We start from the raw sequence: 72089 nt of genomic DNA on the forward strand, positions 1-72089 counted from the left end.
TTTTGTGCCTCTTTTAAACTTAACTTTTAATTAAAAGTAATCAACTCATTTTGAAATTGTTACCACGAACTACGAGGTTTTGATCCCTCATTTTTATGTTGGTACGTAGGCACAAGTCCGAAGGTCTTGTCAAACACAAAAATGTAATCAATGAATTCTTTTCTCATCCCCAAATTCTATTTTTCTCAAACATCTTTTATACCAAAACACATACACACATAAAAAAGGGCTCACTATAAGTACCTAAGACACTTTGGGTGCTAACACCTTCCCTTTGTGTAACCAACCCCCTTACCTGTAATCTCTGGCATTTTATTAGTTTTGATTTGAAAACTTCTTATCTTTGGGTTTTTTTCGTACTTTTCCCTTTTCCTTTGGAAACAATAAAAGCGCGGTGACGACTCTAGTTTTATTGACGTTAAGTTTATCCATAGCTTAATGGTCATGAATTTACCGCTATATACCCTCACGCCCGTTGCACTCAACGAGAACCTTTTAGTTAAATTTGTGATTTGAATGTTATCTAATGTTATTTATTTTCTTTGAGTGAATAAAATATTGAAAAAAGAAAAGGAATGAAACCTCAAAAGGGGAAAATGGTTTTTTTATTAGTGTGCTCTCCAAGATCTATCAATCTCGTGCCTAGGTATCATTATGGTGCAAATAGGAAAATCAGAGCATTCGTAGTTCGGGGACTACGGTTTGTTTGTTGATTTGTTTTAATGAGTGAATACTTGGATCAAATTCTAACGGCTAAACGTGGGTTTGCATGCTCGTGGTGGAGACTTAAAAGCTAGTTTGTATATGCATTAGAAAGGATTAAACATCACTCTTTTTTGAAATGATTTTGACAAATTAACGGTGTATTGATTTTAACGTGTATCTAGATCGCATTTTAACGGTAAAACATGACTTTCTTACTCGCGGCGGAGGCTTTAGCGTAAGTTCGAACGCGTTAGGAAGGATTAGTTAAATGTTCACTTACAAAAAACTTTCAATCACACAGGGCACGAAAGGACAGGTTTGATTGATGAAGGATGTGTTGAGTATTTTTCTAAAGGTGAATGGCGAATATGTGGTAAGAACAAGACATGAGCCTTGGAACCAATTATTCGGGATATTTTCGGAATGCTAGACTCCAATAACACATTTTTCATTCAATTAGTTATGGAATTATTTGATGGACGATGAACCTTCAAAAGATTGTTCAAAGATTCCACCAGAATGCTAGACTCCAATGGCCTCTCCTTTCGTCTAAGTATTTAGTTTAAGTGTTTACAAATGAAAGAGTGAACGAAAAGAAAACCAAGAGGCATGCCTCAAGAGCAATCATTCAAGGGTTCAAGGAATGCGAGACTCCAATGATCCATTTCTTTCGTATTTGATTAAGAAAATAGTTTAATGTTATATTTTAATCGGGAAAAGGTTTTAAAATTGAATTAAGAATGATTTAATTGGATTGGGAAAGACACACTTGACGTTGAACCAAGGTTTTCAGAAAGTCCGCTCGGCGTTGGACCAAAGATTTTTAAATGTCTATGGAAATTAAGTAAATATTTATTTATTTATTTAATGTTAATATGTTTTAATTTATTTTATGTGTAAAAACAAAATAAATAAGTAAATAAAACCAAATAAATAAATGATGAAGGAAGATGATTTTCCAGAATTATTTTCTATTACTAATTTTAGACCAAAATTATCATAAGTAAAATTATCATAAGTAAAATTATCATAAGCAACAAATTTTCATTTCAATTGCTTGTACATTTTGTGTGAAATCCTACTTGCTTGTACGTTTTTTCCCTTTTTCATTTCAATTGTGGTCCCACTCTTGACTTAGATTTACTGTTGGTAAGGAAATCTCGATGTACGCATTTGAAACTTTACTTCTTGTATGCGTTTATTAGAGAATCGTATGTATATAGCCTTTTAGTCTTTGATTATTGATACGAATATGAGTACGGCCATGGACTTTAACTTTTGGCTTCCCTGATTAATCCTTGTGTAATTTTGTAAAGAGTTCCATTGGTGATGTTTCAAAGTTTATTTATTTTTTAATGATGTGATATCCGTTGGCGTTTTTGCAGGCATAAATTGGGGATGCCAAGGATTGCACCAAGTATCCGACGGGTTAAAGCAAGATTCAAAACCATCTAAATTAATGTATTAAAAGTTTCTTCATCAGAATGGATAACCTTAATTAAGGTCTCTCATTATATTATTTAGGATTCTGACTTATAAATGCACTTTCTGAATTATGAATGATGCCATGATAGACTTTAGTAATTTTCCACCTTTTGTAAGATCTTTCTTTGTATTATGTAACTTTGGAGTGACCCAACAAGTTCATCTACTTTCATGGTGCTGATGTCTTGGGCTTCTTCAATGGTTGTGACCTTCATGTAAAACTTCTTAGGTAGAGACCTGAGAATATTTCTAACCAGCTTTTATTCGGATATCTTCTCTCCCAAGGCACTAGATGAATTCGAAATTTCAAGAACATTCAAGTGAAAATGATGAATACACTCATCATCTTTTATCTTAAGATTCTCAAATCTAGTAGTGAGAAGCTGAAGTCTAAACATTTTCACTTTAGATGTGCCTTCATGGGTGGTTATGAGAATTTCTCATGCATCTTTGGTCACAATAAAAGTGTTTATTAACCTGAATATGTTTTTGCCAACTTGGTTGAATAGAGCATTCAAAGCTTTGGAGTTTCCAAGGGCCAGGTCTTCTTCTTCCTTAGACCAATCCTTTTTCAGGATTCAAGTCAGTAATAGCTTTCCCATCTTTGTCCTTCACAACATGATGTTCTCAACCTTTGATGACATCTTTCCAAGTCTTGCTCTCCATAAATTTTAGGAATGCCACCATACGTGTCTTCCAATAGTCATATTTAATGTCATATAAGATGGGTAGTCTGTTAACAAATCCTCCTTCCATGGTACCAAAAAGTATTTTCCCCAGATCTCACCCTGAAACAGAGCAAGATGCCTGCTCTGATACCAATTGAAATTCTGGAACTTAAACACAAATGTTAAGATTGGTGTCCCAACACACAACACAATGTCAAGACAGATGTTAAGACATCATCTACTGGCAAAAACACTTTTACCAAAATAGTAGTTATGCAGAATTAAATTGCAGAAGGTAAAAGACACAATAAATTGTTAACCTAGTTCGGTGTAACGTCACCTAAATCTGGGAGCTACCAAGCCAGGAAGGAAATCCACTAATAATATTAGTTCAAAGCCTAAACAATCCCAGTTTACAACTTATCGCCTAATCATTACCCATGCAATTTCTACCTAGAACCATTCTAGATATGAGAATCCCCCTCTCACTTTCAATCACCACAGTGATATCCTAAGCCACAAACCAGTGACAATAACCTAAAATAGAAGATTACACTTCCAATAAACAATACTTGGTTTTGCTTAAAAGCTTCAACCAAGAATAATAATCAACTCTTTGCTTAAAAGCTCATGAGTTAGAATAATAACTTGATATACAATCAAGTACAATCAATCAACCTCTATGCATCAAAAGATACATGAGGGATGTACAATCAAGTACAATCAGTCAACCTCTATAACCACTTTAGATGGAAGTATCCTGCATGGAATGGTATATGAGATGTATGCAAGTATACATTTGCTGAGGATTTTTGGATATGCATGTAGGAATGCGACTGATTTTATTTATTACTGATGAAGCTTCATGCTTTGGTGAAAATTCTATGGATATGTATGTTGATGGTTGATATGATTGTGTTTGGTAGGAACCATATGCTTGTATAAGGTGCACAATAACTCTTTATTCTCATGCACATTCCCATTTTAGGTGGGAGAGTTATGCATGTAATATATGTTATGAACATAATATGGTAGATGATTGATTGGGTATGTTGGAGTTGGTCTCCCTTTTGAAGGAAAGAGTTTCCCAGATGCCAATGTTAACTAGATTCGAGTTTATGATGACGCCAACGATGCAACTTTTTTTGTTTTTTAGGAGACCAATAGAGATTGGACTTTGTTTTTTTCTAGTAGTTGGACATATGATTTGGATTTTTGGCTATTGAGATGATCTGACTTTTCAACACTCGATACTTTAGCGATGCGACGCTCAGTGGTGTATCATGAATGCCTCTGCTGACTTTCCTGGAGTTTTGACTATGATAGGTTGTATATAAGCATATTCTAGAGGGAATGGAATTGTTTGTGATGTAATGATCATGGCGACCTGTAAATGACCTTATTTCTTTATGCAATGAGGGCATTATTTGGAACGGTGAGTCTCCCGTTCAACATCTCAAAAGAAAATTTATTGTTCTTTTCAAATGTTTTCGTTAATAACCAAAGTTTTAAAACAATGTTTATCAACAATAAATACATTTTGCCAACAAGCAGATAAAGTAAAAACAATTGGGCATAATTTGATGAGAAAAGTTCTCTTTTCATTGATTTCACCCTTGAATGGGCAATTGTACATAAACATGCAATTCCTTAATGAGGTAATTGTTGTGCAAAAAAAAGTACAATGGCAATGAAAATTGAATCTCCATTGGTTTTAAATACTGCTATAATCTTTATGTCTCTGAGGGTCCGAACACCTTGCTTTGGAGGACGACGACTGGATTGATCCTTCTCTTCTGGAGATTTCCATGGATAACATGGATTCATAGATTGCAGTCTTTTCCTTTGAATTAATCCCTAAGTTTTTCCTAGATCGCCCTTTCGGGTTTTCAGTCCATCGGGATACATTTTTTTGCTTGGATTGCCCTTTCGGGTTTTCCTTTTTCATTTCAATTGTGATCCCACTTTTTATTTAGATTTACGGCTGGTAAAGAAATCTCATTGTATGCATTTGAAACTTTACTCCTTATATGCATTTATTTGAGAATCGTTTATATTTAGCGTTTTAGTCTTTGAGTATTGATACGAATATGAGTACGTTCATGGCCTTTAACTACTGGCTTCTCTAATTAATCATTGTGTACTATTGTAAAGGAGATCCATCAGTGATGTTTCAAAGTTTATTTATTGTTTATTGATGTGGTATCCGACGGGTCAAAGCAAGATTCAAAACCACTTAAATTAGTGTATTAAAGGTTTCTTCATCATAATGGATAGCCTTAACTGAGGTGTCTCATTGTAATGTGTAGGATTCTGACTTGTAAATGCACTTTTTGAATTATGAACGATGCCATGCTAGACTTTAGTAATTTTACACCTTTTGTAAGATCTTTCTTTGTGTTATGTAACTTTGGCATGTAATAACAACGTTTGTGTAACTTGTCCTTGGAACTTTTGGTGTGTGATTGCCTTGCTTCAAAATTATCTAAGTGTTTTGTAAACTTTGAATTTCCATGACATGAAAAACAAACTTCTTGGTATGTATGAAACTTGGTAACCTGTATTCTAAGAGGATAATTTTGGTGCCTGAATATTAATTCCCACAAATCCATACAGTTTTCACTTTTCACTTTAAAGGCACACTCAAACCTTCATGTCCTCGGCTCACGAGAGTAAAAAACTTAGGCTTTCTTTCCAAAGATCATGACAAATCAGGTATGCATTAACTTTGTTCATAATAACAAAGCTCCATTGGACTCGGATTAGATTCATCAAGACTTGTAATAAAGGCTAGCATGAATCACGTCATACGTTGAACCAGTTCAAACCTAATTACATAATAATGTGACGAACAATGTTTTGGGATATAAGGAGCATTCAAATCATGGCTTAACATTGCAATTTAAGCACAAGTCAGGATCTATTCAAATGAGGATTTCCACTAAACTCAAAATATGACTAAGTGCAAACCAAGAAATGAGAATCCATTACACACAACCCCAAAACTCAAAGTCTAACTCTGGATAACCATGGCCAAAGACCAAATAAAACCCAAATGATGAACTTATTATTGGAAGGATGCAAGACCAAATGATTATACCTAATGCATATGAGACATGAAATGCAATACAACATATAAGTCTAAATTGATGAAAATAATATAAGAGGTCGGACAAGATTGGTGTATGACAAGTATCAATGTTGAAGACACTACCATTAATGATCCGCGTTAAACCTAAAATTTAGATGAACTTCCAACTTAGACGAACTTCTTCTTTTACCTCTAAACATCTTTTTCCATTTACGACACTTTATTTCTCAACTAAATCAAGATCGAAAACATCATTTCTTACATAAACAAAACTCAAGAACATCATTTCTTTCATTAACAAGTTTTAGAACTCCATCAAATCTTCTCCAACTTGAATGAGACAAGTAAAACATGGATTCAAGTTAGCAATGTTAGTTGTTGTTGTTCTTGATATTGCCCTTGTTGTTCTTTTTCGTTGTTTTTGTTGTTGTTGTTGTTGTTGTTATTATTGTTGTTCTTGTTGTTGTTCTTATTGTTGTTCTTGTTGTTATTATTGTTGTTGTTGTTACTCTTGTTTTTCTTATTCTTTTTATTATTATTATTTTTTTGTTGTTGTTCTTTTTGTTTTTGTTGTAGTAGTAGTAGTAGTAGTTATTGTTGTTGTTCTTTCTATTGTTGTTGTTGTTCTACTGCTGCATTTTTATTTTATTTTATTAAAAGACATACAATAACGATTGTTTAAAGTAACTATTGTGATTTTGAGACATACAACAAAGGTTGTTTAAAGTAACCGGTATGGTAGGTAGCGCACTACTGGACTTATAATCACAGTCATACGACCATGGTGGAAAGCATCATACATACAATCACATCTGACCTCACATCGGTTGGTCCAACGTGGAGTTATCCCTTTTCTAATCGTCGTGATGTGTATTTTTCGTAGTAGTGATGGTTAAAGATTACAAGTGAATACCAACAACTAACCTCTCCCAACAACCTGAGAGAACTGACTTATTTATAGACTACTAAGCTAACTTGATGTACAAGCTAACTTAAATAATTGGGCCTAAACAAAGGTCCAATTTGACATACTAACTTAGAGTACAAGTTAACATATTTCGACAAAATGTTTGAACAGACTTTCACTACAACATGCACAACTCCTATCAAAATATCAAACTATCCCTATCGAGATTAATGTTCGAAGTCACAGTCATGCATCTGGTGTCACTACATAGCTATCAAATTAGTTGCCTTAACGGCACAACCTATACAATTCCATACAAGTATAAAAAAATAAATTTAGAAATCTCTTTGATAGTGAAGTTATATGACTTTGTTTGTTTTTTTAATATGAAGTCAATAGTCATATAATGTGTTATAATTATATGACTTACTCTGTTTTTTTAATATGAAATCAATAGTCATATAATGTGTTCCAATTATATGACTTTTACAACTCTTGCTGACACACGGTGTTGAAAGTTGAAAGCTTATATAAAGCAAATCAAATTCTGAAACATCACAAGTACACACAAACCAAAAACTCACTTCCACAAAACAATGGCTTCATCAATTAATAGCCGTAAACCAAGTGAAATTTTCAAAGCACAAGCTCAATTATACAAACACATATACGCCTTCATAGATTCCATGTGTCTTAAATGGTGTGTTGAGATGAACATACCAAACATAATCCACAATCATGGCCAACCAATTTCTCTTTCAAACTTAGTTTCAATTCTTCAAGTTCCATCAACCAAAGCTGGTAGCGTACAACGTCTCATGCGTTACCTTGCACACAGTGGACTCATTGAGATAGTAAAAGATCAAGAGTTAGAAAATGAACAAGTTTATGCTCTCACCGATACTTCGGAGCTTCTTGTTAAAGGAACCAAATTTTGTTTAGCTCAAATGGTTGAGTGTCTTCTTGATCAAACAACTTCGAGTTCTTACCATCAGCTCAAAAAGTGGATTTATGAAGAAGATCTTACACTCTTTGACATAACTTTAGGGTCTGATTTTTGGGAATTTCTTAATAAGAACCCTGAACATAACAGATTGTTTAATGAGACAATGGCTAGTGATATCGATGTGATAAAGTTGGCATTGAAAGATTGTAATTTTGTGTTTGAAGGATTGGAATCAATTGTGGATGTTGGTGGTGGAACTGGAACAATGGGTAAGATTATTTGTGAGACATTTCCTAAGTTGAAATATCTTGTGTTTGATCGTCCAAAAGTTGTTGAAAATTTATGTGGAAACAACAATTTGACATATGTTGCTGGAGACATGTTCGCATCGATTCCAAGAGCCGATGCAATTTTGCTCAAGGTATGTTTTTTTATAGTTGAGCATAAACCCTAATGATGACAAAGTGATGAGAATTGAACTAGTGTTTTTTTTTTTGCAGTTTATTTTACATGATTGGAGTGATGAGGATTGCATAAAGATACTGGAAAAATGTAAAGAAGCTGTTACAAGTGATGAAAAAGTTGGAAAAGTGATTATCATAGAACTGGTGATAGATGAGAAGAAAGAAAATAATCATCTTACTCGATTAAAGCTACAGATGGACATAAGTATGGTATGTCTCAATGGAAAAGAGAGAAATGAGGAAGAATGGAAGAAACTCATTCTGGAAGCTGGCTTTAAACACTACAAAATATCTCCTTTGACTGAATTACTCTCTCTTATCGAGATTTTTCCTTAAGACAGTATGTTATGATCCTTCGAATAAATTTATAACTAAATAAATTTGGAATGCGCACTTAATAAAGTCACTTGTCTTATGATAGAAAATGTAAAGGAAAATCAACGAGGTTATAAGCTTTGTGTTTTTCTCGAACCTAGATCTTGACATTTGCTTTACTATTATTTTTCTTTTTGATTTTGTCGCACAATAATGGCAAGTGTTTATTATTGAATAATACAATGTTTAGTTCTATTGTTTTTTACTTGTTTGATAAGGTTGGTTCTGCTACTACCATGAAACTAAAGTTTAACAAAAAAAAAAATAGAGATAAAAAAACAGAATAAAAGAAATTTTTAAATTCAGCATATCCATTTATGAACAAAGTCCACTTGAAAGAATTAAAATTAACAAATAACGTATGGCGCTATCCGGATTTCACACGATAACGAAATCAGGACTGTCGTCATGTTTTAAGAGAAATTATAGAAGAGTCGTCACTAAATTTTATTTGGTTTATTTTTATAAGAGAGGAGAGGGAAAATAATCGATAAAACCATCGAAAAAAGAGACGTACACGGGAAACGCAGAAAAGAATAAGGTATCGGTCTCACAACCGAGACTTGTGTTTGCAAGTCGGTTACGCAAGAGAAAGGTATTAGCACCCCTCACGTCCATGATACTCCATAGGAACCTGAAGCTAGCGGAAATATATCCGAACGTATCGCGCGCTCGAACATACAACAGAGTCGCCATCGAACATTATTTATTCCCGAAGGAAAGGGAAAACATCGATAAAACCCAGGGGAAAGAGATATGTTTGGTAAGGAAGTCGATTATGCAAGGGAGAGGTATTAACACCCCTAACATCCATGGGAACCGTTTTGATTATTCACGCTCGAATAGGTGTTATAACTAAAGATTACTCTTGAAAGAATAGGGAAAAAGAAAAGAAATGGATGAAGTGCTCGGTGAGGATTGAGGCTCTCATGCCTACGTATCCTTATAGTGCAATGAGGAATTCAAAGCTCCGTAGTCAAAGAACTGGTGGTGGGAGGTGAAAAGAGTGGTGATAACAGTATGGTCTAAACCAAAGGTATGTGTTTTGCGCTCCAACAAGGGTGAAAACATGAACCCAAGAGTAAAACTGGCTCTTACCAGTATGTGGGCTAGCTAGCATGGTTGCCGCTATAGGGTAATGCCGACAATACGAAGAAATAAGTGTTTGGGAATAGTCCAAACATCTCTTGATTCACAAGGTGACACAAGAAGGAGCACAAAGAGGTAGTGTATTTGGCTCAAAGATAACTGGTATATCGCATGGAATGAATGAATGTGAAATATGAGTACATCATGAAGATGGACAGAATGAAGTAACCGAAGTCACAAAAGTGAAGGATTTGGTAACAAGTGACTGAATAAGTGTAGTTTGAAACTGAAAGTCAAGGTATATTGGAATCCGTAGGAGAAATGGGATTTGTACCATATAGGGAAACAACGTTAACCGATATGTGGACTAGCATGGTTGTCACTATCTGATATTTAGCCAAAAAAGAAGGAATAAAATGTATGGGTATGAGCCAAACAACTCTAGGGACAAATACGGATTGCCGCTATATCGTCCTAAAAGGGTGTATATGGATATCCAAAGAAAACCGTGTTTCAATGTCAAAGAAAAAAATACGTCACTGGGGTGAACAATTTATGATCGAAGGTAGGTAATGGATCGTGAAAGATATGAATGGTGTCCTAAGGAGAAAGAGGAATAATTACAGGTATGCTCGTCAAGGATTCACATCCTCGTGCCTACGTATTCTCATTGTGCAATGACAAAGTCAGAGCAATCGTAGTTCGTGGAACCACGAGAATAGAAAGAGAGATAAGAGTGATGAAAAGTATAACTTGCACCAACAAAATGGTATCAAGGGAACCCACAAATGGAAGGAACTTGGAATCAAAGATTAAATAGGCATTTCTAGTACGTGGGCTAGCATGGTTGCCGCTATAGGGTAAAGCCAAAAATAAAGACTGAATTAAGTGTCTGGGTGCCAGCCAAACAACTCTTGATTCATAAGACGAACTGCCGATATATCGTCCTAAAAGAGTATATGCGGGGCCCAAGAGAAAGTATTGTTGAATACAAGGAACAATATATCACTAGATTAATATTTGATTCCATCAATAATTCATTAATTTAGGAATATGTTCATAACTCAAATACACATCAACGACAGTGATGGCATCCATATTCATACTCAATTCATATACACAAATTTAATAACATTCACAACACGAATTTACACACCAAATATTGAAATTATCATGGATTACACATAGTCACATTCAAGAACTCATAAAGCACAACAATTATGAGAAAAACCTAGATGAGGGTGAGGATCCCTCTCTACCCTTCATGCAACACACCTATATTAGAGTAGTTCCCCTTTACTTGTAATTCTAGCAATCCTCAAGCTCTAGCTAAGGTGATTTTCTTCTCTCCCAAGCCCTTTTAATTCTCTTCCCACGTTACCTTTTTTTCCCACTTTTGCAAAACTTTTACGTATGTGTGAAATTGGCTCCCGTCTCATTTCCTATTTATTTTAACCTAGAAAATATACTCAGCTACCTTTCACACTACTACTCATCAACTCACCACTACTTTCACCACTTTCTCTTTTATTTTAACAATCCTATTTTTTCCCCAATATCACTATTTCTCTTATTTTTTATTTATTTAATTAATACTCTACTATTTTAATTAAATAAACTAATAAAAATTCTAATAATCCCCATACACCACATAACACATATTATCACAAATTAAATTATTAAAATCATATTAAATCATTTAAATAATTAATAAAGCGATAATATTCGATTAATTAGTTAATTAAATTCAGGGTGTTACACGTATCATGAAAGGCAGTGTGAAAACCAACAAGATATTTACACTATCAGTCTGCCAACCTGACCAAAGCATCTCTTCCACACCTAAAAATTCCAAGAAAGCCTTATTCGACCCGAATTCGAAATCTGTAATGCGTTATGAATTTGACGCTCTTATTAGGAAATGCATTCTGGGATTTAATTCCTCGTCATAGTGATGCTAATCTTATTATATCTATGCTATTTTTTAGGCATAAGAAAATTTCAGATGGCTCCTTAGAGTGTTTTAAGGCTTATATTGTAGGTGATGGCAGATCACAGGTTGTAAGTGTGATATTGTGATGAAACTTCCAGCCTCGTAGTGAAAACAGCTACCACTATTGAGTGTTCATCATTTCCCTATAAAAATCATGGCTCATTCATCAATTGGATGTACATAATTCATTTTTACATGTTGATTTCCATGATACTGTATATATGCATCAGCCATTGGGTTTCCAGGACCCTCATCATCCAGATTATGTATGTCATCTGAAGAAGTCGCTTTGCGGTCTCAAGCAAGCACTCGAAGCATGATACCAATGTTTTGTTGATTATGTCGGCGCTATTGGTTTTGACCATAGCACATAAAACTACTATCTTTTCATACATCAACAAAGTTCCAACATGGCCTACATTATTTTATATGTAGACAACATCGTCTTTATCGCCTTTACTCATGCCATTCGCAAATCATTTATGTCACTCTTAGCATCTGAGTTTGCGACAAATGATTTGGGTCTACTGATTTATTTTTTTAGTATTGTGGTATCTCGTCTTCCTATTTACATATTTCTTAGTAAAACCACATATGCCTCATAGATCATCGAACGTGCTAGCATGGCATCCTTTAAACCGTCTGCCACTCTTGTTGACACAAACTAGAAACTTAGTGCCTCGTCCTGTAAGCCTTATGAGGACCACTTTCTAAATCGGAGTCATGCAGGGGCTTCACAGTATCTCACATTCACTTGACCTGACATATCATATGTAGTTCAACAAGTTTGTCTTCACATTCATGGACTTCACGTGGAACACATGTTTGCTCTCAAGCACATTTCGTGCTATGTTCATGGTAATACCGATTACATTACATAGCTTATCTCTTACACTAACTCTGATTGGGATGGATGTCCAGACATCAGACATTCCACATTTGGCTACTGTGTCTTTCTAGGTGACAACATTATCTCCTGGTCTTCCAAAAGGAAACCCACCCTCTCTCGTTTTAATGATGGAGCCGAATATAGAGGTATTCTAATGTTGTGTATGATTATTTTCTTCTAGAGCTCAATTTTTCTATTCATCATGGCACTTTGGTGTGTATTATGACAATGTTAGTGGCATTTATCTTATTGGTAATCTTGTGCAACATCAGCGTACCAATCATATTGAGATGGATATTCATTTTGTTCGGGAAAAAGTATCTTGTGGTCAGGCACAAGTTCTTCATGTTTCCTCAAGACATCAAATTGCATATAACTTCACCAAATGGCTTCCTCACATTCTTTTTTATGATTTTCTGATTAGTCTAAGTGTTTGTGAACCTCTCGCTTCGACTGCAGGGGTGTGATAGAATATAATTTATTGTTATAAATAGTCATAATTAATTTACTGTAATTATAATATTTTATCCTGTAATTATGTTGTATCATAATTAGATAGTTGACCAAAATGATATATATATATATATATATATATATTCTATTCACATGAGCGAGAAAAGGAGGGCATTCCATTATCTTACAAAAATCTTTATCTCTAGGAATTTAAGTGACGGAGTAAGAAGAAAAGCTACAAGGGAACGAAGCAAACCGATGTAATTGGTCAAACATGTCCCCAATATTATCCCTAAAATTAAAACCTTATAAAAAAGGAAAAAGAGAAACTAGTAGGTCCCAGACTTTTTCTGCCATAACTACTACGGAAAGCACCTATCAAAACGGCTGGAAAATGGATACCACCATGTCGTACCAGTCGTTGTGAGGAAAAGTGTGATTGTATGTATGATGTTTTTCACCATTATCGTGTGACCGTGATTATAAGTTATGTAACATACTACCTACCACAACAGTTACTTTAAACAACCGTTGTGATATTCTTTATATATATATATATATATATATATATATATATATATATATATATATATATATATACATATATATCTATACTGAGTTTATTATAAATTATGTAGAATGCCTATTTCACCAATGCTCACTAAACATATAACCTTTCAATCAGATCTAGAACATTAGAATATGACAAATTAAGTTATAACAGAAGAACAAGTTTATGTTAAATGTTAGACAAGAGTTCTTCAACTCCTTATCTGCATTTTACTCTTTAACAGATAAAATTTTGTTTAATGATCCTTGTTCTTCAACCTCCCCTTCCTACACTTCTATTTCATTTTGGAAAATATTATTTACTTTGCAAAGAAAATTAAATGTAGAGAAATGGGCGGTTGAAGAACTACAATCATTAAATAAAACTCTAATAGTTAAAGAATAATATGCAGATAACGGGATGAAGAATTCTTGTCTACAATTGAACGTGTACTTGTTTTCTAGTATAACTTTATCTATCATACTATAATTTTCTAATGCAATCTGAAAAGTTATATATTCGGTAAGGGGTTGGAAAAACACACATACCATATAAGATATAATAAACTCGTCTTTTAAACAAATATTAACAACAACGTTTATCAACAACAAACCATAAACAACATACACGATACAAAAAACATATCAACTCATAAAATGTTTCTGAAACGTATATGTATCATAATGTCATCCACAATGAAAGTAACATAATTGCAACACTCACTTTAGCTTCTTCCTCGTGATTGAAACGAGCATCCCTACCTACAAGTTAAAACAAGAAGAAAGTTCAAACAATATTAAATAAGCTATTGAAACATAAACAATAATACATAAACAAATTTTCAAACATAAACTATTATGAAGATGAACCTGTAAAGTAGTCATTTGTTAAGATTTGATGCAACAAAGGTATCCTTCAAAGAAGAAGAGTTGGATGCATAAGTTTGGAGTTTCCATATGAGAGAGAGGAGTCATAGAGATGTTAGGATTTTGTTTTGAGAGAGACAAGTGAAAGAGATGTTAGATGTTTTGTTTTGAGAGAGACAATTGTAATATACTTAAGCGAGACATAACTTCTCTTATATATAAATAAGTAACACCTTTTACCATGGATGACAATATGAACTGTGATGAAATGTTAACGTCAAGTTCATTATGTCATGATAAATGAAAATTGTTGGTGTTGGGATTCAAACTCTTTAACTCCAGGTATATTTCACTACAATTGGTACCAATGACCGTTGTGAAATGTCATTTAGTAAATACGACAGAAAAATGACAAAAAAAGAACTATTATCACATTTAACAGAAAGATCGTTGTAAAATGGGTGTCACGAAATATTTATTTTGTAGTAATAAATCACGCATGAAAATCGCACATCTGACTCGAGAAAAGTAAAAGAAGTGGCCAATGCAAGGTTATTCTCAACAGAGAAAGAGAGCAGAAGACTAAGTCATTCAGGCGACTGACCTGTCAATGTTTGGCTCCTTAAAAATCTCTGAAAAATAATAAAATCAAAATTACTATTAATATTTTTATTAAAAGTTTATCTCTATATAAAAACTAAATGGAAACCCATATAAATTTAATTGTAAAATCAAAATTAAATTAAAAACATGTTAGTTATGTATTTCCAAAAAATTATTTTTCTATTATGGCAATAGATTATTAAATAACATAACAAGCGAAAACAATGCTTCATCAATCAATAGCTACGAACCAAGTGAAATTTTCAAAGCACATTCTTTATTATACAAACACTTGTACGAACATGAAGCTGTAGTAATACCCTTATTTTGGTAACTCAAGGTAGGTTCCTTGCTCTCCAAGAAAAACAGCAAAAAAATGGCTACTATATATGTTGAAGCACCTTTACCTACGCCTTCTTCTATTGCAGCTTCAATGGCTTCATCAATCAGTAGCCGCAAACCAAGTGAAATCTTCAAAGCACAAGCTCAATTATACAATCACATGTACGGAATGCTAGATACCATGTGTCTTAAATGGTGTATTGAAATGAACATACCAAACATAATCCACAATCATGGCCAACCAATTTCTCTTTCAAAACTAGTTTCAACTCTTCAAGTTCCATCAACCAAATTCGGTAACGTTCAACGTCTCATGCATTACCTTGCACACATTGGATTTTTCGAGATAATAAGTAATCAACAAGAAGAAGCCTATGCTCTCACAGTTGTAACAGAGCTTCTTGTTCAAGGAACTGACCTGTGTTTATCACCAATGGTTGAGGGTTATTTGAATCCAACGATTTCGGGTTCTTACAATCACTTGAAAAAATGGATTTATGAAGAAGATCTTACACTCTTTGATGTAACTTTAGGATCTGATTTTTGGAAGTTTCTTAATCAAAACCCGGAAAATAATAGATCGTTTAACGCGGCAATGGCGAGTGATTCAAAAATGATAAATTTGGTTTTGAAAGATTATGGTGTTGTGTTTGATGGGTTGGAATCAGTTGTGGATGTTGGTGGTGGAAATGGAACAATGGGTAAGATTATTTGTGACACATTTCCTAAGTTGAAATGTCTTGTGTTTGATCTTCCACATGTTGTAGAGAATTTATCTGGAGACAACAATTTGACATATGTTGGTGGAGACATGTTCACATCTGTTCCTAAAGCAGATGCAGTTGTGCTTAAGGTATGATTTTTGTTTTCTAAGCATTATGAATTACATTCTTAGAGTTATAAAAGAAAGTTCATTTTCCTTCATCTTCTATTTTTGCTTCTTGCAGTGGATTTTACATGATTGGACTGATGAGGATTGCATAAAGATATTGGAGAAATGTAAAGAAGCCATTACAAGTGATGAGAAAGTAGGAAAAGTGATTCTAATGGAAATTGTGATGAATGAAAAGAAAGATGACCATCAAATTACACAAGTAAAGATGCAAATGGATGTAAACATGGCATGTGTCAATGGAAAAGAGAGAAATGAGGAAGAGTGGAAGAAGCTCTTTGTGGAAGCAGGTTTTAAAGACTACAAAATATCTCCTTTGACTGAATTGTTGTCTATTATTGAGATTTATCCTTAAAACAATAATGTTGTGATTCATTTAAAAACTTGTTTTTGTATAAAGTATATAAATTTTGAATGTTTATTTGATAGATTTAGATGTGAACTTAATAAATTTATATAGGTTTGTGATGGAAAGACACTAACCTTAACTGGTGTGTTTTTCTCATACCATGATCTAGACATTTCCTTCGGATTCATCTTTACTTTACTATTTTGTAGCACAATAAATATTGGTGCACAAGATGAAGAAGAGGAAGATTATGAAAATGGAAGAGAGAGAGAAGAGAGAGAAAAAAGTTTCTAACAAATTCTGACAGAAAGTTGAAAATCTGTTACGATTAAGATTATATTTTTTAAAGCTAAAACCGCACTTGATTTATATACTACTTAAAGCAAAATGAAAATGAAAATGCTAGTTAAATTAAACTTAAATGCAACTGAAAACTAATTACAATATAACATCATCCCTTAAATGAATAAAGTGTTCAGTCTTGATTGCTCTGTTAGAATATCTGACAGCTGCTTCTGAGTGCTATAGTGCACAACTTCAAGCACCCTATTATGAACATGGTTTCTCAGAAAATGAAATTTTGTGTCAATGTGCTTGCTTCTTACATGCAGCACTGGATTCTCGGCAAGGCTTATAGTTGGTTTGTTGTTAATGATCAACTTCATAGGCTTGCTCACCTTGATCTTCAGATCCTGCAGCAAGTTCAGGATCTACACAGCTTGACAAGAAGACAATGTGCATGCAATATACTCAGCTTCACAGGTTGACAATGCAACCACTGGTTCCTTCTTAGAGCAACAAAAAATAGGACCTCCTAAATACTTAAAAAGATATTCGAAAGTCTTTCTTCTGTCGACTTTGTCCACACACCAATCAGAGTCTGAGTAGCACATCAGCTCTGAATCAGATTCAAGAACACAAGGGAACTAAATTCCATACTTCAGAGTCTCTTTGACATACCTCTGAATCCTAACAACACCTTGGTAATGTGATCACTTTGATGTTCATAAACCTACTGACCATTCTGACTGAATAACAAATATTAGGTCTGGTATTACAGAGATATCTCAATGAGCATACCAACTGATTAAAAATTGTAGCATCTACATCATCGCCCTCAACATCAAAATCCAACATGTGATTTGTCTCAATAGGTGTCATTGCATACTTGCAATTCATAAGTTCAAATCTCTTTAAAATCTCAAGTTCATACTTCAAATAATGCAAGGTTATACCCATATCTGAGTACATAATCTTCATCCATAAAAAATATGTTATATTTCTTATATCAGTCATCTCAAACTCATTCATCAACACCTTCTTGAACTTAGCTATCTCTTCTGAACAACTTCCTGTTAGAAATATGTCATCAACATAGATACACACCAAAATCATATTGGTATCAGATGTATGTTGACCATAAACACCATACTCCATCTCACATTTCTTGAATCCTTGAAGCCTTAAAAATGAATCAATTTTCAGATTTCAAGTTCTAGGATCTTGTTTCAGTCCATACAAGGCTTTATACACCTTGTACACCATCCCTTCCTAATTCTTTTTCACAAATCCATGAGGTTATGATACATAAACCTCCTCTTGTAAAAGACCATTCAAAAATGCAAATTTCACATCTAATTGCATAAAAGGCAAATTCCTGTTAGCAGTTATATGTATCGGCAAATTCATGACTATTAAGCTATGGGTAAACTTGACATCAATAAAACCAGAGTCACCACCGCGCTTTTATTGTTTCCAAAGAAAAAGGGAAAAGTACGAACAAAATCCAAAGATAAGAAGTTTTCAAATCAAAACTAATAAAATGCCAGATATTACAGGTAAGGGGGTTGGTTACACAGAAGGAAGGTGTTAGCACCCAAAGTATCCTAGATACTCCTAGGGAGCCCTTTTTTATGTGAGCATATGTGTCTTTTGGTATAAAAGATGTTTGATTAAAAATAGAGTGTGGGGATTAGAAAAGAATTCATTGATTATATTTTTGTGTTTGACAAGACCTTCGGACTTGTGTCTACGTACCAACATAATAATGAGGGATCAAAACCTCGTAGTTCGTGGTAAAAATTTCAAAGTTGGTGAATTGCTTTTAACAAAAGTTTAAATGAAAAGACACAAAGGGCCAATATTTTGAATGGGGTTGTTAGTTCCTTTTGTCCTTTCTTGAAATTTAAGTCAATATGGTTAAGTTCATTTACAAATTTGATTAAGAAAATATTTAAAAATTCAATGGCATAAGGTTAAAGTTTCTAATCATTAAAACAAAGTCTAAGTTTAAAATCACAAGCAAAGATTTTTTTTGAAAAGGGGAGAGATTTTGAAATTTAAGAAGTGGGAGGAGATGAAGAGGCTATCCTAAGCATAAATTTAAAAGTTAAGAGTTGAAAATATCTTACCAATGGGATGCAATCCAACAGACAAGAATGTCATATAGAAACTCATTTTCCTTTGAACTTTTATCAAGCAATAAGCAATAAGCAATGAGCAATATCCAGACATCATGAAGATCAAGGCATCAAATAAAGATAGCCACATCCAAGCAAGCAATTCCAAAAGCTAGCAGTCTTCATTGTCTTCTCATGTATCTGATGAAATATTCCTTGATCAACTCAAAGCAAAGCATCAGACACAAGATCAAAATAACAACTAAGCACAAAGATAGAGTAGCAGATGAACCCAAGAAATTCCTAAAAATCAGTTCACAATAGCTCAGTCTCAGAATGTTGGCATTAGCAAAGTCCTTTTTGCACAGAGAATGTTGCCTAATCCTAAGTCCAAAAGTTCAGATCAAGTTCAACAGTCCACCAGATGTTTTTTAGGGTTTTTGTTGTTATTAGGTATTTTAAGATCCTAAGACCACAAACAAAGTCAAAACACACAAACAATATATACAATCACAAGATATGGCTCAAATGAGAAAAGTGAAAAGGACATAAACATAAACAAGTTATATGAAATGTAAATGGCAATGAATGATAAAGGACTGAAATTTAAATTGCATAATAGAAAATGACTAGAAAGTAAAGCAATATTAATAAGCGTTAGTCAAATGTTAGTCAAGTGTTAGTGGTGATTTTTAATTGATTAAGTCATTCTTTAGAGAACACTCAACCATTCATTCACAAGTATGAATCCTTAAACCACGATATCTTCCATGAGAAGGGCTCCAACTTGGATAATTCAACAAGTATGCCACTAGCTCTCATGAAAGGAAAAAAGGTCAATTCTCCACACAATGCCATAAAGAATGGGAGACTTACAATCTCACTTACTAGAATGCTATGCCTTGAGGGTGAAATTTAGCTTTATGTTAAGCAATCATAATTTGACTTATGTAGAAGTCACAACTATCTAAGGCCGGGAAATAAAAATTTAGGTGTTAATGCATGTTAGAGATTTGGTATGAAGAACCAAACTCCTAAAATATACCACCACACACTAAAGGAAAATGGGAAGGACCTATCCCAGTCATACTTATATTGATTCATCTGACACAATGTCATTGATGAATCAATTAGCCTTTAGACATTAGAGATTTCATTGGTCAAATGAGGGAATGGGGAAGAATAAGGATGAAGATGAAGAGGGAGGGGAAGATAAAAACACAAATTGATCATGGGAAGAATTCCATCAAATAAAAACCATCCATTCATTTTGGGAGATGAAATGTACATTTCATCAATCCCCAAAATCCAATGGTTTTGATCCTACAAAAGTCAAACCAACCTTGACCAAGGCCCAAATAGAAAGTCCAACATGACAAGACCATAAGAATGGCTCAACAATATTTTTAAACATTTAATCAATTAAATATCAATTTAAAAATGAATTAAAATGCATTTAAGTTTGGTCAAAACCTAAAATCCCTTTAAAACACCAAATAAATGGTCAAGGGACTTATCCTAGGTCCAACAAGGTCAAAGGACCTTGGACAAAAAATTTCACTATTTTTGAAAAGTCAGAACTATTTTTAAACAACTAAAAATATGCACAAAAAGATTTAATTCATGAAAAATATCAAAATTAATCCAAAAACTAATTTTAATTCAGAAAATGGAAGCGAAAAATATTTAAAGATTTTTGGTGAAAGTCGCATATTTTTTTGGATTAAAAATGAAATTTCTATGAATTAAATAAAATAGGAGCAATTAAAAGAAAACAAGAAATTAAAATAAAAAGCAAAAAAAACAAGGGCCATCAGATCTCCCTCATTAATTAAGGTGGCAGATCTGATAGCCACATGCGTGCTATCCTTGGTGGACTTCAGTCAATGCATCACACACGTGGTAACCAGAACCAATGGACGAGATTAAAACATTTAAACATGATTAAAGGGATGGGAGGGTGCCAACACACCACCGAAGCTAGGGCTCCAGTCTTCTTCTCCGGTGGACCTCACCGGACTAGTCCACCATAAACCTTCACTAAAATGATAAACAAGGACATGGTTTTAAAGAAAAATGCTCAAGAGCTCGAATCTGGCCTCAATTTTCTCCAATTCCAAGTATATTAAAAGATACAGGGATTTGAATTTTTAGGATCATGAACTGAGTTGCTTCGATTTGACCTCAAAGAAACTTAATCTTGTTGCCTACATTGATAGGACTTTAGCCAACCAAAAAATCAAAGAGAATGGCGAAGAATTGAGAGAGCATCGAAGAGAGAAAGTTTCTGAAAAATCACCTTCGAGGAGCTTGAATCTTGCTTGATCTTGCTTCCAATTGGCCTTGGCTTGACTTCAGAAGCTTGCAAGAAGTGAATTAGATCAAAGAATGGCTTGGATTCTTGGAGTTTCAACTTTAAAACAGAAGTGAAATTGAAACTCAATTTTCAATTGAAAACCTTCAAGTTTATCCTCTAATGGTGAAGGGAAGGTTGCAGGATCAAAGCTTGGGAAATGTATTTATAGGCTAGGCAATTGATTTCCACACACTTCCATTCAAATGCCAAAATTATCAATTCTCACTTGCATGGATGCATGGGCGTGTGATAGGCCCATGAGGTGATGTCAAAAGGTCCAAAATTGATCATGAGTGATGCTGAAAGTGTGACATGAAGCCATGCATTTGAAATTGAAAAGTGATCATGAGATTCATCCAAATGGAACCTTGAATAAAAGCCATACGCAAGTCATTCAATCCTTGTCCAAATGAAGTAATTTTGGACTTTTTGAAAATGTGAGATCAAGGGGAACAACTTTCATGTTGAACACTTCTTCATTTGAAACTTGGATCGTGATGAATTGTAAGGTGGAATTTTGGGAAATCAAACATAATTGAAAATTTTCTAAGTTCCAAGTCAAATGTTCACTTCTTCCACTTTGAATAACCTTTGCTATGAGCTTCAAATGGAAAACGTTCCTTCACCAAAGTTGTATCTCTTTCAATCATCTTCAATTTAGTCACAAATTTGACCTCATTTGGATTTGGCATGAAGGCGTTATGCATTTTAGAAGTTGAGGAAAATCTATTGTTCAATGGTAATGGCCCAAAATGAACTATAATGTTTCCTCTTGGCACATGCCCTTGCAAGTTGAATTTGAAGTTTCTAAAAGAATCAGAGTTGGAGATGACATCTTGAATTTGATCATGAAACTTGTATGACCTTCATCTCATAAAAATTGAGCAAGTTATGGTCCTTGGAAGTTGACCTTCTAACTAGGGTTCAGATAAAATGACCTATAATCTTTCATCATAAAAAATGACTTTCCAAGCAAAGTTAGCTTTTAGCCTCAACATGAAAGTTGTTTATAATGTCATATGTAGTAACTTTTCTCTTGGAATCATTTTCATATGATAAAAATTGTAGGAGATAGGGTCTAGGGAACTCCGGTTTTGACCAATTGGCTTTCTTTGGTCAACCACCTTGAACCAACTTGAAATATTGAAGTTCTCTTGATCTTTGGGATTCATGGAGGATCATATATGCATACAATGATGTATAATGAAGTCTACCTTGAAATATTTGATCAAATATTGAAGAAACTTGCTGAAGAAGTCACACAAGATGAATTCTTCATGAATCTCTTGATGAATTCTTGATCAAAATGATAAATGAAGAACATGTGGATCCATATATGATGTTTACAACCATTGTGAACCATCTATTGATTGATCTATTGTCATGAGGGTCTCAAATCCTAGTTGTGAGCTTGATGAGGCATTGGTGGATGCACACACTACCTACAAAAGAAACAAGGTATACATAGACATGTTTTTGGTATAATGGTTAGTAAATAATGAAAAATAAAGTATGATACAATCAAATGTGCTTGGTGATCTCTCCCAATGAAAACCCAATGATTAAGGGGTAAGGAGGATCCCAAGGTGTGATCCCAAAGCTAATCCAATTGATGAGATAACATGAGGGATCTAGGGTCAAAATTGGGGTCTTACACTATAGCAATCACCAGTCTGATTGTCTCATGTCTAGCTACAGGAGAAAACACCTCAAAGTAATCTAGTCTGAATTTTTGTATTTTCACTTTGTAAATCCATCAGACATTAATCATTGCTTTATGTTTTCCAATTGATCAATCTGGCTTTAGTTTCACTTTGTAAATCCATCTGACACTAATGGATTTCTTGTTCTTTGGAAGCTCTGTCAACCCATAAGTCTTCTTTATTTCTTTAGCCTCAAGTTCTTCTTTCATGACCTTCAGCCACACTTTTATTCTTGAGAACTTCTTATGTACTTACTGGTTTAGAGTCTACCAACATGGCACATTGAATGACTTCCCCTTCAATGTCTATCTCAGTATCTTGCAACATGTCAAACTCTATAAATCTTCTTGGTATTTGTCTAATTCTTTGTGGCCTATGAACTTGTTCAGAATCTACTTTAGATCCTGGAACAATGTCAAATGTTGGACTACCTTTACAGTCGGGTCCACCTTCAGAGGCATGATTACCACTAGAGTCTAGATCATGATCAGAATCTGGATCAGAATCAGATTCACCTTTAAAATTAGAGTCACCTTCAGACTCTTACTCATTTTCAGACTCAGAATCTCCTCCAGAAACAGATTCCTCTTCAAAGTCTGAAATGTCTTCAGAAGTTAACTCAGGTTTTGACATTACACCAGAGTTGGATTGAGATTTGTTCCAATCCCACATTTATGATTCCTTCACAATAAGATCTCTATTGAATTCAACTTTGTTGGTGATGAACAGTAACGCTTATAAGCACTTGTACTGTGGTACCCTACAGGATACACAAATTTTCTTTTGTCATTTAACTTCCTTCTTTTAGCATCTGGTACATGTTTACAACAAACATAACGAAAATTCTTCAGATGGCTCACACATTGCTTATCTCCAGTCCACTTCTCAAAAGGAATAACTTTCTTCAACTTCTTAGTTTGACACATGTTGAGAACATATGACGTAGTGGCAACAGCTTCTCCCCACAAGGTGTGAGGTAGCTTCTTCTCCTTCGGCATACTCCTAGTCATATCAAGCAAAGTTTTGTTTCTTCTTTCAGCAAGACCATTGTGTTTAGGAGTGTATGGAGTCGTAACCTCATGCTTAATTCCATTCTTCTCACAAAATTTTCTAAACTATATAGATTTGTACTCACCTCCACCATCAATTCTGAGAATTTTCAACTCTTGACCACTATATTTTTCAGCCTTCACCTTGAACTTCCGAAACTCAGCAAACACCTAATGCTTAAACTTGATCAGTGCTACCCATTTCATTCTTTTGAACTCATATACAAAAGACATAAAGTACTTTTTTCCTCCAAGTGAAGGTACTTCAAAAGTTCCACGTACATTTGAATGCACTACTCCTAAAGCATGTTTTGCTCTTGGAGCTACTTCTAATGCGAATGGTAATCGAGGATGCTTACCTTTCATGCATATCTCACATGACTTCTTAGGATTCACAATATTTTGAATGACATGTACCATATTCTTAGAACTCATATGCCCTAAGCTTCTGAAGTTCAGATGCCCCAATCTCTTGTGCCACAACTCACTATCACCTTCTGCGCGAAGGCATTTAGTTTCAGTTGTTTCAATATTCACCTTGATTGTTCTGTTGCTTCCTTGTTCATAATGCATATTTAGTTTATCATCTGAATCATACAACTTTAAGATATTGTCTTTCATAGTAATTGAGAAACCTTTCTCAATTAGTTGACCTACACTCATCAGATTTCTCTTCATGCCAGGAACGTACCAAACATCCTTGATCAGGACAATTTTTCTATTCTTCACTCTTACCTTGATATTTCCCATTCCTTCAGCATTCAAATTCTTATCATCAGAACATCTGATCTTTGTCTTCTTTTTTAGATTCAAAATTAATAACCCATTATTTGTTTCTAGTTAGGTAATTTGAGCAGCCAGTGTCCATTTACCACCAGTCAACCAAATATCCACAATCAGATTCAGAAGCCATCAATAGCACAGGTTCATCACCATACTCTCATCTTACTATGTTTGCTTCATCTGATTTGCTTTCCTTGTTTGACCAACAATCAGCAACAAAGTTACCTAACTTCTTACAACAGTAACATTGAACATTCTTCTTGTCAAACTTATCATTTCCCTTATGATATTTCTTCTCATCAGAGTTAGAGACTTTCGACTTCTAATAACCATGACCATATCTCTTCTTGTCTTCTGACCAAGATTGCTTCTAAATCTTCTTACCAGAAGATGCCTTCAGAGCCTTCTCTACCTCTCTTTCAGAGGTTCTCTCAGTCAGACGCAACTCTTGTGCCTCTATAAGATATTCAATTTGCATGGTGCTTAGATCATTAAAATGTTCAATTTCTACAATAATGTAATCAAATTGGGTAGTAAAATATCTTAGTACCTTTTCAATGAGTATTTGTTCAGAAAGTATCTTTCCACAAGATTTCATCTCATTTGTGATCAGAATCACTCTGGATATGAAATCTTGTATTTTCTCATTGTTCTTCATGTTGAGATTCTCATATTGCTTATGGATAGACTGAAGGTTCACCTTCTTAAATGATTCATCACTTTTATAATAACGTACCCTTATGTCCCACGCAACCTTCACCGTCGTTGAATCAACAATCTTCTTAAACACATTCACATCCACACAATGGTTCTAATTCTTCAACCAACACTTACTTCACTACTAGTTCATTATACAGAGTATTAATGACTTTGCAAAATGAACTAGTAAAAAATGAAATGTTGATTGAAGAGTTAGAAGTATCGAAGAAAATTCTAACTATCAAAGTACGAGATGCAAACAATGAGTTGCAGAAAGCTCGTAAAACATTTAGCAATGTAAGTTGTTGTTTTCAAACATAACTTAATTTTTCATATTATTGTTTTCCAATTCAATTTTAAATGTTATATATTCAATGAGGGGTTGGTAAAATACTCAACAACATATGATATAATGAACTCATCTTCTAGGACATGTTGGTTGAACAAAATGAAAGTTGCGATATACAAGTAATGGAATTAGAAATAACGTAAATAATAACATTCATATTCAAAAATATAATACAATAACAAAAATAACAACATTTATCAACATACCTCAATATACCTCAACAACAACATTATCAACATAACTCAACAAAAACATCAACATACTTTAACAAAAACATCTAAAACAAAACAAACAACATAGCTCAAGAAAATACAACAACATACCTCAACAAAATACAAGAACATATCTCAAGAAAAACATAAAATTACCTTAACAAAAGAACAACATACAACGAAAAACATCTACAATAATAACACAAACAAAACTTACCTTAACATAAATAACAACATACCTCAACAATAACTTCAACATTTTACTTATCTAAAAAAAATAACAATATACACAAATAAACTCATCTTAACACCAATAAACTCTATGTTGGACGAAGACAAATGTTTCATGTATATTTTGAACAACAAAAATAAGATAAATATTTTGAACAACAACAAGAAAAACCACAAACCATATGTATAACTCATGAAATGTTTCACATATGTATCATTCCTTAAAAATATTCGTGGTAAATGAAGACAAAGAAATGATATATTTACTTGTTTCATAACATTTTTCCTTGATTCATTCTAGTTGAAGATGTTATGTTGGAGTTTTTTAAAGTTATTGTCGTGGCTGGAAAAGTCAATGAGTCGCCATCATCCTTTATTCGTTCCTAAGGAACATGGAAATAATGATAAAACCTAATAGATAAGGGTAAGAGAATAAGGTTCGGGAATCAGTTAAGCAAGGGGAAGGTATCAGGCACCTCTTACTTCCATTATACTCAATGGGATCTTCCTTTACTTTTAGGGTTGTTATGTTTTCTATGAGATGTTTCCTCATATTATTTATCAATTGCTTAACTACTTATTTATAAGGGATTTAGTTATTATTAATGAAAAATGATTGATTAAAAAGGACAAAGAAAATATTTTTGTTATTGTACTCGCTAAAGTGCTACGACTCTATGCTTACGTACCTCCATGTTAGATGAAGGATCAGAGCATCGTAGTTCCTTTAAAAATGTCTGTTTGTTCTTTTTTATTTTAGATCTTAAAACAGTTCTCTACGTATCGGGGTGGAGAAAGGATTGATTTTGAAAATGCCTCAATGCACAAGGGTAGAAGACTTATAGTTTGACTATATGGCATTGATTATTTTGGACTCATAGTGGTCAAAAATGAAAAAAGTGAACTTGTTCCCACTAGAGTTTAGAATAGCTGGAGAGTTTGTATTAATTACGGTAGATTGAACTAGGCTACTAGAAAGGATCACTTCTCTTTGTCATTCATTTGCCAAATGCTTGAACAGCTAGTTGGTAAATCACACTATTGTTTTCTTGATGTTTTTTCAGGTTACTTTCATATTCATATTGCACCAGAAGATTAAGAAAATATCACTTTTACGTGCCCATTTGGTACATTTGCTTACAGGAGGATGCCTTTTGGTCTTTGTAATGCTCCTGGCACGTTTCAGCGATGCATGATTAGCATTTTTGCTAATTTTATTGAAAATTGCATGGAAGTATTTATGGATGATTTCACTATTTAAGGTTCTTCATTTGATGCATGTTTGAACAGTTTAGATTTGGTTTTAGAGAAACGCATCGAAACTAACGTTGTTTTAAATTATGAAAAATGTCATTTTATATTCGAACATGGAATTGTCCTAGGTCACATAATTTCTGAAAAAGGAATTTCAGTAGACCCTGCTAGGTTGATGTTATTTTTACACTACCTTTACCCATCTTGCATTCGCGAGATTCATTCTTTTCTTAGTCATGCATGTTTTTACAGGCGCTTCATAAAGGATTTCAGCAAGATAACTCTTCTAATGTCAAACTTGTTGAAGAATAAAGTCACTCTCAACTTCGATGACAATTGTAAAAAAGGATTTTAATTCTTGAAGAAAGCATTACCTCCGCTCCCATCATCCATCCCACTGACTGGACCCTGCATTTCTAAATTTTATGTGATGCTTCTGACTATGTTGTTGGGGTCGTCCTTACCCAAAGAGTTGATAAGGCTGCCCATGTTATTTATTATGCTTATAGAACTTTAGAATCTGCACAATCTAATTAGACCACCACTGAAAAGGAACTTCTAGTTATTGTTTTTTCTCTTGATAAATTCATATCATATTTGCTAGGTTCCAAGGTTATTGTTTTTACTAACCATGCAGCTTTAAAATACTTGTTGAAGAAGCCAGAAGCAAAACCAAGATTGATTCGGTGGATGTTGTTGCTCCTAGAGTTTAATGTGGAGATTAAAGATAAAAGTGGAGCTAAGAACTTGGTGGATGATCATTTGAGCAGGATAGAGAGGGATGAAGATCCTTTTCCCGTTCAGGATGACTTTCTTGATGAGTGGCTTTTACTTTTGCATGGGGTTATTCCTTGGTTTTCTGATATTGTTAATTATCTTATTACTGGTGTTTTTCCTATAGGTGCATCTAGAGCACGAATTCACAAACTCAAGAGTGGTGCCAAATATTATGTTTGGGATAATCCATATCTTTTGAAGTTTGATAGTGATCAGGTAATTAGGGGATGTGTCCCTGACTATGAGATTGAATCTATTTTCCATCTTTCTCATGCTTCTCAAGTAAGGGGGAACTTTGATCCTCAAAGGATTGCAAGAAGAGTCTTAGACTCAGGTTTCTATTGGCCCACTATTTTTAAAGATGCCTATGAGACTTACCAAACTTGTAAAGAGTGCCAAATAGCAGGTACAACCATCACTCGTAAGAGTGAAATGCCTCAGCAACCCATGTTTTTCTATGAGGTATTTAATGTATGGGGAATCGACTTCATGGGTCCCTTTCCTATATCATTTGGTTTTCTCTACATTTTGGTTGCTGTTGATTATGTTTCAAAGTGGGTGGAAGTTATCCCCACCAGGACAAATGATTCTAGAGTTGTTGCAGATTTTGTCAGGTCTAATATTTTTTGCAGGTTTAGAATTCCCCGAGATATCATAAGTGACTAAGGCACTCATTTATGTAATCGCACCATGGAAGCTTTTCTCCGGAAGTATGGATTTGTGCACAGAATCTCTACCGCATATCACCCACAAACTAATGGGCAAGCTGAGATCTCAAACAGGGAGATCAAACAGGTTTTACAGAAAATGGTGCAACCAAATAGGAAGTACTAGAGCCGCCGACTAAAAGACGCACTTTGGGATCAAACAACAGCTTTTAAGACACCAATAGGGATGTCTCCCTATCGACTTGATTTTGGTAAGGCATCTCACCTTCCTGTAGAGCTAGAACATCATGCTTATTTGGCCTTAAAAAGTTGTAATTTGGAGATGCAACAAGAAGGTATTGAAAGAAAACTCCAATTACAACAGCTTGAAGAGCTTAGGCTAGAGGCTTATGAGATCTCTTGGATTTATAAAGATAAAACTAAGCACTTCCATGATAAGACGATATCTAGGAAGGAATTATTTGTGGGACAACATGTTTTACTGTTTAACTCCCGCCTTAAGCTTATGGCTGGAAACTTTGATCCAAGTGGATTGACCCTGCTGTTGTTACTAATGTTTTCCCTCATCGTGTAGTAGAAATAAAAACTGCATGTACTGACAAAACCTTTAAGGTCAATGGGAAGCTCATGAAGTTATTCCATGAAAGTTTGGTGCCTCAAGATATCTCTCATTCCCATGTAAATTTGGAAACCACTCTCCGCCCTCTTCGGCCTCGAGTGTTGCATCCACTCTCCTCCCTCTTCGGCCTCAGGTGTTACATACCCACCAGCTTCAACTTGGTTCATCCTCGAACCACATCGTACTGGGAGAGGTATGGCTCTGATACCATCTATAATGCCCTAGACTACTTTTAGGATTATTGAACGACCCCACAAACCAACACGGGTCTTTTCAACATGTTTTATCCTCACTCGCACGCTTTCAGGGAAACTTCCCAGAAGGTCACCCATTCAAATACTACTCCAAGTCAAACACGCTTAACTATAGAGTTCTTATTTGTTAGGATACCGAAAACAAGATGCATCTTATTTTAGGTAGCCTAACAAATAAATACTCCATAGTTAAACATGCTTGACTTGGAGTATAATTGGATGGGTGAACTTCTAGTAAATTTCTTGAAAAGTATGGGTGAGTAAGAACAAAGGATGTTGAAAAGACTCGTTTAGGTTTGTGTGGTTAGTCGGTAATCCTAAAAGAAATCTGGGGCGTGACGTTCTGGGTTACAGTATCCAATGTATTGAAACATGTCTTCAAATTTTCACACTCTACTTCTAAATCCAAACGTGTACCACTATCTTAATGAGTTACCTCATGCTCTTGAATGTGTAATTTCTTCCAATGTACATGAATTTATTCTAAAGGAAAATGATCACCTTGTATTTAGAAACCTCCAAGTTGACACACACATGGTAACCCATGTGTTGTTCTAATGAAGCATACATATGCATCTTGGTTGGAAACAACAAATTCTACCCTTTCTAACTCCTTTCCAATGTGTTGTATACACTCTCTTGAAACGAAATTGTATAATCAGGCATAGCATGAAGTGTTATACTGATGCTTAATGTTGACAATACTTTTTGGAAACGACACTCTGATTGAACCTAGTTACAATTTTAACATGGTGTTCACAACATCCCAACTTCGGCATAGGTCTCCCTAGCTTGTGGTCAACATGTTTTTAAGTCTCTAATGAGAAGACTCCATCCTAAACACAATAAATATAGATATATGTTAAATTATGTTTAGTAACGTAATAACTTCAAACTCGCATCCATGTACTTGTTCGTTGTTGTGTTCCCTAAATGAGTGACTATATTAGTCCAAACAGCTACAAACCTTTCTTTATAAGATGTCAACCATGTTTCACTCACATACTTAACAAATAAGGGGATATCAACACAAACAACCTCGAAATTCTTCAAGTGTTCCACAAACTCAGTCTTTCTATTTGAATACATGATGTTGTTCCGTAGATCCGTCACAAGTTCTTGTCTTTATGATTTAACACACTCCTGATAACACTAAATTACACCACTATTTTGACTCCTTTTGTACATGTTTTTTTTATCGTTTTAACTCTATTTCTAGTGTTATGTGGGTACTTTGTCTATATTTCAGGTATTTAACCATATTGGGACCATATGCGAAGAAAGGAAACACTTCGGATGCAAAACAATGAAAAAATGGAAATTTGCACTCAAGGATACCTACATGGCATTTGCCAAAGAGGTAGCCACCGAAAGAATGATGTGTCCCACGTTTCAACAATCGGGAGACTTGGTCATGCCCACGTTACAAAGATGGTGTTCGCCATGTAGGGGATGGCGTTCGCCATCCTTTGTTTTGCGCTGCAGTTGGAAATGGGCTTTACTCGGTCTTCCACCCAACCCTTGTTCCTCTATTTTTTCTCCCACGAACTAAGAAGGTTTCACTTAACATTTTAGGGCTTAGGATCATTATAAATAGTCGTTTTACTTTACTTTTTTAATCATCCAAGCTTAGCACCAACATAAGCCATAGATTCAGTATCATTAGACCTTTAACTCCTTACATTAAAGGGTTGTCGCATTTTGTTCATGTATCAAGTTTGGAGCACTTTTATTTGAAGTTATTTATTTTCCCACATTTACATTTCTTAGAAGTTTATTTTTGTCTACCCACATTATATCAGATTCAAGTCTCAGATTGGAGCAGGTTCTTATTTTATTCAGCTTTATTTACGCTTTAATTTCTTTATCTATTTAATACGTTTGCTTTACTTTCCCCGTATTTTATTTATCGCATTTTATTTCCTCTAATTTAATTTCCTCTCATTTGCTTTTAAACCGCTTTATTTAAATCCGTCATTATGTTTAATTCTAAATCTAAACCAAGTGCCTTTTTACTTACCGTGATCATGTCTAGCTAATTTGTTTGTACTAGAATGTGAAGATCGTCATTTGACGGTACTCTATCCGTTATTTCTTTGGGACTACAATTTTGGGTTGTTTTGGTTTTAATGCAATTTTTCCTAACTTAATCAAATCCGCTACTAAGAACGTAGGATATTGATAATGTCAGCTAAGATCGAAAGTCGTCTGACACTAAAGCTTAAAATTGGTTATTTTTGGTTAGTAAACACCGCAAAAGTACTTTATTAATTACTTAGGAGGTTTAATATTTCTAGAAGAAGGTTTTCAAACTATTTACGAACGCGCGCGCCTATAATGATAGGACCCGCTCACATGAGCGGAAGCTAGGGACCCTTTTTATTCAAACGTACTAATAAAAATCACTTTTCAACTAAGTAAAGAGTCTAATTCCTTAAAATACGACTTACTACTTTGATGCAATAAGCGTCGGTCATATGTGACAATGGACGGTATAAATTAAGGAGTAAAATTCGGTTCTGAATACGCGAAAGCGATAGTTCCTGTTCAATTACATTCTTTTGAAGGTAGAAAATATTGCCCCGTACAGTAATCCCATTAGAAGCAATCAAGCGTACTGTTAATTGATGCAAACTATGTTCTAGTTTTACTTGTCCGAATTTATTAAAGTTTATTAGTTCATCTTGTCTCATTCTTAATTCTTTCGCCTTAGGTAAACACCGTAAAAATTAGAAATGATAGATTTGACTATTTCTCTCTGTGGGATCGATATCTTTTAAGACTACGCGATAGACTGTACACTTGCATATGTTATTCTGATAGACTCATAATATCACTAACAAGTTTTTGGCACCGTTGCCGGGAACCAATTACGTCAAAATTTTGTAAATTTTTGTTACATCATGTAGATTAAGGAACCTTATCTCTATCACTATGCATCATCAAAAAAATTCTTACAATTACCGCTCTCAATACTTTGAAGTCCCGCATGAGTCTCAAAAATCCAATCTTAAGATTATATCGGATAAGTACATTGAAACACTAACTCTATCCAATCTAGAGTATACCATGTGAATATTTATGGCAACATAAACCATGCGGAATAAGGAGTTTATAAACCAAATTTTTAACACTAAAGAAAACCTTAAGAAACTGGATACACTAGTCGACTCCCTAGTCATAGGAAGCAAAGCATTGGAGACTATAATCTCCCTACTTGCTCAAACACCTTTATGCCTTTCCCTTGAGAAACACACGATTATAGTAGCAACCAGGAGTGAAAAACTGATCGAAAATCCTAAGGAGAGCAATAATGAGGTTAAATAAATTTTAGATGAGAAAAGAATAGAGACCCTAAAAACTATCTGCACCAATTTGCCTTTATCCAAGGTCCCGCAGAAAAATAGAAAGCCAAAGGACCATAAAACGAACGAAAATAGAGGATTATTAGATTTTAAGACAAGGAAAGAAAAATCTGAACTCAAAAGGATAATACCTACAATCATGCCTGAACCACCTTGCAGAAAAGTAAAAAGAAAAGGTGAAGGATATGAGAGATGGCTCGATAAATGGCCATGGAAACCAAAGACTATTAAAATTTCAATCGAGGAATTATCCTATAAAGAACCCCCATAAGCATCCACATCTATCATCTTTGTCGAGCTACCGACATTAAATAAAACACTGCGTGGGAGGCAACCCACAACTTCATTTTCTTTATTATGCATATTTTCTTTCTTTAAGTATAATGGTGACTTATTTGCTTCCTACTAATAAGACTAATTCTTGGTTGATTTCACTCCAGGTATCAGCGGACTAATGAAAATAGGTGAATGATCCCATTTTAAAGAAAAAGAAAAGAAAAGAATAGCAAAAATCTGGAAAAGTAAGAAAAAAAGGAATCCTCCTTCTAAGTTAGGACCCGGTCACTTAGCCTAACGGCTGTGAAACCACTAAGAATATTGTATATTCACCAGAATTTTTGGCATAATATGGATCAGGGTCACTAACAGGTTCATTTGCCGTGTGTAAACAGATAACGGGCTTAATGTGATTACGCCTGAATGAAAAAGGGACGAAAAAATAGATGAGTAAGTTAGAGGCTTGGGCATAATGACATGATGCGAGTTGGTTTATATAGGAAGGAGACTTATGACTGCAATTGCGGAATATCTTATTACGATTACTCTTAGTTTTTGGGTTAGTACCTATCAATATGACCTTGAGAGAATTAGAGTCTTTAGCCTAGAATAGTCAAAGAACACCATTATTTTCTTCATATGGTTATTTGATTGAGGACAAGCAAAGGATCAAATGTGGGAGAGTTTGATAACACCAAATTACACCACTATTTTGACTCGTTTTGTACATGTTTTGTTATTATTTTATCTCTATTTCTAGTATTATGTGGGAACTTTGTCTTCATTTCAGGTATTTAACCATATTGGGACCATATGTGAAGAAAGGAAACAATTCGGATGCAAAACAATGAAAAATGGGAAATTTGCACTCAAGGCTACCTACATGGTATTCACCATAGAGGTCGCCACCAGGAGAATAACGTGTCCCACGTTTAAACGATCGGAAGACTTGGTCACGCCCACGTTACGAAGATGGCATTCTCCATGCAGCGGATGGCGTCCGCCATCCTTTTCTTTGCGCTGCAGTTAGAAATAGGCTTTACTTGGCCTTCCACCCAACCCTTGTTCCCCTATTTTTTCCTCCCACAAACTAAGAAGGTTACACTTGACATTTTAGGGCTTAAGATCATTATAAATATTTGTTTTACTTTTCCTTTTTAATCATCCAAGCTTACCACCAACATAAGCCATAAATTTAATATCATTAGAGCTTTAACTCCTTACATCAAAGGGTTGTCACATTTTGTTCGTGTATCAAGCTTGGAGCACTTTTATTTTGAAGTTATTTATCTTCCCTCATTTATATTCCGTCAAAGTTTATTTCCGTCTACCCGCATTATATCAGATTCAAGTCTCCAATTGGAGCAGGTTCTTATTTTATTCAACATTATTTATGCTTTAATTGCTTTATCTATTTAATATCTTTGCTTTACTTTCCCCGCATTTTATTTATCGCATTTTATTTCCTCTAATTTAATTTCCTCGCATTTGCCTTTAAACCGCTTTATTTAAATCTGTCGTTATGTTTAACTCTAAATCTAAACCAAATGCCTTCTTCCTTACCGTGTGTCGCACCTCGAAAAATGAGAACACGACTTAAGCGAAGCGCAATCGCACGCTCGCAATGATGGACTGAACAGAGTCGCCACCGAACTTTATTTATTCCTAATAGGAAAGGGGAAAATATCGATAAAACCCAAGAAAGAACGACAATGATTATGGTCGTCGCAACCAATATCGGGGTTCGGGAGTCGATTACGCAAGGGGAAGGTATTAGCACCCCTCACGTCCGTTGTACTCAACGGGAACCATTAGGTTAGTTGTGTGCATTAGTGTTAGTTTGAAATGTTAGGCTTTTCAAGTTATTAGGTGGGAAAGAAAGAATAGAAGAGAGGAGAATATTTTTGGATTTTTGACGAAGGACTAAACCTAAGTTTTTTATTAGTGGGCCTGACAAGATTTATAAATCCTGCTCCTACGTATCTCAACAGAGAAATCAAGGCTTACGTAGTTCTGGGTAGAAAATGTTTGTTTGTTGGTCGATTTTAGCGAAAGTTATATTGTATTAATCGACGAAAATATTGTTTTACCCAAAACAGATGAGGAGCGGATGTATACCACACATCGAATGGATTTACAAATCAACATTCGGAAAAACGTCACTTATCTCGACTCAACAATCGTGGCCGAAACATTATTTTGCATCACCTTAAGACAACATGTCTTTCGTTTATGAAAAGGTTTTAAAGACCGCATTGCGGCGAAGAAAAGAGTTTGATTGGTTGGGTGTATTTTGAGTGATGGCGAGAACTTGGATGAGCGAGATATCCATCTCGAATCCTAGTCTCAGGAGTGCACGGTATACACCATGGTCCATTTCCATCTTTATTGACAAAAGTGTTTAATAAAGATTAAGTATTTTTAGGTTTGATTGAGAAAGGGTTTGAAGAAACCACATTGACAATTTTAAATGATGGCGAGAGCTAAGATAGGCGAGGCATCCACCTCGAATCTTAATCTCAGGAGTGCATGGTATCCACCATGTTCCATTTCCATCTTATTGAAAGAGGTTAAGATAGGAATTAAGTATTTTGGAGTTTGAAAGACGAGTACTTGTGACTTGCAAGCTCTTACAACTTGGGTCTAATACTCTGGACTACGTCTGGACATTCCACCCAGGCAGTCTGTTTCTTTCCAATATTGCTTAAAGAAATGGTTCAAATATTTACGAGTGTTTTAGAGGGAAGATGAATATTTTTGGCTTGCAAGCTCTTACAGCTTGAGCCTGAAATTCGGGATCAGAACTGGATACTCCATCCAGGATAATCTTTTTCTTCAGGTTTTATTAAGAAAATGGTTTAAATATTTATAAATATTTAAGAGAAAAGACGAATATTTATGGCTGACAAGCTCTTACAACTTGAGCCTAATATTCAGGATTACGACTGGATATTTCGTCCAGGTAATCTTTTTCTTCAAATTTTACTTATGAAAATAGTCTGGAATTATTAATGATTAATGTACAAAGGTTTGAATTTATTGAAAATTTTGTGGGTATTGCTTAAAAGCACTCGACTTACAAGGGTATAAAAAAATGGGCTCGATTGAATCAAGAGTCGTTTAATTTTGAAATTGGCTCGAATTGAATGATTTTAACTTGAGAACGATTGGGATGGTAGCGAGATAAGAATATTTAATTCAAAAAAATTAATTTATTAAAATTCATTTAAGTTGATTAATTAAGTTAATTAGGAGTAATTATCAAGATTATTTAGTTGAATCAAATAATCAAGTTAATTAAAACTGATTAACCAAAATTAAACTAATCAACAAGAATTCTAAATAATCAATTAATTTAAATGACATGAGTATAAAAATAAATTAATTTTGATTTGTCAAATAAAACAAACATATTTACAAAATAGGTAATAAATAATTAGATAGATATATGTGGAAGTAGAGACCAAACAGGGAATGAGCGTCCCCCCCTTTTATCACCTTCTGTCACCATGACTTCTTCTTATTATTATTATATATATAACAAAGTTTAAGTACCAATCCCAAAGCGACATGTGGCGCCTAATTAAAAAGCAACAAAAATCAAAGTTGAGAATGGACCAAACATTAGGAAATATTTCGATCAATTTTCCTCCAGGCATTCCACACATTTCGCTGTTCATCATGAATTAACAGAAATGAGGAAATCTAAAACCTATATTCTCACAACTTGAATCATCCCCAAGTGACATATTTGGTCATAATAAACACACAATAACAACAGTAAGGCCATGGATGATTATGTCGATCCCCACCTCCAAACAAACAAAACAAAACTGCAACTAAATCAGATCGTGAATCAACTGCTATGGTATCAACCAGACACAACCAAGTCAAGCCAACGATTAACATTAAACACCAACATAGCTAAGGTAATAGAATCCAAACAAGATCAAAGCCAACTCGAAAAATGAAAACAAAGTAACACTTAAGTTTAACTTGAAGATTCAGACCCTGCATCATAGCAGTAGCAGCAAAAAAATTGGAACAAAGGGAAAGTAAATCGACCTGTTATGGCCACAAGCTACCACCGCCTGGGTTTATTGACATGGTCGGAGTTGGTGTGCGGTTGAGGAGATTTCATGCGAATGCTCGTTGGTGTAGTTCAACGGACTGGAAACAACAACAAATGCTTCGTGACTGGATCCGCTCTTTGGACTCATAAACACATTCAGCGAACACTTCAACCTGTTAAACAAAAATCAAATGCAACCCAATAATCCCAAGTAACAATAACATGTGCGAATGATGACTGGTACGGTGAGTGGTTTGCGACGGTTGCTGTCGGCGGTAGTGCGAAGAAGGAGGACGAACACGGAGTGTGCGAAGGAGGTTCGGCGGTGGTCGTGTTGGTACAACGAGGGTTTTGTTGTTGGTGATCGCGGGAATAGATGGAAGTTATAGATCCGGCGTTGTTCGTTGAGTAGATCGGTGGTGGAAGGTTGTGTTCGGGGTGGTGAAGACGGATGGTTTTGACGGTAGATGGTGGGTTTGCTCGCCGGATTGTTGGTGTCGTTGGGTGGAGGTGTTGGTGGCGCGATGGAGGATGTGACGGTGGGAGTTGAGTTTACCGGTGTGATGAAGTTGGAAGAGAGTATCTGAAGAGTGTTATGCTCGAGGGTTGGTGTTTTGGACTGGAACGGTGATGGAAACACGGAAATGGAAAATGCTTTGTCATTTTCGTGGCCAATAGCAGTGTGTTTGTTAATGTTTATGTTGGACTACACGTGGGGGGTATCCGGTTGTTGGTAGGTGGAGAGTGAAGAGAGAGGGCATTTGGGTTTGCGCCGCTAGGCATCTGTTGGTTGTTCCTTTTTCATGGCCAAAGATAATATATATATACTAAGTTCTAGGGTTTTTGCAATTACTATCGTGTCCTTCTTAGTGTCCTTTTTTAGTGTAAATATGAACTAAAACAAATTAATTAAATAAATTTCAAACAAAAATTAGATAATCAAAATAATAAAAAATGAAACTATAAATAATCCTATTTTATTATTCTAAACATTTTGACGAAAAAATAAAAATAAAACGAATCAAAATGAATAAAAAGTCGGGCGCAAAAGTGCTCGAAAAATTAAACTGAATGCACCAAAATGATCAGTGTGAAATCAATTTATTGGAAAAATACAGCGTTTCTTTTAATTTTGAAATAAATTTTGACCGGTTAAACAGGCTCGAGCTGATCAAAAGTGGCAGAAAAATTAGCTGAAAAAATAAATCGAGCATACCCGATTAAACTACGCGGAACATAAATTAATAAAGCTGACGTTTGGAAGCTTGATTTTAAAAAATTTCATCCACTGATTTGACGCACATCCGTCGATTAATTCAACCAGTTTGTCTGTAGATCCGAAAAATTATTTTGACTGATATTCTAGGCACTATGCGGTATGGAATGCATGGTATGCTATATAGACATGCAATAGCTATGATGAATGTATTGAATCAGCAATTCAGGGTCAAAATTGGGGTGTGACACTTGCCCCTATTTAAGTATCTTCAACTAGAGAATATGAAGAAGTACACTCTTCATATGATCATAGTGGGAGATAGTTAAATACTAAGAAGACCCGAATTTTGATCCTGAAATGCAAATGATAGGATATGATATGAGATGAATGTCTGAATGAATGACTCTTTTTTATTTGATTTGCTAGGGATATGATCAGACATAAGATAAACCCTAGCATGATGCTTTATGATGGATACAAAATGAAACAAAGATCTGTGGGGGATGCTGATGGTCCACAGGGAGACAGACAAATGGTAAAACCCAACTCGCTGGGGAAAATAATCCTGCTGGAGAATCAGACGCACACTAGTGAGCGCTCAAAGTGAAATTCGATGAACGACACTTAGAATACAAGAGATTTCGGCAGTAAGTTCACACATGACTTACTAAACCCGAATAAGAAAAATTTCTACAACAGGTTCATACATGACCTGACAATGTTAGGGGATATAAAAAGGTTCCATAAACAGGTTCAAACATGACCTGACAATACTGGAAAACGTACAAAGAAAAGCTCCATCAACAGGCTCATACATGACCTAATAGCATTGGAAAATTCAAAGTGTTTCGACAATAGGTTCAAACATGACCTAAGAATATTAGAAAACCAAAGAATTTTTAATCAATAGGTTCATATGTGACCTCAACATTTGGATATTCAAAGAAGATTTCACTCACAGGTTCAGACATGACCTGACGATACTTAGGAAAAAACAAAGGGAGTTTTATCAACAGGTTCATACATGGCCCAACGACACTAGAAAATTCAAAGAAAATACATCCATAGGTTCATACATGACCTGACAATATTGGGAAACATACAAAGCAAGTTTTATCAATAGGTTCATACATGACCTGACACTTTAGGATACATCTGACAATTCTGGAGATTTCTCACAAGAAATTCAAAGATTTTAGAGATTCCTAACAGAGAATTTATGCAAAACAAAGATAAACGGGAGTCTTCTTATAAGTAGATCATCCACGCAAAAGGCTACGATTATTCTTTACAAAGAAATCAAACAAAACCAACATCATTGGAGTTTTCTAACACGAAAAACCTCCAAGCTTCTGGGAATTCCTCAAGATGATGAGTCATACATGACTTTCACGGAACCATCAGGAAAGACAGGGTAATTAAACTCTCTGTACGTGCCAACAACAATTGGACTTTTAACCGTAAGTAATGGATTACAACCAACTTTTAACGGATTTTGCCAACAACAATTGGACTTTGACTTTAAGCAATGGATTACAACCAACTTTTAACAGAGTTTGCCAACAACAATTGGACTTTGACTGTAAGCAATGGATTACAACCAGCTTCTAACAGATTTTTCCAACAACAATTGGACTTTGACTGTAAGCAATGAATTACAACCAGCTTTTAACAAATTTTGCCAACAAAAATTGGACTTTGACTGTAATCAATGGATTACAACCAGCTTTTAACAGATTTTGCCAACAACAATTGGACTTTGACCGTAAGCAATGGATTACAACCAGCTTTTAACGGAGTTTGCCAACAACATTTGAACTTTGACTGTAAGCAATGGATTACAACCAGCTTTTAATAGATTTTGCCAACAACAATTGGACTTTTAACCGTAAGTAATGGATTACAACCAACTTTTAACGGATTTTGCCAACAACAATTGGACTTTGACTTTAAGCAATGGATTACAACCAACTTTTAACAGAGTTTGCCAACAACAATTGGACTTTGACTGTAAGCAATGGATTACAACCAGCTTCTAACAGATTTTTCCAACAACAATTGGACTTTGACTGTAAGCAATGAATTACAACCAGCTTTTAACAGATTTTGCCAACAAAAATTGGACTTTGACTGTAATCAATGGATTACAACCAGCTTTTAACAGATTTTGCCAACAACAATTGGACTTTGACCGTAAGCAATGGATTACAACCAGCTTTTAACGGAGTTTGCCAACAACAATTGAACTTTGACTGTAAGCAATGGATTACAACCAACTTTTAACAGATTTTGCCAACAACAATTGGACTTTGACCGTAAGCAATGGATTACAACCAGCTTTTAATGGATTGGTGACAACTTCAACTGACCTTTAAATGATGTTGGCAACAACCAAACTTCAAGTATCAATTACGATTGGATTTTACAAACAGAGTGATAGTGATGCCAATGACAATTGGGTTTAAAATGAGTTCTAGTCACAACTGAGCTTGGAATAATGCCTAGTAACACCTGAATTTTAGGAGACACCAATGAGTCTTGAAATAATTCCAGGGAGTGGCATAGGGGTTCTGGAAGTGCGTCAGAACAAAAATGACATGTCTGGGAATTTATCAGAGAGTAAAAGAAACAAATTCTGGAAATGCATCAGAATTACAAGTGATATTCCGGTAATACAGCAGAATACAGACACATCTGGTAATACATCAAGGAAATTCTGGAAATACATCAGAATACAAGACAGGTGTAACACCCTTCTAAAATACCCCAAATATTTAATTAAAACAACAAATATATATCAGAGTAGATATGCAATTAAGGGTGTCACACAATCACTTCACACCATTCACCAAAATAACTGTCATGCTCTTTATTTAATCAAAATAAACATTGCATAATTCGCAGCGGATAGAAATCAAATCAATCATGCAAAACATGTAACACATTACATGTAAACTGGTTCAACAACCAACAATAAAACAATTAAAACATCCCTTCCCGATGTTACATCTACCAGAGCATGACCCACTAAGGAACTACACTAGACTCCAAGTACTAGCTCCTACTCAATCACTGCTCGTTACTTGAAAAATAGTTGTAAGGGTGAGTTCCTCAATCGATATAATAAGCATTATAAAATATCATGTAATGTTAAGTAAATTAACACATTTCATCACCCTAATCATATCACACATTCAGCAACGGCAACATAAACTCATAATCATACTCATACTCATACTCATACTCATACTCATACTCAACACAACCACAAAACACACGTATAATATTGGAACACATCCATTCATATTATACGCCATACATAAATTATGTAATGAGACTCCATGCATGCGGTACCGACTATTCGTGAACACATAGTTCAACCTCACCGACCAAATCCAGGTACGGCTACCAAGCTCACTAGTCCCACTCATTTGAGACCTAGTGACTCACTCACTAATTCCTCACCATGGGAATTAGCTACCACCCCAAGGGCTATGCTATGCACGCTAAATCACCTAGCATGCAAACATCAACAACAGTCCACAATGACTAACTCACTAATTCCTCACCATGGGAATTAGCTACCACCATAAAGGCCACACTATGCATGCTAAATCACCTAGCATACAACCATCAACAACGATCCACAATGGACATATGCTCACACTCTAAGCCATAAAACAGTCCATCCACAATTACATACATAATATATACATTCACAACATTATGCATATTTTCACACATCATCAGCATATTTATCACATAATCATATCATGTCATGCCAAATAAGTCAATCACAGTATTAGCACCCTCTACTAATACCTATACTACTCAAAACAACGGGAAATGATCCCTACTATATCACACACCGATATAGGCCAACCATCAAATATGTACACAACATTTAAATACCAATTTTCCCACTTTTCAACAGTGTTAACCGGTTAACGCCCTGGGTTAACCGGTTAACGCAGGACAGAACACGCTTTCTGGCAAAACTCAACAGTGTTAACCGGTTAACGCCCTGGGTTAACCGGTTAACGCAGGACAGAACACGCTTTCTGGCAAAACTCAACAGTGTTAACCGGTTAACGCCCTGGGTTAACCGGTTAACGCAAGACAGAAAGCTGTCCCTGCGCTAACAGCGAAACGGACGCAGAATTCTCCGCATTTTCCACCGTTGGAGGACTTTCGGACCTCCGATTCCGACTCCGTAAAAAGCTATACGTTCGGAAAATCACAACTAACCCAAATACAGATTCAATTACAGTTTTCACATCATCTATTCATCACAATTTTTCAACATTCATAATCCAATTAGGGTCAAATCAACGGCTTATCACTACCCATTACATGTTAACCCATAATACCCATTAAACGACGATAAACCCCCCTTACCTGAGTTAATCCGGCAATCCTTTAGCTTCAAGCTTTTCTCTTCTCCAACCTTCGTTCTCTTGCTCTTCCTCTTTGCCCTTTCTCCACTTCTCTGTCGCTTCTCTGTTTTCACGTGAAAACCCTCTTTACCAAATGAAACTCTTTTTCTTATTCCAACTTATATATTCCAATAATAAAATCCAATAATATTCTAAATTATTTAATTAAATTAATAAATATAATATTAACTTAAATTAAATAATTATCTTATTTTATCGGGGTGTTACAACTCTCCCCCACTAAAAGAGTTTTCGTCCTCGAAAACATACCTCAAGCGAATAACTCGGGATAAGACTCCTTCATCTGACTCTCAAGTTCCCAAGTCACATTGCCACCTGCTGGTCCTCCCCAAGCTACCTTTACCAAAACAATCTCTTTACCCCGCAACTGCTTCAATTCTCGATCCTCGATCCTCATAGGTGATGTTTCAACAATCAGGTTATCTCTCACCTGTACATCATCTACTTGGACCACATGCGACGGATCAGGAATGTACCTCCTCAACTGAGACACATGAAAAACCTCATGCAAATTCGCAAGTGACGGCGGTAAAGCGATACGATAGGCTACCTCCCCTATCCTCTCCAAAATCTGATAAGGACCAATAAATCGAGGTGTCAACTTCTTCGACTTCAAAGCTCGACCAACCCCAGTTATCGGAGTAACGCGAAGAAACACATGATCTCCCTCTTGAAACTCAAGTGACTTCCTCCTCTTTTCGTGATAACTCTTCTGACGACTCTGAGCAATTCTCATCTTCTCCTGAATCATCTTAATCTTTTCCGTAGTTTGTTGAACAATCTCCGGTCCAACCACAGCACTCTCACCGGACTCATACCAACATAAAGGTGTCCGACATCTCCTACCATACAAAGCTTCAAACGGTGCCATACCAATGCTCGAATGAAAACTATTGTTGTAGGTAAACTCAATCAAAGGTAAATAACAATCCCAAGCACCTCCCTTTTTCCAAAACACAAGCCCTCAAAAGATCCTCTAGTGACTGAATCGTCCTCTCAGTCTGACCATCAGTCTGCGGATGATATGCAGAACTCAATCTCAGCTTAGTTCCCATAGCCCTCTGCAAACCTTCCCAGAACTTCGATGTAAATCTAGGATCTCTGTCCGAAACAATACTCGACGGAATACCATGCAAACTTACAATTTTCTCAATATACAATTCAGCAAATCTCTCTAACGGATAATCCATTCTGATCGGAATGAAATGAGCCGATTTTGTCAATCTGTCAACAATCACCCAAATAGCTTCAAAATTCTTAATCGTCCTCGGTAAACCCGAAACAAAATCCATACTGATACTATCCCACTTCCACTCTGGAATAGCCAACGGTTGCATTAGCCCAGACGGCTTCTGATGCTCAATCTTTGACTTCTGACAAGTCAAACAAGAATAAACAAAACTCGCAATTTCTCTTTTCATTCCCGGCCACCAAAATAACTTTTTCAAATCATGATACATCTTCGTAGCTCCAGGATGAATACTCAGGCCACTACGATGTCCTTCCTCAAGAATACTCTTCTTAAGTTCGGTAACATTCGGAATACACACCCGATTACCAAATTTCAAAACACCATTCTCATCAACTCTGAATTCACCACCTTGACCTTGATTCACTAGAGTCAACTTATCAACCAAAAGCACATCGGATTTCTGACCCTCTCTAATCTCATCCAGAATACCACTCGTTAACTTCAACATTCCCAATTTAACACTATTGTGAGTACTCTCACACACCAAACTCAAGTCTCTAAACTGCTTAATTAAATCCAATTCCTTAACCATTAACATAGACATATATGCAATGATTTCCGACTCAATGCATCAGCCACTACGTTTGCTTTACCCGGATGGTAATTCAAACCAAAGTCATAATCCTTCAGAAACTCTAACCATCTCCTCTGTCTCATATTCAGCTCTTTCTGATCAAACAAATACTTTAAACTTTTATGGTCACTGAAAACCTCAAATCTTGACCCGTACAAGTAATGCCTCCATAACTTCAGAACAAATACCATGGCTGCCAACTCTAAATCGTGTGTCGGATAGTTCCTCTCATGAACCCTCAGTTGTCTCGAAGCATAAGCTATAACCTGCTTATTCTGCATCAAAACACCGCCCCAAACCCAACAATGACGCATCACAGTAAACCTCAAATGATTCCGACGAACTCGGTAATATCAGAATAGGAGCAGTAGTTAACCTCCTCTTTAACTCTTGGAAACCTTCTTCACATTTTGAATCCCAAACAAACGCTTGCCCTTTTCTAGTCAACATCGTCAACGGTAACGCCAACTTAGAAAATCCCTCAATGAACTTCCTATAATAACCTGCAAGTCCAAGAAAACTCCTTATCTCAGAAACTGACTTCGGAGCTTCCCACTTAGATACCGCTTCTATCTTAGAAGGATCAACAGCAATACCACCTCTTGAAACCACATGACCAAGAAAACTAACCTCTTCTAACCAAAATTCACACTTAGACAGTTTAGCAAATAACTTCTTTTCCCGCAGAACTCCCAAAACCACTCTCAAATGTTCAGCATGCTCTTCTTCAGATTTTGAATACACCAAAATATCGTCAATAAACACCACAACAAACTTGTCGAGATACGGATGGAAAATCCTATTCATATACTCCATAAATACCCCAGGCGCATTAGTCACACCAAAAGGCATTACAGAATACTCATAATGTCCATACCTTGTTCTGAAAGCAGTCTTCTGAATATCCTCAGTTTTCACACGTATCTGATGATACCCTGATCTCAAATCTATTTTGCTGAACACACTCGCACCAACCAACTGATCCATCAAATCATCAATCCTCGGCAAAGGATACCGATTCTTGATCGTCACTTTATTCAGTTGCCTGTAGTCCACACACAACCTCATAGTACCTTCTTTCTTCTTAACCAATAACACTGGTGCACCCCACGGTGACACACTCGGACGAATAAATTTCTTATCCAACAAATCTTCCAACTGACTCTTCAATTCAGTTAACTCAACAGCAGACATACGGTACGGAGCCATCGATATCGGCCTAGTACCAGGTACCAAATCAATCGAGAACTCAACTTCACGCTCTGGCGGTAATTCATTCACTTCTTCAGGAAACACATCAGGAAAATCACACACCACTGCCAGATCACAAATCGTCAGTTTATCTTTAGCCTCCAAAGTCGCTAACAGCATAAACAACTCTGCCCCATCTACTACTGCCTCATTCACCTGCCTCGCTGATAGAAACAAATCCTTTCCTTCCTCAATCTCAGGAAAGATCACAGTCTTATCAAAACAGTTGATATAAACTCGGTTACACACCAACCAGTTCATACCTAGAATAACATCGATCTGCACTAGTGGAAGACACACTAGGTCCATTCCAAAGTCTCTACCAAAAATACTCAAAGGACAATTTAAACAAACTGAAGTAGTAGTCACTGAACCCTTCGCAGGAGTATCAATCACCATACTACCATGCATCTCAGATATCTCTAATTTAAGTTTCACAGCACAATCCAAAGATATAAAGGAATGAGTCGCACCTGTGTCAATAATAGCTACAAGAGGAAAGCCATTAATATAACACGTACCTCGGATCAAACGATCATGTGCAAAAGTCTCAGAACCCGATAAAGCAAAGACCTTGCCTCCCGACTGGTTCTCTCTCTTCGGCTTAGGACACTGTGGACTGATATGACCCACCTCTCCACAGTTGAAACAAGTCACAGTCTTCAACCGGCACTCTGCAGCCAAGTGACCACCTTTTCCACACTTGAAACACTTCTTCTCAGTACTGGTACACTCATGGATACGATGTCCAGCCTGACCACACCTGTAACACTTAGCAGGAGCACTGGAGTCTCCCCCACTAGGCCTCTTCATTCCACTCTGCCTCTGGAAACCTTTGCCAGCTGCATACGGTTTTCCACGATCATTCTGATTCTTGCCTTTCCTATTAACCCTCTGCTGATAGCTCTCCGCTCTGGCCTTGGTATCCTGTTCAAAGATCCTGCAACAGTCAACCAAATCAAAAAACACTCTAATCCGCTGATACCCAATAGCCTGCTTGATCTCGGGACGTAACCCGTTCTCAAACTTCACACATTTTGAAAATTCCCCAGTAGCCTCATCATAGGGAGTGTAATACTTCGACAGCTCTGTGAACTTAGCAGCATACTCAGTAACAGACCGGTTGCCCTGCTTCAATTCCAAGAACTCTATCTCTTTCTTTCCTCTGACATCCTCTGGAAAGTACTTCCTCAGGAATCTCTCTCTGAACACAGCCCAAGTGATCTCAGCATTCCCAGCAGATTCCAACTCAGTGCGGGTAGCAACCCACCAATCATCTGCTTCCTCTGACAGCATATGCGTACCGAACCTGACCTTCTGGTTATCGGCACACTCAGTCACTCGGAAGATCCTCTCGATCTCCTTCAACCAATTCTGAGCACCATCTGGATCGTATGCTCCCTTGAACATTGGAGGATTGTTCTTCTGGAACTCACTCAGTTGACGAGCAGCTCCCATTCCCACAACATTCGGATTTCCCCCAAGTACTCCAGCTAGCATACCCAGAGCCTCAGCAATCGCAGCATCGTCTCTACCTCTTCCAGCCATCTCTATTCTGAAAACCCAACAAGCTAAAACAATAAGTACTGATAGGGTTACACAACACCTATCACGTACAGGGAAACAAAATAATTACGACTCGACTCGACCGACTATGCTCTGATACCACTAATGTAACACCCTTCTAAAATACCCCAAATATTTAATTAAAACAACAAATATATATCAGAGTAGATATGCAATTAAGGGTGTCACACAATCACTTCACACCATTCACCAAAATAACTGTCATGCTCTTTATTTAATCAAAATAAACATTGCATAATTCGCAGCGGATAGAAATCAAATCAATCATGCAAAACATGTAACACATTACATGTAAACTGGTTCAACAACCAACAATAAAACAATTAAAACATCCCTTCTCGATGTTACATCTACCAGAGCATGACCCACTAAGGAACTACACTAGACTCCAAGTACTAGCTCCTACTCAATCACTGCTCGTTACTTGAAAAATAGTTGTAAGGGTGAGTTCCTCAATCGATATAATAAGCATTATAAAATATCATGTAATGTTAAGTAAATTAACACATTTCATCACCCTAATCATATCACACATTCAACAACGGCAACATAAACTCATAATCATACTCATACTCATACTCATACTCATACTCATACTCAACACAACCACAAAACACACGTATAATATTGGAACACATCCATTCATATTATACGCCATACATACATTATGTAATGAGACTCCATGCATGCGGTACCGACTATTCGTGAACACATAGTTCAACCTCACCGACCAAATCCAGGTACGGCTACCAAGCTCACTAGTCCCACTCATTTGAGACCTAGTGACTCACTCACTAATTCCTCACCATGGGAATTAGCTACCACCCCAAGGGCTATGCTATGCACGCTAAATCACCTAGCATGCAAACATCAACAACAGTCCACAATGACTAACTCACTAATTCCTCACCATGGGAATTAGCTACCACCATAAAGGCCACACTATGCATGCTAAATCACCTAGCATACAACCATCAACAACGATCCACAATGGACATATGCTCACACTCTAAGCCATAAAACAGTCCATCCACAATTACATACATAATATATACATTCACAACATTATGCATATTTTCACACATCATCAGCATATTTATCACATAATCATATCATGTCATGCCAAATAAGTCAATCACAGTATTAGCACCCTCTACTAATACCTATACTACTCAAAACAACGGGAAATGATCCCTACTATATCACACACCGATATAGGCCAACCATCAAATATGTACACAACATTTAAATACCAATTTTCCCACTTTTCAACAGTGTTAACCGTTAACGCCCTGGGTTAACCGGTTAACGCAGGACAGAACACGCTTTCTGGCAAAACTCAACAGTGTTAACCGGTTAACGCCCTGGGTTAACCGGTTAACGCAGGACAGAACACGCTTTCTGGCAAAACTCAACAGTGTTAACCGGTTAACGCCCTGGGTTAACCGGTTAACGCAAGACAGACAGCAATTTTTTCCATAATTCAAAACAGTGTTAACCGGTTAACGCCCTGGGTTAACCGGTTAACGCAAGACAGAAAGCTGTCCCTGCACTAACAGCGAAACGGACGCAGAATTCTCCGCATTTTCCACCGTTGGAGGACTTTCGGACCTCCGATTCCGACTCCGTAAAAAGCTATACGTTCGGAAAATCACAACTAACCCAAATACAGATTCAATTACAGTTTTCACATCATCTATTCATCACAATTTTTCAACATTCATAATCCAATTAGGGTCAAATCAACGGCTTATCACTACCCATTACATGTTAACCCATAATACCCATTAAACGACGATAAACCCCCCTTACCTGAGTTAATCCGGCAATCCTTTAGCTTCAAGCTTTTCTCTTCTCCAACCTTCGTTCTCTTGCTCTTCCTCTTTGCCCTTTCTCCACTTCTCTGCCGCTTCTCTGTTTTCACGTGAAAACCCTCTTTACCAAATGAAACTCTTTTTCTTATTCCAACTTATATATTCCAATAATAAAATCCAATAATATTCTAAATTATTTAATTAAATTAATAAATATAATATTAACTTAAATTAAATAATTATCTTATTTTATCGGGGTGTTACAACAGGCATATTCGAGAATACATCATAAATTATGGAAATACATCCGAATACAGACACATCTGGTAATACATCAAGGAAATTCATGAAATACATCAGAATACAAGACGGGCATATTCGAGAATACATCATAAATTATGGAAATACATCCGAATACAGACACATCTGGTAATATATCAATGAAATTCTAGAAATACATCAGAATACAGACACATCCGAGAATACATGAGATAGGTGGGGAAACATCTGGAAATACATCAGACAAGTTGTGGAAATACATCAATAAACAAAGGAGTAATCCGGAAATTCATCGGATAATCCAAAAAGGAATTGAACCTCATGGACAAAATTTGATAGGTGCCAACTGAGTTGGACTTGAAAATGACTGCAAAAATCGGATGATGGTTTAAGGGCACCAAAGACAAACTGGAATTAGAGGTCAAAGGATATAGGATCGACAACAAGACCTGGGTCAATGCAAAATGAGCACGAAGTACATTTCGGCTATGCGTGATTTGAATTTCTCTTTATGCATGATATATGAATGATCATGATATGAAAATGCTGACACCTGAGTGGACTAGGAGTTTGTAAAGGCTTTTTATGGAAGCTCGTGATTCCTTAACACCGAGAACTCAACCAAATATTTTATGATAGACGTTGTCAAAGGAGAATTCTATCCAGCTTGTCAGCCACAACTTAGCCAATGGGATCCTTTTGGAGGATTAATGAATCGTGCTAGCATAATTTTCAGGCACCCGTCTCAAATCTAATAGTTGTTGACGTATGGCCGAATTTGTTTGAGTAGTTTGAAAGCATGAAGAGGGTATGCCCCTCTATGGCTTATCTTGCCCCAGTCTGTTGGGTCTTTGAAAATGTTCACCTTAAAAGTGAGTTTGAAACAGCTTGACATGAGATGATCTCGAGATGGCTTGCCCCAAGTGTTCGAGACTTGCAGTGGTCTACCCCTGATTAACCAAATCTTGGAACGACAGACTTTTGATTGACTGTCCTTGGCTTGTTGGACTCAATGAGCTTCTGAGGTGGCTTGCCCCTGTCTAAGTCTTGAAGCAAATTACTCTTGGCTAAATGACCCTTAGGGTGATTGGCTTGGATTGATCGATGCTCAAAGTAATTTTCCCCTGACAAGACTTCTTTCACTTTATCAAGTTCTTCAATTATATATTGTTGGAATTTCTTTGATGCTAAGTGTTGACTCGCAAATAAGATTGTTCATTCAAAATTGGTAATTTTAATTCAATGCTTATGCAAAAAGTTTATTGATATGAATGGGTGAAATACAGTGAACGAGTCATTGATAAGAACACAACGGTGATCAAGTCATTCATAACATGTAAGTCTGTGCCATAAAATGGTTAACAAAAATCATTTGGAGTCAGGTTAACACAATCTTGTTGTAGTATGCTTTCAGAATAAGCTCTGCCTCAATTAGGTCTTTTAAGGATTGTAACGTGGTCTGGTTCACGGTTTTTTGAAACAAAAGGATATAAGGCTTAAAATTTTTTTTTTTTACCCACCCCTTCTTCTTGATGATATCCAGTTCCTATGTTCAGTTAACTCAATACACGCATTCGACTTCGAAGGTGCGAAAGTGAAAATGAGGATTCAAGATGAGATTTTCTTAAAATGGCAGTCACCTTATTTTGTTTTTGTTGAGGATTTGAGGACCTCCCTTTTTTGTTTATTTTATCCCTAATTTTTCCTGGACCGTTTCTTTAAAGCTTTCGGTCCATCGGGATGCCCTGACTTTTGCCTAAGTCATTTTGTGGTGTTTGACTTAGCGGACTTTTTCTGTTTTTTTTTACGTGTTGACTGCCGGGTTATTGGTGGATGAGGATCAACCAACACTAATCTTAGCTTTTCTCAACTTCTTCGACACTTTAACATGTGCGCGAAGGATAACATGTGGTTGAACCTAATTGGAGGGTGTACATATGGACGAATTTTTTGAAAGATCGAATACACGGTCAAACTATCTGAACACAACTACCCTGCCCCAGGTTAAAATTAAGGGTTTTAGATCCGAAATAAACTCCAACTTCTAGGCTCAAAGTGGTTGACTAGGGATTAACTCCTTATCTCTTCAGTGTTTGGGGATTTGAAACAATGCCTTACATCATCGATAAGGTTTTACTCAAAAGCATACCACAACAATTTCAGGTGTTTCGTTTCATCATCCTCCTTCCAATCTTTGTTAACACAATGGTTTGGTAAACAAAAGTGAATGAGAGGAGTATTTTTGTTTTTAACATAAATGAGAAACGAGTGAATACGAATGGATTAATTCAAAAGATGCATAAACATTTCATTAATCTTACCAATTCAAAGAAAACAACAATGCTTAAAAGCAATTAACAATCAACATGCGAGGAAACCCCAAAAGAGATGCTGAAACAACCAAATGATTGCCATCTTCAGGGAATGACTTCTTCAAACTTGATCCATTAACTTCGGGGGACACCCCTTGAGATCTTCGCAGTTATTCGGCTGATAGGTTAACGTTTACCACCAAGCTTCCTTCTTGAAAGGCTATGTACCCGTTGTCAATCAACTGTTGTACTTTGGCTTTGAAAGCGTTGCAGTCTTCGGTTGAATGCCCTTCTGATCCGGCATGATATCCACATTGCACATTTGGGTCATACCCGGGTGGGTAAGGTTGTGAAACCGGCTTGAGAGACTTGGGAACCACCAACGAGTTTTGAATTAGATGTTGTAGAAGTTGACTATATGTCATGACGCTTGGATGACGAGGGGAATTTCTTCTTTCCAAGTTAGTTTGGGGCCTAAGCTGATTTTGACGTTGATTTCGATATCTCAGGCCTTGGGCTTGTTGATTTGGATGAGGAGAAAACCAGGATTGTTTGTAATGAAGACCAAAAGGTAGTGTTTGCTGGTATGGCACTTTGGGCATTGCTAACATCTCATTTTCAGCCACTTGAAGGTTGGGATCAACAAGCTTTTTGACATTGGCACGATGATCTTCAAATTATTTTCCTTCAATCTCATCGTTGAACGCAACCCTCTTGGATCCACTACTCACTTCTCCTTTTCTTTCGTTGGTATGGGTCGTGACATTGGAAATCCAAGGCGATATCTCAATGCTCTTACCAGGAAATGATGATATCTCATTAGCCACATCCTTGACCTCTTCCTTGTGGTACAAAACCTTGAGGGGTTTCAGGGGCCCTTTCCCTTTCTCATTACCTGGCCCAGAAATCAAAATATATGTACTTGAGCCTTCCTCCTTGAGTGTTGGTGACCTTATGTCAATCAATCTTTGCAGCTTGAGCTTAAAACTCTTGCATTCCTCGATGGAGTGCCCCATTGTTCCAGTATGGTATCCACACTTGACCTTCGGGTGATCTTCTTCAAAGACTAAGCTCTTTTTGTTAATCAGTTCTCGTACCAAGGCTTTTAGTGCTAAGCAAGAATCTAGGTCATGTCCCACTGCCCCTTTATGGAATTCACATGTTGCATTTGGATTGTACCATGGCAGGTATGGTGACGTAGGTGTGAGAGCTCGAGGGGTCACCAAAGCATTCTGGATCAGTTGTGGGTAGAGCTTGCTATATGGCACCGGAATCGGGACGTTGTGATTTTTGCTCCCCTTGTTCTGATTCTGATTTTTGTTCCGAATCTGACTTCAATGATTTTGAAGAGGAATAGCCAGATGATGTTGATGGTGACATCCTGAGGGAGGGTCATATCCCGGTAGATGAGGAGTTGTCACATAGAATTTCCCCTTACTTGGGGTAACACCGGATGGATGTGGAGCAGTAGCTCCCTCCGTTGCAACAATGGGTATGGGATGACCTTCTTTTCCCAATAAGACTTGTAGGGTTTTCATGACCCATCCCATTTGGCTCTTCAAAAGATTGAGTTCCTCCTTCAATGCTTCTTGACTTCTCCTTAGCTCGTCCATCATCTCTTGAGACATGGTTCTTTGTTCTAAACGCGTGTCAGGAATCATTTTGCTATTATGGACAAAGGATGGATGAGTTTTTTTTTTGTATTTTGTCTGGAAAATGACATGCATTATGATGAGATGCAGATGCAATGGAATGTGAATGCAATGCAATGCAAGCCATGCATTTTTGTTTTTTTCAATACACTGGTTCAAAAGTCTGAGGTACTGATGAATCTGCATGCTTTCCAAGAATAGGTTCTCACCGGGTATGATCTAGGGTTTCAAAAAAGCTCCTAGAGTCATGGATCCATTAGACTGTTTACTGCCTATGGCAACTTACTTGTCGGGCATCAACTTCATCCAAAGAATCTACTCTAAGTGAGGTTCTCGCATCGATCCAACGAGAAATTCATCTCGCAGACCCACACTACGCAACCATCTTTCCTAGTTGGACAAAGAACTAAGGTTCTACAAATGGTTCTCAGAGTCATGGATCCTAAAGAAAATATCGAAGCTTACGGCAACTTAATTGCCCAGCGACAACATCCTCTCAAGAATCTACTCTAAGTAAGGTTCTCGCACCGACCCAACGAGAAATTCATCTCGCGGACCCGCACTACTCAACCTTGTCCTATCTTATGTTCTTACTGTAACAACCCAATTTTAGTAATTATTTCTTATGTTAGTATTACTATATTTTATTTTATTTATTTGGAGTGTTAATTAACTAATTGGTTGTTAGGTAGTATAATAATTGATTATATTAATTAATTTGGTGTGTTAATCAATTATTTAGTTGATATGAGATATAATTAAATAATGGAATTAATTAACTTGGTGTGTATATTGAGTTGGTTTGATTTATTTGAATTAAATAGAGATATTTAAATATTAGGTCTTATTGGGCCTATTAATTAAATTAGAGATATCATGCTTTAAGCCCAAATGTAATACTAGTATATAAGAGGTGAGGAGAGTGAGAATTAGGATTCATTTGATCATTTGACAATAATAGAGAAAGAGAAGAGGAAAAGTAAGGAGAAGAGGGGAAGAACAAGAGAGGAGCTAGGGTTTCCAGAAAATTGAAGAGGTAAGGGGGGAATCCTTATTATTATGGGTTAGTATGATCGGGTCAATGGGTAGATGTATGTTTAGGTTAAAATCCCTAATTTTGTATGGTTATTTGGAATTGTTAGGTTTTGATGAGTATGCTTGATTGTGGTGATTGATTGTGTTAAAACTGCAAATTAACGTTATATATTTAGAGTATTGTGTGAGTTATAATTTTCTGAACGTTTGGCTTTTTACGGAATTGAAATTGGAGGACCGAAGGTCCTCCAACGATGAAAAACGCAGAAAATTCTGCATTCTGTTTTGTGTTAACGCAGGAATAGCATTTTGTTTTTGCGTTAACAGGTTAACCAAATGCGTTAACCGGTTAACACTCTTGAAAATTTGTTAGAAATTTGTATTTTGTCTTGCGTTAACAGGTTAACCAAATGCTTTAACAGGTTAACACTGTTGAAAATCTGCTAGAAATTTGTATTTTGTCTTGCGTTAACAGGTTAACCAAATGCGTAAACAGATTAACACTGTTGAAAATCTGTTAGGAATTTGTATTCTGTCTTGCGTTAACAGGTTAACCAAATGCGTTAACAGGTTAACACTGTTGAAAATTTCAAGGAAGTGCATTCTGTGTCGCGTTAACCGATTAACCATATGCGTTAACCGGTTAACACTGTTTGAAAAGTGAAAATTTGAGATTTAAATATTGTATTCGTTTTGGAATGAAATCTAAGTGCGCGTATTTAATAATTAGCCTATATTTGTGAATGATATATTGTTATGAATGTGTATATGTACCATTGGTGGATTGTGAATGATATATTGTTATGAATGTGTATATGTATCATTGGTGGATTGTGAATGATATATTGTTATGAATGTGTATATGTACCATTGGTGGATTTGTGAATGGTGTATTTGTTATGAATGTGTATATGTACCATTGGTGGATAATTCATAGAGTTGAATTGTGGTGATATGTGGAATGTTGAGATAGTAGAGATGATCTTAATTGCATATTTGTGAATTCTATATTGCTATGAATGTGTGTATGTACTATTGGTGGATAATTCATAGAGTTGAATTATGTGATATGTGGAATGTTAAGATGGTAGAGATGATCTTAATTGCATATGTGTTGGTATTTGTACATTCATTCATGGCATGGTCGGCTTCATGGTGGAAGCGGTGAAACTGTGGGTTCACATAGGCGGTGATCCTTAATTGGAAATAGACGTAGCACACGTTGATCCTTAATTGGAAATAGGCGTGGTAGATAGACAGTGATCCTTAATTGGAAATAGGCGTAGCACACGTTGATCCTTAATTGGAAATAGGCGTGGTAGATAGACGGTGATCCTTAATTGGAAATAGACGTAGCACACGTTGATCCTTAATTGGAAATAGGCGTGGTAGATAGACGGTGATCCTTAATTGGAAATAGACGTAGCCCACGTTGATCCTTAATTGGAAATAGGCGTGGTAGATAGACGGTGATCCTTAATTGGAAATAGACGTAGCACACGTTGATCCTTAATTGGAAATAGGCGTGGTAGATGTAGCACACATTGATCCTTAATTGGAAATAGGCGTGCTAGTGGCTTTGATCTTGTCCGGATCGGAAGCGTGGCTTGGATTCTAGATATTGAATCGGAAAGCGGTTAAACTTTAGGTTCACATTGAGGTACCACATGCATAGAGTCACATGTCTTGCATTGAGTCACATTAGAGTCATGTGATAATTGAGTGTATGCATTGATGTGATTGTGATGTGTGTATGAGATATGGTAATTGAATTTGGTGATGTTTGAGTACATAACTTGGCAAAATATGTGATTATGTGATAATTGTAGTTATGTGTAGTTTTGGGAATATAGTATTGGATTTTAATATTGTACTCCTTGAGTTTTGATGGATGTTTGAAACATGTGAAATAAATTTTGACGAATATTATTTACATGGTTATAGGAAGTGTGATGAATTCCTTTAATTATTGATTGAATCATTGTGCCTTATTATACTTCTTCATAATGATTTGAATTCTCACCCTTTCTATTTGAATGTTACCTTTACATGGGTATCGTGCAGATACTCCGGAGTAGTATTGCTGAAGTAAGTGGACGGTAGCTCACTCGATATTAGCCGGAGAGTTTCCGTATTTTAGTTGAGGACTAGGTAATGAGTCAATGCTCTGGTCATGTAACACTGGGTAGATTAGTAGTATTGAACTCATATCTTATTTGGATATGCATTATGTTATTACTTGATTTATTTTATCTTGAGGTGATTATTGAGAGATGATCATGGTATGGGACATGGATCATGTTATGAAATACATGAGTATTCATTATTTTCTGCTGTGAACGCATATGCTTGAATATTCATGATAAGTGAGATGTGTTATTTTAAATGACCAGGTGTATTATATATTGATGATGAATGATGTTGGTTTTTGAAAGCTTTTAGTTTTTGAAAATGTCGATGTGACGCCCTTTTGTTTATATGCGTTCTTATTTACTCTGATTATATGTTAAATATTTTGGGGTAGAAAAAGGGGTGTTACATTAGTGGTATCAGAGCAGGTCGGTCCGTCCAGCCAGGTTGTTTAGTTATGTTTGTTCCCTAGTATGCGACATGTGTGTGAGAACACTGTCGATGCTTGTTTTATTTTCCATTTGCAGGTTGGGAATGAAATAAGTGGGGGAGAAGCGTCTGCTTCTCTTGGATGTTCCAATTGTATCGAGCTTGGACATTATGTTGTTGCATGCAAGAGTGCAGTGTTGGCTAGTTAACCTGTTTTGAGAATGTTGTGCTTTTCCGGAACCCGAAGAGAGGTCGAATTCGAGGATGGTGTTGGTTAGAAGTTAACCGGGTGTATATCAACTGTTTCGAGAAGACGGTTATTTTTCCTGAGGTTGGTGCTAAGGAAGATTGGTTTGTGTCTGCTAAGCAAGTGGATGAATCGGTGCAAGGTGGCGCAGAGTTGTTTATGTTGTTGGCAACTTTGGATATTTGTGAGAAGAGGACGATTAAAGAATTGCCAATAGTCTGTGAGTTTGCGGAGGTATTTCCGGAAGATATAAGTGATTTACCGCCGGAACGTGAGGTTGAGTTTTCGATTGATTTAGTTCCTGGAACTAGTCCTGTATCGATGGCTCCCTATAGGATGTCTGCTTCTGAGTTGAAAGAGTTGAAGAGTCAACTTGAAGACTTGCTTGAGAAGAAGTTGATTCGTCCTAGTGTGTCGCCGTGGGGTGCACCTGTTCTGTTGGTCAAGAAGAAAGAAGGTTCTATGAGATTATGTGTTGATTATAGACAACTGAACAAAGTGACGATTAAGAACAAGTATCCACTTCCGAGGATTGACGATCTGATGGATCAGATGATTGGAGCTTGTGTGTTTAGCAAAATTGATTTGAGGTCTGGGTATCATCAGATTCGTGTAAAGGCTGAGGATATTCAAAAGACTGCTTTTCGGACAAGGTATGGTCACTACGAGTACTCCGTGATGCCTTTTGGTGTGACTAATGCACCTGGTGTATTTATGGAGTACATGAATAGAATTTTTCATGATTATCTGGATAAGTTTGTTGTTGTGTTCATCGATGATATATTGTTTTATTCTAAGAGCGAAGAGAATCATGCCGAGCATTTGAAGGTTGTGTTATCGGTGCTGAAAGAGAGGAAGTTGTTTGCTAAACTCTCTAAATGTGAGTTTTGGTTGAGTGAAGTAAGTTTTCTTGGACATGTGATTTCGAGTGGTGGTATTTCTGTGGATCCTACGAAGAATGAAGTTGTATCTCAGTGGGAAGCTCCTAAGTCTGTTGCTGAGATTCGAAGTTTCCTTGGTTTGGCTAGTTATTATAGGAAGTTCATTGAAGGATTTTCTAAGTTGTCGTTACCGTTGACGCAGTTGACTAGGAAAGGCCAAGCTTTCATTTGGACTTCGCAGTGTGAAGCGAATTTTCAAGAGCTTAAGAGAAGATTGACTACGGCTCCTATTTTGATTTTACCATGTCCGTTAGAAGCTTTCGTTGTGTATTGTGATGCTTCTTTGTTGGGTTTGGGAGGTGTTTTGATGCAAAAAGGGCAAGTGGTAGCTTATGCTTCAAGGCAACTTAAAGTTCATGAGAGGAATTATCCGACGCATGATTTAGAGTTGGTCGCCGTTGTGTTTGTGTTGAAGCTTTGGAGACATTATTTGTTTGGATCGAGATTTGATGTGTTTAGTGATCACAAGAGTTTGAAGTACTTGTTCGATCAGAAAGAATTGAATATGAGGCAGAGGAGATGGTTGGAATTCTTGAAAGATTATGATTTTGGTTTGAATTATCATCCTGGAAAGGCGAATGTTGTAGCCGATGCATTGAGTAGGAAGTCATTGCACATGTCTATGTTGATGATTCGAGAATTTGAATTGTTGGAGCAATTTAGAGATTTGAGTTTGGTTTGTGAAGCGACGTTTTTGTGTGTTAAACTTGGTATGTTGAAGCTTACGTGTGGCATTCTTGATGAGATTAGAGAAGGTCAGAAGTCAGATTTGAAATTAGTCGATGTTATGACATTCATTAATCAAGGCAAAGGTGGTGACTTTCGGATTGATGGGAATGGTATCATGAGGTGTCGTGATCGAGTTTGTGTTCCGGATGTTGCGGATTTGAGAAAGAGGATTCTTGAGGAAGGGCATAGAAGTGGTCTGAGTATTCATCCTGGTGCTACTAAAATGTATCAAGACTTGAGGAAGATGTTTTGGTGGCAAGGTATGAAGAAGGATGTAGCGGAATTTGTGTATTCATGTTTGACTTGTCAAAAGTCAAAGATTGAACATCAAAAGTCATCTGGTTTGATGCAACCGTTATCTATTCCCGAGTGGAAGTGGGATAGTATCTCTATGGATTTTGTTTCGGGTTTGCCGAGAACATTGAGTAATTGTGAGGCGATTTGGGTCGTTGTGGACAGGTTGACGAAATGTGCTCATTTTATTCCGATGAGGATGGATTATTCGATGGAGAGACTTGCTAAGTTGTACATCGAAAGGATTGTGTGTTTGCATGGTATTCCGTCGAGCATTGTTTCAGATAGAGATCCGAGGTTCACTTCGAGATTTTGGGAAGGTTTGCAAAGTGCTTTGGGTACGAAGTTGCGTTTGAGTTCGGCATATCATCCACAAACTGATGGTCAAACGGAGAGGACTATTCAGTCACTTGAAGATCTTTTGAGGTCTTGTGTTTTGGAACAAGGAGGAAATTGGGATAGTTTCTTGCCTTTGATCGAGTTTACGTATAACAACAGCTTCCATTCGAGTATTGGAATGGCACCTTTTGAGGCTCTTTATGGTAGAAGGTGTAGAACTCCTTTGTGTTGGTACAAATCGGGAGAGAGTGTTGTGGTTGGACCCGAGTTGGTGGGACCCGAGTTTATTGAAGATCGAGAAGTGAAGAAGCTTCGTGGTAAGGAGATTGCTTTGTTGAAAGTGATATGGGGCAGAGTCGCAAATGGAAATATTACTTGGGAACTCGAGGATAAGATGAAGGAATCGTATCCGGAGTTGTTCGTGTGAGGTAATTTTATAGGCCGAAAATCTTTTAAGTGGGGGAGAGTTGTAACAACCCAATTTTAGTAATTATTTCTTATGTTAGTATTACTATATTTTATTTTATTTATTTGGAGTGTTAATTAACTAATTGGTTGTTAGGTAGTATAATAATTGATTATATTAATTAATTTGGTGTGTTAATCAATTATTTAGTTGATATGAGATATAATTAAATAATGGAATTAATTAACTTTGTGTGTATATTGAGTTGGTTTGATTTATTTGAATTAAATAGAGATATTTAAATATTAGGTCTTATTAGGCCTATTAATTAAATTAGAGATATCATGCTTTAAGCCCAAATGTAATACTAGTATATAAGAGGTGAGGAGAGTGAGAATTAGGATTCATTTAATCATTTGACAACAATAGAGAAAGAGAAGAGGAAAAGTAAGGAGAAGAGGGGAAGAACAAGAGAGGAGCTAGGGTTTCCAGAAAATTGAAGAGGTAAGGGGGGAATCCTTATTATTATGGGTTAGTATGATCGGCTCAATGGGTAGATGTATGTTTAGGTTAAAATCCCTAATTTTGTATGGTTATTTGGAATTGTTAGGTTTTGATGAGTATGCTTGATTGTGGTGATTGATTGTGTTAAAACTGCAAATTAACGTTATATATTTAGAGTATTGTGTGAGTTATAATTTTCTGAACGTTTGGCTTTTTACGGAATTGAAATCGGAGGTCCGAAGGTCCTCCAACGATGAAAAACGCAGAAAATTCTGCATTCTGTTTTGTGTTAACGCAGGAATAGCATTCTATTTTTGCGTTAATAGGTTAACCAAATGCGTTAACCGGTTAACACTGTTGAAAATCTGTTAGAAATTTATATTCTGTCTTGCGTTAACAGGTTAACCAAATGCGTTAACAGGTTAACACTTTTGAAAATCTGTTAGAAATTTGTATTCTGTCTTGCGTTAACAGGTTAACCAAATGCGTTAACAGGTAAACACTGTTGAAAATCTGTTAGGAATTTGTATTCTGTCTTGCGTTAACAGGTTAACCAAATGCGTTAATAGGTTAACACTGTTGAAAATTGCCAGGAAGTGCATTTTGTGTCGCGTTAACCGATTAACCATATGTGTTAACCGCTTAACACTGTTTGAAAAGTGAAAAATTGAGATTTAAATGCTGTATTCATTTTGGAATAAATTCTAAGTGCGCGTATTTGATAATTAGCCTATATTTGTGAATGATATATTGTTATGAATGTGTATATGTACCATTGGTGGATTGTGAATGATATATTGTTATGAATGTGTATATGTATCATTGGTGGATTGTGAATGATATATTGTTATGAATGTGTATATGTACCATTGGTGGATTTGTGAATGGTGTATTTGTTATGAATGTGTATATGTACCATTGGTGGATAATTCATAGAGTTGAATTGTGGTGATATGTGAAATGTTAAGATAGTAGAGATGATCTTAATTGCATATTTGTGAATGATATATTGTTATGAATGTGTGTATGTACCATTGGTGGATAATTCATAGAGTTGAATTATGTGATATGTGGAATGTTAAGATGGTAGAGATGATCTTAATTGCATATGTGTTGGTATTTGTACATTCATTCATGGCATGGTCGGCTTCATGGTGGAAGCGGTGAAACTGTGGGTTCACATAGACGGTGATCCTTAATTGGAAATAGACGTAGCACACGTTGATCCTTAATTGGAAATAGGCGTGGTAGATAGACGGTGATCCTTAATTGGAAATAGACGTAGCACACGTTGATCCTTAATTGGAAATAGGCGTGGTAGATAGACGGTGATCCTTAATTGGAAATAGATGTAGCACACGTTGATCCTTAATTGGAAATAGGCGTGGTAGATAGACGGTGATCCTTAATTGAAAATAGACGTAGCACACATTGATCCTTAATTGGAAATAGGCGTGGTAGATAGACGGTGATCCTTAATTGGAAATAGACGTAGCACACGTTGATCCTTAATTGGAAATAGGCATGGTAGATAGACGGTGATGCTTAATTGGAAATAGACGTAGCACACGTTGATCCTTAATTGGAAATAGGCGTGGTAGATGTAGCACACGTTGATCCTTAATTGGAAATAGGCGTGGTAGTGGCTTCGATCTTGTCCGGATCGGAAGCGTGGCTTGGATTCTAGATATTGAATCGGAAAGCGGTGAAACTTTGGGTTCACATTAAGGTACCACATGCATAGAGTCACATGTCTTGCATTGAGTCACATTAGAGTCATGTGATAATTGAGTGTATGCATTGATGTGATTGTGATGTGTGTATGAGATATGGTAATTGAATTTGGTGATGTTTGAGTATATAACTTGGCAAAATATGTGATTATGTGATAATTGTAGTTATGTGTAGTTTTGGGAATGTACTATTGGATTTTAATATTGTACTCCTTGAGTTTTGATGGATGTTTGAAACATGTGAAATAAATGTTGACGAATATTATTTACATGGTTATACGAAGTGTGATGAATTCCTTTAATTGTTGATTTAATCATTGTGCCTTATTATACTTCTTCATAATGATTTGAATTCTCACCCTTTCTGTTTTGAATGTTACCTTTACATGGGTATCGTGCAGATACTCCGGAGTAGTATTGCTGAAGTAAGTGGATGGTAGCTCACTCGAGATTAGCCGGAGAGTTTCCGTATTTTAGTTGAGGACTAGGTAATGAGTCAATGCTCTGGTCATGTAACACTGGGTAGATTAGTAGTATTGAACTCATATCTTATTTGGATATGCATTATGTCATTACTTGATTTATTTTATCTTGAGGTGATTATTGAGAGATGATCATGGTATGGGACATGGATCATGTTATGAAATACATGAGTATTCATTATTTTCCGCTGCGAACGCATATGCTTGAATATTCATGATAAGTGAGATGTGTTATTTTAAATGACCAAGTGTATTATATATTGATGATGAATGATGTTGGTTTTTGAAAGCTTTTAGTTGTTGAAAACGTCGATGTGACGCCCTTTTGTTTATATGCGTGCTTATTTACTCTGATTATATGTAAAATATTTTGGGGTAGAAAAAGGGGTGTTACACTTACTCGAGACTCGGGTAAAAAGTCTTTCCCACAAGGTTTGTAATCAGAGTATCTCCAAGTACCAAAGCATATCGAACCAATACAACAGATTTATATCAATAGGACAATAAATATAGCAAAACAATAAAGAAAAAGCCACACAGGTAAACAAACAAAGGCACACAAACGACCTAACTAGGCTTGACTCACTTAGGGATGTATTTCCCCAGTAGAGTCGCCATCTGTCGCACCTCGAAAAATGAGAACACGACTTAAGCGAAGCGCAGTCGCACGCTCGCAATGATGGACTGAACCGAGTCGCCACCGAAATTTATTTATTCCTAAAAGGAAAGGGGAAATATCGATAAAACCCAAGAAAGAACGACAATGATTATGGTCGTCGCAACCAATATCAGGGTTCGGGAGTCATTTATGCAAGGGGAAGGTATTAGCACCCCTCACGTCCGTTGTACACAACGGGGACCATTAGGTTAGTTGTGTGCATTAGTGTTAGTTTGAAATGTTAGGCTTTTCAAGTTATTAGGTGGGAAAGAAAGAATAGAAGAGAGGAGAATATTTTTGGATTTTTGACGAAGGACTAAACCTAAATTTTTTATTAATGGGTCTGACAAGATTTACAAATCCTGCTCCTACGTATCTCAACAGAGAAATCAAGGCTTAGGTAGTTCTGGGTAGAAAATGTTTGTTTATTGGTCGATTTTAGCGAAAGCTATATTGTATTAATTGACGAAAACATTGTTTTACCCAAAACAGATGAGGAGCGGACGTATACCACACATTGAATGGATTTACAAATCAACAGTCGGAAAAACGTCACTTATCTCGACTCAACAATCGTGGCCGAAACATTGTTTTGCATCACCTTAAGACAACATGTCTTTCGTTTATGAAAACGTTTTAAAGACCGCATTGCAGCGAAGAAAAGAGTTTGATTGGTTGGATGTATTTTGAGTGATGGCGAGAACTTGGATGAGCGAGATATCCATCTCGAATCCTAGTCTCAGGAGTGAACGGTATACACCATGGTCCATTTCCATCTTTATTGACAAAAGTGTTTAATAAAGATTAAGTATTTTTAGGTTTGATTGAGAAAGGGTTTGAAGAAACCGCATTGACCATTTTAAATGATGGCGAGAGCTAAGATAGGCGAGGCATCCACCTCGAATCTTAATCTCAGGAGTGCACGGTATCCACCATCTTCCATTTCCATCTTATTGAAAGAGGTTAAGATAGGAATTAAGTATTTTGGAGTTTGAAAGACGAGTACTTGTGACTTGCAAGCTCTTACAGCTTGGGTCTAATACTCGGGACTACGTCTGGACATTCCACCCAGGCAGTCTGTTTCTTTCCAATATTGCTTAAAGAAATGGTTCAAATATTTACGAGTGTTTTAGAGGGAAGACGAATATTTATGGCTTGCAAGCTCTTACAGCTTGAACCTAATATTCGGGATCATAACTGGATACTCCATCCAGGATAATCTTTTTCTTCAGGTTTTATTAAGAAAATGGTTTAAATATTTATAAATATTTAAGAGAAAAGACGAACATTTATGGCTGACAAGCTCTTACAACTTGAGCCTAATATTCGGGATTACGACTGGATATTTCGTCCAGGTAATCTTTTTCTTCAAATTTTACTTATGAAAATAGTCTGGAATTATTAATGATTAATGTACAAAGGTTTGAATTTATTGAAAATTATGTGGGTATTGCTTAAAAGCACTCGACTTACAAGGGTATAAAAAAACGGGCTCGATTGAATCAAGAGTCGTTTAATTTTGAAATTTGCTCGAATTGAATGATTTTAACTTGAGAACGATTGGGATGGTAGCGAGATAAGAATATTTAATTCAAAAAAATTAATTTATTAAAATTAATTTAAGTTGATTAATTGAGTTAATTAGGAGTAATTATCAAGATTATTTAGTTGAATCAAATAGTCAAGTTAATTAAAACTGATTAACCAAAATTAAACTAATCAACGAGAATTCTAAATAATCAATTAATTTAAATGACATGAGTAAAAAAATAAATTAAGTTTGATTTGTCAAATAAAACAAACATATTTGGAAAATAGGTAATAAATAATTAGATAGATATATGTGGAAGTAGAGACCAAACAGGGAATGAGCGTCCCCCCCTTTTATCACCTTCTGTCACCATGACTTCTTATTATTATTATTATATATATAACAAAGTTTAAGTACCAATCCCAAAGCGACATGTGGCTCCTAATTAAAAAGCAACAAAAATCAAAGTTGAGAATGGACCAAACATTAGGACATATTTCGATCAATTTTCCTCCAGGCATTCCACACATTTCGCTGTTCATCATGAATTAACAGAAATGAGGAAATCTAAAACCTATATTCTCACAACTTGAATCATCCCCAAGTGACATATTTGGTCATAATAAACACACAATAACAACAGTAAGGCCATGGATGATTATGTCGATCCCCACCTCCAAACAAACAAAACAAAACTGCAACTAAATCAGATCGTGAATCAACTGCTATGGTATCAACCAGACACAACCAAGTCAAGCCAACGATTAACATTAAACACCAACATAGCTAAGGTAATAGAATCCAAACAAGATCAAAGCCAACTCGAAAAATGAAAACAAAGTAACACTTAAGTTTAACTTGAAGATTCAGACCCTGCATCATAGCAGTAGCAGCAAAAAAATTGGAACAAAGGGAAAGTAAATCGACCTGTTATGGCCACAAGCTACCACCGCCTGGGTTTATTGACATGGTCGGAGTTGGTGTGCGGTTGAGGAGATTTCGTGCGAATGCTCGTTGGTGTAGTTCAACGGACTAGAAACAACAACAAATGCTTCGTGACTGGATCCGCTCTTTGGACTCATAAACACATTCAGCGAACACTTCAACCTGTTAAACAAAAATCAAACGCAACCCAATAATCCCAAGTAACAATAACATGTGAGAATGATGACTGGTACGGTGAGTGGTTTGCGACGGTTGCTGCCGGCGGTAGTGCGAAGAAGGAGGACGAACACGGAGTGTGCGAAGGAGGTTTGGCGGTGGTCGTGTTGGTACAACGAGGGTTTTGTTGTCGGTGATCGCGGGAATAGATGGAAGTTATAGATCCGGCGTCGTTCATTGAGTATATCGGTGGTGGAAGGTTGTGTTCGGGGTGGTGAAGACGGATGGTTTTGACGGTAGATGGTGGGTTTGCGGCGGCTGAGGGTTTGCTCGGCGGATTGTTGGTGTCGTTAGGTGGAGGTGTTGGTGGCGTGATGGAGGATTTGACGGTGGGAGTTGAGTTTATCGGTGTGGTGAAGTTGGAAGAGAGTATCTGAAGAGTGTTATGCTCGAGGGTTGGTGTTTTGGACTGGAACGGTGATGGAAACACGGAAATGGAAAATGCTTTGTCATTTTCGTGGCCAATAGCAGTGTGTTTGTTAATGTTTATGTTGGACTACACGTGGGGGGTATCCGGTTGTTGGTAGGTGGAGAGTGAAGAGAGAGGGCATTTGGGTCTGCGCCGCTAGGCATCTGTTGGTTGTTCCTTTTTCATGGCCAAAGATAATATATATATATATATATATATATATATATATATATATATATATATATATATATATATATATATATATATATATATATATATATATATATATATATATATATATATATATATATATATATATATACTAAGTTCTAGGGTTTTTGCAATTACTACCGTGTCCTTCTTAGTGTCCTTTTTTAGTGTAAATATGAACTAAAACAAATTAATTAAATAAATTTCAAACAAAAATTAGATAATGAAAATAATAAAAAATGAAACTAGAAATAATCCTATTTTATTATTCTAAACATTTTGACGAAAAAATAAAAATAAAACGAATCAAAATGAATAAAAAGTCGGGCGCAAAAGTGCTCGAAAAATTAAACTGAATGTGTAACACCCTTCTTAATACCCCAAATTATTATAATTAAAATACACATATATTCATCAGAGTAATTATGCCCCGAAGGGTGTCACACAATCATTTCACTACATTCATCAAATATCCTGTCATGCTCATTTATTTAAATCAAAATAAGGTCTTTTGCATAATTCGCAGCGGAATCAAATTCAACATCAATGTAAAACATGTAACACTATACATGTAAATCATCCAACAACCAATATCAAATTTATTAAAACATTCCCTCCCGATGTTACATCTATCAGAGCATGACCCATAAGAAACTACTCTAGACTCCAAGCATTAGCTTCTACTCAACTCATTTCTCGTTACCTGAAAAATAGGCGTAAGGGTGAGTTCCTCAATCAATATAATAGGCATTATAGAACAACATGTAATGCCAAGTAACTAACACATTAATTCACCCTAATTAGACTACGCATTCAGCAACAGTAATATCCATTCAAACATCATACTCAACCGTACAATCTCCATCATATTCAATCATTAACAACACAACACACAACACACATATGATACTGGAATACATCCATTCATATCATATGCCATACATTCATTATGCAATGAGACGCTATGCATGCGGTACCGACTATTTGTGAACATATAGTTCAACCTCACCGTCCAAATCCAGGCACGGCTACCAAGCTCACTAGTCCCACTCATTTGAGACATAGTGACTCACTCACTAATTCCTCACCATGGGAATTAGCTACCACCCCAAATGGGCCATGAAATGCACGCTAATCACCTAGCATGCAAACATCAACAACAACAATCAAATGATATACTCACTAATTCCTCACCATGGGAATTAGCTACCACCCCAAATGGGCCACAACATGCATGCTAATCACCTAGCAATGCAACATCAACAATAATCAAGAATAGACACATGCTCACACTCTAAGCCATAATACAGTCTATTCACAAACGTATACATTCACCTCATCATGTATACCATCACACATTATCAACATAATTAATCACAAAAGCATATCATATCATGCCACAAAGTCAAACGCAGTACTAGCCCGCTCTACTAATACCTATACCACTCAAAACAACGGGAAATGATCCCTACAACATCATACCTCAGCTAAGTACATCACTCAGCCTAAACAACCAAAAACTGCACAACAACAGTTCAGGAAAATCCCAACTCCGCCCATACGCGTACTGTCCATGCCATACGCGTATTGCCCAAACCTGGCCAACTCCATACGCGTAACGCCCACTCTCATACGCGTATTGCGCATTTCCTCGCCCAACTCATACGCGTACCACCTATCCCATACGCGTACGCTACGCGTAACAACTTCCCATTACGCGTACCAACAGAGACCAATTCACGTTCAAAATGCCATCTTTTCCACCCATACGCGTAAGGCTTCCCCCCATACGCGTACCAACATCTCATACGCGTATTGCCTAGTGCCATACGCGTATGACCAGAGATCAGAATTCTCAGATCTGCAATGGCTTTCTCTGCTACGAGATCTACCCAATTCAACCTTCTACAGTCCAAATTTCACACACAATTCATTCATATCATCTAACACGAATCATACACTTTCGATTTCACAAATTTCTAACCTTTCTACCTCTAATTCCTACGAAATTCGTCAATTATAATCCAAATTTTCGTTCATCTCAAAAGTTCACAAATTCAACACATATCATCCAATCAGAGGTAAAACAATGGTCTATTACTACCCAGTACATATCATCCCATAATACCCGTTAATTGATGATAAACCCCCCTTACCTGAGTTAATCCGGCAGCCTCTGAGCTCCAAGCTTCTCCTTCCTTCAACCTTCGTTCTCTGGTTCTCTTTTTGCCCTTTCCCACGTTCTGCCTCTTTTTCCTTTTCACGTGAAAACCTTTTTCCAAAAATTGGGACTTTTTATTATTCCAACTTATATACTCCAATAATATTATTCCACTAAATAATTATCCCACTAATTATTATTCCAAAATAATAATAATAATTCAAATATTCTAATTAAATTAATAAACATATTATTAATTTAATTTAAATAAATACATATTATTATCGGGGTGTTACAGAATGCACCAAAATGATCAGTGTGAAATAAATTTATTGGAAAAATACAACGTTTCTTTTAATTTTGAAATAAATTTTGACGGGTTAAACAGTCTCGAGCTGATTAATAAAGCTGACGTCTGGAAGCTTGATTTTAAAAAATTTCATCCCCTGATTTGACGCACATCCGTCGATTAATTCAACCGGTTTGTCTGTAGATCCGAAAAATTATTTCGACTGATATTCTAGGCACTATGCGGTATGGAATGCATGGTATGCTATGTAGACATGCAATAGCTATGATGAATGTATTGAATCAGCGATTCAGGGTCAAAATTGGAGTGTGACACCGTGATCATGTCTAGCTAATTTGTTCGTACTAGAATGTGAAGACCTTCATTTGACAGTAATTTTTCCTTTATTTCTTTGGGACAACAATTTTGGGTTATTTTGGTTTTAACGCAATTTTTCTTAACTTAATCAAATCTGCTACTCTGAACATAGGATAGTGATAACGTCAAATAAGATCGAAAGCCGTCTAACGCTAAAGATTAAAATTGGTTATTTTTTGTTAGTAAACACCGTGAAAGCACTTTATTAATTACTTAGGAGGTTTAATATTTCTAGAAGAAGGTTTTGAAACTATTTGCGAATGCGCACGCCTATAGGGTTAGGACCCGGTCACCTGAGCGGAAGCTAGGGACCCTTTTTATTGAAACTTACCAATCAAAATAAATTAAGGAGTAAATTCTTTTCTGAATACGCGAAAGCGACAGTTCCTGTTCAATTACATTCTTTTCAAGGTAGAAAATATTGCCCCGTATAGTAATCTCATTAGAAGAAATCAAGAGTACTGTTAATTGATGTGAACTACATTCTAGTATTACTTGTCCAAATTTATTAAAGTTTATTATTTTATCTTGTCTCATTCTTAATTCTTTCGCCTTAGATAAACACCGTAACAATTAGAAATGATAGATTTGAATATTGGTCTCTGTGGGATCAATATCTTTTAAAATTACATGATAGACTATACACTTGGAATTAGTTATTCCGATAGACTCATAATATCGCGAACAAATCCTTACATTTCATACTAACTTTTTTTGTAATGTGGAATGAACATAACCTATGTGTTAACTTTGGAAACACAACTTCCAGGGCATTCATTAACGCAAGTTCTCAGTTTGTCACCATAACCTTTGGTAGCAATTCTCGGAACAGAACAACTCTTTGAGCTTCTCCGTTGTCCATATGAAGTTCTCATCCCTTTAATATTCCAACAGGAAAAGACAACCTAAAATGTCAACTTCGTTGACGTAACACCAAAATATCAAGTAGTGGCAACTATAACTCATAGGATGACGATTCAGGATCAATAATCAATAGCTGACCAACAATCAAGTAAATCAAATTCTGCATTTTTAAAGTAGTGGTAGCCATTACCTATTTGTTATGTATGTACAATAAAAAATAAACACAAAATTAAACATATTCAACAACTTCACGAAATTAGGATGTGTCAAAAAGATATCAGCAACAACATTTTAGTCGTCCATATTTCTAGTCCAACACATGTATTTCTCTCCATGAATAAAGCGCAATAACATTTGCATTTCCTTCAATGGACCTCTCTTGATCGTGTTGTATGTGGCTCTAGTTTTGTACACTTGGGTAACACTCGTGAGGTTTTCTAGATCTTTGTCTTTCAAAGTAACAACTATGTACCTTGGAGCCATATTTTACTTTATCATGTCATTCACAACCTGTCTTTCATGATCATTTAAACAACCAAGTATGTCATGACCATCTATATTCTTAGATAGTTGACGATTATGCAACTCGTACCTAACCATCACCTTCCAACTATTACCACTTAGCACATATATCAGCCTAAAAGGATACTTAAATTTCATATTATAAATGCTCTCTAAGGAACGTTTGCTTTTAGATGTATTCTTCCTTTTGTAGTTTTCTTCTCTTTTACAACCCATAATCAACTTATCTCTTCTCCCTCGCATCCCATTTACGGTATCAGAACAAATAGTGAAAATAATAATCCCATGTTGTTTACCAATGGATTGTGCCCATGCTAACTGTATCATCCCGAGTTCAATTATTTGATTTAATTGAATTATTTAAAAATTTATTCGAATTGATTGGCATGTTAAATTTTTTATGATGTAGTTGTGGGGTAAGTTTCCTTGAAATATATAGGAATAGTATGAGTTAGGCATTGGTGTTTAGAATTATTAAGAGTTTTAATGAATTTTTAGAATAATATT

General features: G+C 36.1%; 2 protein-coding genes across 2 annotated transcripts; both read left to right on the forward strand.

The window, feature by feature from the left end:
• Window positions 1-7395: 7395 nt before the first annotated feature.
• Window positions 7396-8841, forward strand: LOC127128642 (isoflavone-7-O-methyltransferase 6). The gene is made up of 2 exons (XM_051058011.1): window positions 7396-8223; window positions 8303-8841. The coding sequence occupies exons 1-2, from the start codon at window positions 7453-7455 to the stop codon at window positions 8600-8602; spliced, it is 1071 nt and encodes a 356-aa protein (XP_050913968.1). The 5' UTR covers window positions 7396-7452; the 3' UTR covers window positions 8603-8841.
• A 6673-nt stretch (window positions 8842-15514) lies between these two features.
• On the forward strand, window positions 15515-16673 carry LOC127128643 (isoflavone-7-O-methyltransferase 9). Its single transcript, XM_051058013.1, has 2 exons — window positions 15515-16279; window positions 16374-16673. The coding sequence occupies exons 1-2, from the start codon at window positions 15518-15520 to the stop codon at window positions 16671-16673; spliced, it is 1062 nt and encodes a 353-aa protein (XP_050913970.1). The 5' UTR covers window positions 15515-15517.
• The last annotated feature ends 55416 nt before the right edge of the window (window positions 16674-72089 follow it).

Source organism: Lathyrus oleraceus, chromosome 3 (assembly GCF_024323335.1).
Source record: "Lathyrus oleraceus cultivar Zhongwan6 chromosome 3, CAAS_Psat_ZW6_1.0, whole genome shotgun sequence".
Taxonomy (NCBI): Eukaryota; Viridiplantae; Streptophyta; class Magnoliopsida; order Fabales; family Fabaceae; genus Lathyrus; species Lathyrus oleraceus.

Excerpts from the sequence above, each read along its gene's own strand:
- LOC127128643 (XM_051058013.1), top strand. The coding sequence starts at position 15,518 with ATGGCTTCATCAATCAGTAGCCGCAAACCAAGTGAAATCTTCAAAGCA. Across the intron at positions 16,280-16,373 it reads CAGATGCAGTTGTGCTTAAG|TGGATTTTACATGATTGGAC; the intron begins GTATGATTTTTG and ends TGCTTCTTGCAG.
- LOC127128642 (XM_051058011.1), top strand. The coding sequence starts at position 7,453 with ATGGCTTCATCAATTAATAGCCGTAAACCAAGTGAAATTTTCAAAGCA. Across the intron at positions 8,224-8,302 it reads CCGATGCAATTTTGCTCAAG|TTTATTTTACATGATTGGAG; the intron begins GTATGTTTTTTT and ends TTTTTTTTGCAG.